The 68,930-nt window shown below is 41.9% G+C and overlaps 1 protein-coding gene across 1 annotated transcript; it reads left to right on the plus strand.

The window, feature by feature from the left end:
- Positions 1-8,873: 8,873 nt before the first annotated feature.
- On the plus strand, positions 8,874-24,283 carry LOC307190752 (nicotinamide N-methyltransferase; the record flags this gene model as incomplete). The annotated part of the gene is made up of 3 exons (XM_079930147.1): positions 8,874-9,027; positions 10,013-10,220; positions 23,795-24,283. 3 exons carry the CDS (start codon positions 8,874-8,876, stop codon positions 24,225-24,227), a joined length of 795 nt encoding a protein of 264 aa, XP_079786273.1. The 3' UTR covers positions 24,228-24,283.
- Positions 24,284-68,930: the final 44,647 nt, after the last annotated feature.

Raw genomic sequence — 68,930 nt, forward strand, 5'->3', positions numbered from 1 at the left:
CACAGGAAACGAAATGCAGCTCTCTGCACTCACACTGTCCCTCTCGTGGTCTGAGGGAACAGCCTCCTTTCTTCCCCACAGATAGGAGGACTCTCAACAAAAGAGAGAAGTTGAGAGGTGGTGGACTTTAAGAAAAACCTCCCGGGGCTTCCCTGGTGGCACAGTGGTTGAGAATCAGCCTATCATTGCTGGGGACACGGGTTTGAGCCCTGGTCCAGGAAGATCCCACATGCCGTGGAGCAACTAAGCCCATGCGCCACAGCTACTGAGCCTGCACTCTAGAGCCCACAAGCCACAACTACTGAGCCCACGTGCTACAACTACTGAAGCCTCCATGCTCCTCAACAAGAGAGGCCACCGCAGTGAGAAGCTCGCACACCACAACGAAGAGCAGCCCCTGCTCACTGCAACTAGAGAAAGCCTGCACGCAGCAGTAAAGACCCAACGCAGCCAAAAATAAATAAATTATTAAAAAAATAAAAACGTCCCGGGACTTCCCTGGTGGTCCAGTGGGTAAGACTCCACGCTCCCAATGCAGGGGGCCCAGGTTCGATCCCTGGTCCGGGAACTAAGATCCCGCGTGCATGCCACAACTAAAGAGTTTGCATGCCACAACTGAAGATCCCATATGCCTCAACTAAAGATCTCACATGCCACAACTAAAGATCCTGCACACGGCAACGAAGATCCCGTGTGCCGCAACTAAGACCCAGTGCAGCCAAAATAAAGAAATAAATAAATAAATAGAAAAAGAATAACCTCCCCACGTCCCTGCAGTTGAGTCTCCCATAATCATCCCTGGCCTCACCGTATGTATTCATTAGAATCTCAAGCAGGCCCTGTGGGACCAAATCAAATTTGATGAGTTATCATTCTGCTTGTAATTTTGTTTATTTCTTAGTAATTACCAAGCACATGAAAGGCTCCCAGTTTGCTGGTTCCTCTGACGGCAAGAGTTGCTTCATCCGGCTTTGCCTGGGATTCTGACCTGGGAGCTCACACCCGGCCTCAGGTCTGGTTTAGCAAAGAACCAGGAAGAGGCTCAGTGGACGTGCTTCTCTGCCACATAAGCGAGACCTGTCCCTCACTGCAGCAGGCAGAGGTGATGGGAGCAGGCTCTTAATTGCTGCGGCATACCTGGGCTTCCACTGCTTTCTTGGATATTAGCAGAAGCCGTGGAGTGTAAAAGGAGAGATCACTGCTGACTGGGGTCTGAATCATCTCTGGAGCATCCTGGGCCTCTGATCTAAAGTAAGCCTTCATGTCTGAAGCACAGAAGGACCTCTTCCAGAATTGGAAAGAGAAGCTTGGGGGGAAACTTGAGTGGCAGTTTCTGTAATGCTCCCCGCCATTCTTGCCCTATTTTGTTGAGATAGTCGTTTATCCTTTACTGCCCTTGAGTGATTTAACCCCATTGGATTAAATTGAGTAAAAAGAGACTCGCTGAGGCCTGCCTCCCAGAGGAAACTTGGGAAAACCTATATGATCAAGTCCACTTGATCTCTAAAGCTGTGCTTGTTTTGAAAGTGACTCTGCATCTAGATGTGCAGGATGTGTTTTAAAATCGTGAGATACAGCATACATAGAAAAATGTTCTAGAAAAATGTTCATAAAATATTTACATACGGTGTAACGATTAATATAAAATGAACACCAGGTGACCACCCCCAAGTCAAGAAACAGAACACTACAGAATTTTTTTCCACCTGAGCACAGCCCCTTTCTTTCCCTCCAGAGACAACCATTATCTTGGCACCTAAAGTAATCATTTCACTGTTTTTCTTTACAGTTCACCACACGTTTAGGCATCACTAAATGATATTGTTTACTGTTGCATGTTTTGAACTTTATATAATGGAGTAAAAACATAGGTCTTCTTTATGACTTGCTTCTTTCACTCTGTATCATTTGGAAACACATCCTTATTGATGCTTATAGCAGTAATGGGTCCATTTTCATTGCTATACACTTCAATTTATTTATTTCTTCTATGCTGCTGGACATTTAGGTTGTTTCTAGTTGGGGACTATTTCAGACAATGCTGTTAAGAACATTCTGTGTACGTGCAGATTTTTCTCTACGTATGTCCCTGGGCATGCAATTGCTGGGCATAGAGTATGCACAAACTCAACTTTACTAGTTAATACTATTCTACTGTTTTCCAGAACGGTATGCCAATTTATATGCTCACTAGAGAATATCTGTTGGTCAGGGTCTTTGGTGCTGGTCAGATGTTATTTTTGCGATTTGATGGCTGTGTAATAGTATCTCATTGTGGTTTAATTTGCATTTTACTGATGAGATTAAACAGCTTTTCATAGGTTTATTGGCCATTTGGATTTCCTTTCTTATAAAAGATCTGTTCAAATCTTCTGTGTTGTTCTTTATTTTATACTTTGATTCACAGAAGTTCTTTATAAATTCTGGATCCTAGTTTTTTGTCACTTTTATGAATTGTCGTTAGTGTCATTTCCCTCTCTGACTTGTCCCTTTACTCTCTTAATGTGCCTTGGTTGGACAGACATTCTTAATTGTAACATACTCAAATTTACAAATCTTTCACTTACTGTGAATGGTTTTTTACCCAGTTTAAGAAATCCTTTTCTACTCCCAAGGTCATGAAGATATTCTTCTATATTATCTTCTAATATAGAATATATACATATTCTTCATATATAGTTTTTGAATCCACCTGAATTAATTTCTCTGTACTATATTGCCAAGAGAGATTCTAATTCCATTTTCTCCCCATGGATGCTCAAGTACGCCAGCACTACTTATTGAAAAGTCTATCTTTTTTGCCATTGACCTGGGATGTCACCTCTGTTGTATAGCAAATGTTCATAGAGGTGTAGGTATCTTTATGGGTTCTCTACTCTGTTTCATTGGTCTATTTGTCAATGCTTGTCCCAGTGCCACATGGTCTTAATTACTATAGCTTTATAATAAGTATTATATCTGGTAGAGCAAGTCCTCCCACTTTATTTTTCTTCTTCAAGAGTAGCTACTCTTGGCCCTTGGCTCTGTCATATAAATTTTAGAGCTGGCTTGTCAAGTTCGAACAAAAACCTATTGAGATTTTAATTGGGATTTACTGAGTCTGTAAATCAATTTGGAGAGAAATGACACCTTTACAATGTTGAGTCCTCCGATCCATGAACTGGTATATTTCTCCATTTATTTAGGTCTTCTTTAATGTCTCTTAATAAAATTTTACAATTTTTCCCATTAATGTCTTGTACATATTTTGTTGGATTTATTCCCAGGTAGTTCGCATTTTTTAATGCAATTGTGAATGAAGACTGTTTTAAATTTCATTTTATAACAGCTTCTGGTGAGAAACAAACCTAATTTTTTTATATGGATTTTGTATCCAGAAATTTTGGTAAACTCTTGTATTAATTCTAGTAATTCATTTATAGAGTATTTTTCATTTTCTATATATATCATCATTATATGTTCATAATAATAGTTTTGTCTTTTTTGTTTCCAATCCTTGTACATTTTATTTATTTTTCTTATCTACTGTGCTGTCCAAGATCCCCTAGTAGAATGCTGAATAAAATTGGTAATTGGTAGCATTGTTTTCTCGGTTCTCAAGTCAAAGGGAAAGCTTTTAAATGCGTCATTATTAAGTACGTTGTTTGTTGAAGTTTTTGTAGATAATCCTTATCACATTAAGGAAGTTGCGTTTGATTCCCAGTTTGCCAAGAGCTGTTTTTATTGTGAATGGATGTTGAATTTGAGCTTTTTTTCCTCTCTATGTCTATTGACCATATCTATTTTTCCTTTAATGTGTAAATGTAATGATTTACACTAATTAATATTTGAATGTTAAATCGCCTTGTGTTTGGGTGATGAGCCCACCTCAGTTACAGTGTAACTACTAAAAGGATGAAGGTGTGAGTTAGACTGCTTAGGTCTGAAACCCAGCCATACCACAATGTGGGAGTGACCTGGGCAAGTTACTTAATCTCTCTGTGTCTCCATTTTCTCATATGCTGAAATGAGAATAATAGTAGCACTTAGGGACTTCCCTGGTGGTCCAGTGGTTAAGAATCTGCCTTCCAACGCAGAGGACGCAGGTTTGATCCCTGGTTGGGGAACTAAGATCCCACATGCCACGGGGCAACTAAGCCCTTGCGCCACAACTAGAGAGTCCACATAGCCAAAAATAAAAACAAATAAATATTTTTAAAAGAAAGCACCTAAATCACAGAACTATTGTAAAGTTTAGTAATATGTCCAGAATGCTTAAAACAATGCCTAGAACATAGTAAGCACCCTAAAAGTATTTGCTATTTTATTGACTAGACAATAATTTGTTTAGGATTTTTGTACTTGTGTTATGAGTGAGTTTAGCTTGTAATCTTTCTTTCTCATAAATAATCTTGGTATTATGGTTTGGCTAAACTTACCAAATGAGTTGAGGAGTGTTTTTCTCTTTTTCTTTCCTCTGAGTTTGTGTAATATTATGATGATTGATTCCTTGAATATATGGTAGAACTCACTTGTGAAGCCATCTACTCTGAAGGTTTTGTGTGGGAAAATTTTTCAATTTAAGTATATGTTGGTTTTAGGTCCGTTCAGGTTCTGTATGTGCTTTACATTTACTTAGGAATTTGTAAATCTAAATTTTTAAAATATTGGCATAAAGTTATTCATAGTATCTTGTTATCTTTTAAAGGTCTGTAGCATCTGCCATGAGGTTCTCTTTTTCATTGCTTATTTATGACCATATATGACATTATTTTTTATATGTTTGTTAGAATTACCCTCCAATTACCCACCAGTTCATTCTTTCTTGCATCTCAGACCTTCCATCTGGGTTCACATTCCTTCTGTCTGAAAGATATTATTAGGATTTCCATTAGAGAGGACCTACTAGTGGCAAACTTTCTTTTTTTTTTTTTTTTTGAGTTTTTTTTTAACATCTTTACTGGAGTATAATAGCTTTACAATGGTGTGTTAGTTTCTGCTTTATAACAAAGTGAATCAGTTATACATATACATATGTTCCCAGATCTTTTCCCTCTTGCATCTCCCTCCCTCCCACCCTCCCTATCCCACCGCTCTAGATGGTCACAAAGCACCGAACTGATCTCCCTGTGCTATGCAGCTGCTTCCCACTAGCTATCTATTTTATGTTTGGTAGTGTATATATGTCCATGCCACTCTCTCACTTTGTCCCAGCTTACTCTTTCCCCTCCCCGTATCCTCAAGTCCATTCTCTAGTATGTCTGCATCTTTATTCCCGTCTTGCCCCTAGGTTCTTCTGACCATTTTTTTTCTTTTTTTTTTTAGATTTAGATATATTTATTTATATATATATTTAGATATATATGTGTATATGGAATCAAACTTTCTTTTTTGTCTCAAAATGTCTTTATTTTTTTCAAATTCTTGAAAGATTTTTTTCTTGTTATAGAATTCTAATCTGACAGGGACTCTTTTCAGCCTATCAACAATATTGTTTTCCTGTCTTCTGGCTTCCCTTTTTTGCCCTGCAGCATCAGTTCTTAGTGTAACTGTCACTCTTTGAAGATAATCTGTGTTTTTTTCTCTGGATGTTTTCAACATCTTCTTATGGTCTTTGGTGTTCTGCAGTTACAGCAATAAAATGTCTAGCAGCAGGTTGCTTTTACATATCTTGCTTGGGAGTTACTGGACTTCTAAATGCAGTTTTTCATAGAACTGTTACAAGGATTAAATGAGTTAATATTTGTAAAGTACGTAGAACAGTAGTTGCACAAAATAAGTGCTCCATAAATGTTACCTATGATTATTTCTGTGTACTGATAGCTGTGCCTGTTATACATTCATTGCTTCACAGCTCCATCCCACCCTTCTGTATTTTGTGATGTGAGAGCTAGATTCTGCAAACACAGTTGTCCTTTGCCAACTGCCTCTTTGTTATGTTCTGCCAGCGGGGGATGCTGGAGAGACACACAAGGCTTGAGAAGGAGGAAGAGACTTGCTATTTCCTGGGGTTTATTTCCTGAGGTCTGGCTGTGGGCTTGTGATCCTGAGAGCAGTCTCTAGCAATGACTGTCTTCACTAAGCTAGAGGCCCAGTGCATATCTGATCCGTATAGTGGCATTTCTTGGATTCCTGAGCTGGACACCATCCGTGCAGCAGCTGTGCTTTCTCATCAGAGCTGTGACTCTCAGTTCTACTCTAAATTTCCAACTTTGTCCTTGGTTCCCTTCATTCCCAGTGGCTTTTTACATTTGCCACCTCTGAAACTCTAAGGTATACATTAGAGTTCTTTTTTACCCTCTTAGTAGTTAACCATTTTTAAACTTAGTTAATAATTCTTTATATTAAACTTATAAATTTTTCCAGTTCAAATTTCTGTCTCTTGACTAGACTCTGATATAGTACTTTCACCAGTTCTGGAAAATTCTCTGTCTTTACCTCTTCAAATGTTACTCTGATTCATTGTATATCTCTTTTCCATCAGGGACTCTAATTTAACACGTTAGACCTTTTCACTTCATACTCTTTCTTTTCCATATTTTCCATTTCTCTTTCTCGTATACATTTTGGATAATATCTTTTAGCCTATCTTTCAATTTACAAATTTTCTCTTCAGTTGTATCTTGGGGGTTTCCCTGGTGGCACAGTGATTAAGAATCCGCCTGCCAATGCAGAGGACACGGGCTTGAGCCCTGGTCCGGGAAGATCCCACATGCCGCAGAGCAACTAAGCCCGTGCACCACAACTACTGAAGCCCGTGTGCCTAGAGCCCATGCTCTGCAACAAGAGAAGCCACCACAATGAGAAGACTGCACACTGCAACGAAGAGCAGCTGCCCACTCGCCGAAACTAAAGAAAGCCTGCACACAGCAACAAAGACCCAACGCAGCCGAAAATAAATAAATTTAAAAAATTATATCTTGTTGGTTAAACTTCTCTACTGTTATATATATATATATACACACACACATATATATATAATAAAATGTATAAAAATATGATATATCTGTATCTACAATAATACTTTTAGTGCTTTTCAGAAAGAGGGTATGTCTTGAGAGCTAGTCAGACCTATTACTGGAAACTGATATGTCAATATGTAGAATCTTTTTTCTAAAAAAAATGTAAGCAATGTTTATGTTTTGGGTTTGTATAGTATATTCTAGGAAGAGAGTTGATCTAGACTCTGGAGTCTAGGGTATGGTATTTTGGGAAAGAGTGTCCCACTACTTTGATTTTTTTGTGCACTAAATATTTTAGAACTATTTTCTCATGAGGTCATGACCTGAGATAATGAACCAAATACTTTATCAGCTGACCACATGCAAAGAGAAGCTACCAGTGGACCAAGCTCCCTGATTAGATGGGAATGGCATATTTTCTTTCTTTCTTTCATTTTGCCTTCCTTCCCACCCTTTCACTCTCCCTTCTTTCTTCCCTTTCTCTTTCCTTCTTGATCTTTTTTTCTTCCTATATACATGCACTCAAACATTCATAATTATAACAAACATTCATGTAAGAGTGGGTAGAGGGCCTTTATGAGGAAGCAGATTTCTATATATAGTGAAATCTGATTCTGACTATCAACCTTGGTGGCTTCTGAAAAGGGTGGGAAAAATGAATTATAAGGTGAAAGGGAAAGGGGTACAACAGTACCAAGGCCACATATAAGCTATAGAACCATTAGTTTTAAAGCTCCCTGGTAAATTGCCCATCAGTGGGCATAGGGTACATTTCCCAATGTAAGGATTCAATGTAAGGGAAGCTATGATTTAAATTTCTCAATACCTTGAACAGAGAACTTTGAATAGGAAAGATATTATTGAAGGAAACCAAAATATATCACCCTAAAATATACCACTTTGGCGTATTCATTATTTTGAATTAAAGGCACTTAAGAAACAGCAGGTACAGGACTTCCCTCGTGGCACAGTGGTTAAGAATCTGCCTGCCAATGCAGGGGACACATGTTTAAGCCTGTGGGTCTGGGAAGATCCCACATGCCGCGGAGCAACTAAGCCATGCTCTACAAATACTGAGCCTGCGCTCGAGAGCCACGAGCCACAACTACTGGGAATTTAAGGGATTCTTTAAGGAAGTACAGGGCTTAAAGTTCACTTTGAAAGAACTGTCAGGATATGGATTGACAAGAAAGAGTGGGGGGCTGGGGAGGAGGTGCTTTCCAGTTGCTGAGAAATGGCACTGGGGAGGATGGTGAAGCTGCAGACTACAGAGAGGGGATGAAGGGGTATGTAGGGTACAAGGAGAGAGTTAATTGATCTAGTTTTTAAAAATTGCTATTTTACTCTCTTTCCAGACTTCATCTGAGATTCCTTCTTTAGCCAACATACCTTAGCCCTGAGCACATTTCCTCTCCTCATCTTTCCCTTTTTCCTTTTTCTTTTCTTTTCTTTCTTAAGTTGTTTAAATTTAAACCCTTATTTGTGACTCTCTTTCCTGGGAGAATCACTGCAAGAAGAATGATGGTTCCATGGGAAGGTGACGCATCTGTCTGAACCTAGAGGTTCTTCTATGAGTTAAATAACTTCCCTGGTGAGCCCAGGTGAGTCTTCTTGTCTCTCGTCCGTTGCAGCTGAACTTCACCCCTTGGCTGAGCATTGCATACAGCTCATAGCCCTCCCCCTTCCCCTTCCCCCTTCTTTTAGGCTCCCTTCCCCAGGAATTTCATCACTTCCTAGAACTGCCAAAACATTTCTGGTATATTTCTCTCAGTTAGTGTTTAACTAAACATCTACCTTTAAGGAATGGGCTGAACTGATGGAAGAAATATTGATAGCCAGAAACTCAAGAAGACAATTTCTGCAGGGTGCCTCCCTGGCTTCTGGAGGGGCGAGAAGGAGGGCAGTGGACTGTTGGCACAGGAGCGAGACACAATGGAATCTGGCTTCACCTCCAAGGACACTTATCTGAGCCATTTTAACCCTCAGGCTTATCTAGAAAAATATTATAGCTTTGGGTCCAGACACTCTGCAGAAAAACAGATTCTTAGGCATCTTCTGAAAAATCTTTTCAAGATATTTTGCCTAGGTAAGTTTGTCTGTTGTCTGTGTGTCTCCCCTCCAAATGTGAGTCATATAGAGAGAGTCTCAGGGCATAACTCTTGTGTCTAATCATTGTTATTTGACAGCCCTTTGGGCATCACCCATTCATTTAACTCGGATAAAAACTAACATTGGGGTGGATACTTTACAAAGTGCTTTTATATCCATTATCTCCTTTGGCCCTGCAAGAGGATAATCTAACAACTGGAGTTCTGTCCTTGATTCTACATTGATTTGCTAGGTCACTAGCCAGACATTTCACTTAAGAAATGGAGATTCTAGGGACTTCCTTAATGGTCCAGTGGTTTAAGACTTTGCCTTCCAATGCAGGGGGTGCGGGTTTGATCCCTGATTGGGGACCTAAGATCCCACATGTCTCATGGCCAAAAAACCAAAACATAAAACAAAAGCAATATTGTAACTAATTCAATAAAAACTTTAGAAATGGTCCACATCAAAAAAAAAAAAATTAAAAAGAAAAAAGAAATGGAGATTCTAGTAATTATTCTATTCCTAACTCAAAGGAATGTTGTGAATGTGCATGAGATAAAGACCTCCCATGAAGGGAGGATGCTTTTTGAAGAACTGGATGTTTTTTGGAGAAAGACATTATAAAAACTCAATTTTTAAAAAATTTTAACTTTCTCTCAAAGCATTCCTTAGTAGTTTTTACATTATCTGTGTGGCAGTCTTTCTGGATTAGGGGTCTGTACACCAGATGCAGATCTTTTTTTTCCTCCTCCTAGAGCTAAAAATATACCAGCAACATGCTCTACCCTTGAATGGGGAATGGAAAGTAAAAAATGTTTTAAAAAGAGACATTGAGGGAAGAGGGGTGACTAGAGAGATGGTCTGTCTTTGGGGCTCTCCTTGGGGCTCCCCAGCATAGTCCTGGCAAACAGAGTGCAAATCAGCTTTATCTGCCACCATATTATGCCTGACCCCCTTCCTCATTCCCTCCTCTAAACCAGATGGTGTGAAGGGAGACCTCCTGATCGACATTGGCTCTGGCCCCACCATCTATCAGCTCCTCTCTGCCTGTGAATCCTTCAAGGAGATCATCGCCACTGACTATACTGATCAGAACCTGCGGGAGCTGGAGAAGTGGCTGAAGAAGGAGCCAGGGGCCTTTGACTGGTCCCCAGTGGTGGCCTATGTGTGTGAGCTTGAAGGGAACAGGTAGAGAAACTCGGGTCTTCTTCCTGGCTTTCTTAGGGTACCTGTGCACCAGTTCATTTTTCAGAACCAAAAATTATCCTTAGAGTCCAAGTTGAAAAGCAAAGGAAACAGAGAGAGAGGGACCAAAGAGAAATCCAAATGGAGAAAGAGAGAGCTAGAGAGAGAGAACGAGAGTGAAGCACATGCGTGTTGTGCGCATGCGCAGGCACGTGCATATGTGTGTGTGTGTGTGTGTATGTGCACCAGAACTGCAGAAGACATAGCTGAAAAAACTGAAGAGTTGGTTACTGAGCCAAGATGAGTGGTCACAAAACCTTTCCAGGCCTGTGTATGGATACAGTGTGCAGGTCAGATACTGTAGGACCTTGTTTTAGGAAAACTTCAAGTAAGAGGCCAAACCAGCTCCTCGCTAGAAGGTTTCAGGTCAGGGCTTGCTGCCCTAGTGACACTCTGTTGCTAGCCATCCAAATGCATAGATCTCTGCTGTGAAAGTGGCTAATGCTGACACCACCAGATGTAACAAAAATCTGACTAGGTTTTTAAACTGAGATTAGCAGCATAAAGGAATTATTGGAAAAGAATTTGTTACTCACCATCCATAAAATTAGGGCTTTATATATTGACAACTAATGATCAAAATCTTATAGTACCCTATCTATAAGTAAATTTAAGCAAAAGTTTGTTTAAATTACTAATTTCTCCCCATGCAAGAAATTGGCAATAGACTACCAGCCAGAGGTTAAGAGTCGAGCACTTCACTTTGTTATTCCCTTGTCCCATTGTACAGCCCAGCCGACCATCAGTGCCCGGAGCACCATGGCGTTGCTGCTATGAATATTGACAAGACCCCAGAGACTCCTTTGTCAATGGCACAAAAAGACCACTTTTGTGTTCTAGTGTTTAGCAGAGGAGGTCCCTTGTCTCCTAGAGCTCACATCAGGAAAGGCAGGCACATGCCAAATCATTTAGGGCCTTCAAGGCCAAGTTAATGCTTGTGGACTTCAAGTGTAACAAGAAGACATCAGAGGTATAACTAGGAGAGTGATGTGACCCAACTTACATTTACAGAGATCTCTCTGGCTATTGTGTAGAGAATCGATTGGAGGTTTAGAGAACAAGAGATGCAGAGGGAGAGATGATGGTGGCTTGGACTAGGTGATGGAGAGAGACAGAAGGTTTTAAGATGAATTTTTGAGAGAGAATGAATAAGAGCTGGTAGTGACTGGTTAGTGGAAATGAGGAAAGGGAAGTATCAAGGATGACTCCCATGTTCCTGAACTCGAACAACAGGGGGATTGAGGTACCATTCCTGAATCCCAAGTATGAATATAAAATCATGTGTTCTCAACCTGTCGCTCAGGAGTATGCCTACCTCCATGTTCTTCTGGAGTGATTGATGGTCAATTCATTTTTCTATACTTGCACTTATATTTGATTCCCATCTATTTACCAACTTTTGTTTATTCCTGAGTCAAGTTCTCTTCTGAAAATGTCTCTAAAGTCTGCTTCTATTTCTTTAACCCTCCCATTTTCTTTTAAAGGTCTGCTGGCTTCGGCTTATTAGGAGTATTCTAAACTGTATATTCATTTTCTTACCTACTGTTGCTACATTGTCTTATTGGTAGTAAATGTGGATTGTCAAATCTAAGTTATCAAGATGACTCATTGGTGGTACAATTCTTTATAGTACAGAAGTATGAATAGAAGTTTTACCTTGTGTTCCCAATTAAACTTTTTGGTATCATGCTGAGTCACTAAACTTCCACTGGGTTTTTTGGTCTTTTATTCCCTTTACCAGGGATAGTAAGTATTGAAATCAGAGAGTTTGAGTCCTCCAACTTTGTACTTTGCAAGATATTTTGGCAAATTTAGTGCCATTACTTTTAGAATAAACGTGTAGATTTCTTCAAAAAAAGTTTACTGAGGGCTTCCCTGGTGGCACAGTGGTTGAGAGTCCACCTGCCGATGCAGGGGACACAGGTTTGTGCCCCGGTCTGGGAAGATCCCATATGCCGCAGAGTGGCTGGGCCCGTGAGCCATGGCCGCTGAGTCTACGCGTCTGGAGGCTGTGCTCCGCAACGGGAGAGGCCACAACAGTGAGAGGCCCGCGTACTGCAAAAAAAGAAAAAAAGTTTACTGAGATTTTTATTGTAATTTCTTTGAATTTACAAATCAATTTAGGAGAATGGATATATTGCATCTCCAGTCCATGAACATGGTTTGTGTCTACACTTAGTTAGGACTTCAGTTTCTCTCAGTTCTCATATTTTGCATATATTTTGTTAAAATGTCCCTGTGTTTCATGTTTTTTAATGCTACTGTTGATTGTATCTTTTAAATTTCAATTTCATTTTATTAGTTTCATCTGCTAGTATATAGATGTACAATTGATTTTTTGTATATTAGATCTTGCTGACTTCATTAATTTCATATTTTATTTTATTTTTTATATTAAAATATAGTTGATTTACAATACTTGTGTTGGTTTCAGGTGTACAGCAAAGTGATTCATTTAACATATATATGTATATATCTATATTCTTTTTTCTATTTTTTTCCATTATAGTTTATTACAAAATATTGTGCTAATTAATTTTAATCATTTTTGGTAGATTCCATAGTATTTTCTATGTACATTCTTATATGATATACAAATAAAAATACTTTTACTTCTTCTATTTCAACTTTATGCCTTTATTTTTTATGCCCTATTACATTGACTAGGACCACCAAAACAATGTTGAACAAAAATGATAAGGACAGACATTTGTGTTTTTTTCCATATCTAAGGAAAAAATGTTCAATGATTCATCATTAAGAATGACATTATTTATAGGTTTTTCATAGAAATTCTTTATCAGACTAAGTTCCCTTGTATTTCTAGTTTCTTGGGGGGTTTTAATCAAATGTTTAAATTTGTCACAAATTTTTTTTGCATTTACTGAGATGGTCATGTGATGTTTCTCCATATTCTGAGAACATGAATTATGTTGGATGATTTTTGGTATTTAAACCAAACTGGCATAAAACCCTTGGTCATGAAGTAGTAATCTTTTTATGTATTACTGGATGTGATTTGCCAATATTTTTTAAGGATTTTTGCATCTATATTTATGAGGGATATTGAGCTATAAATCTATTTTCTTGTTATATGCTTGGCAGATTTTGATATCCGCATGATGCTAACTCATATAATAATTTGGAAGTGTTTCTTCCTCCCCTAATTTTTGAAGGAGTTTGTATTATTTCTTCCTTAAATGATTGATAGAATTCACCAATGAAGCTATCTGAACATGAAGGTTTCTTCCTGTGTGAGGAAGTTTTTTATTAAGAAGAGTATTCCTTTAATGACTATTTGGATTGTCTATTTCTTCTTTTGTCTGTTTTGATAAGTACTATTTTTCAAGGAATTTGTCCTTTACATCTCGGTTGTCAACTTTATTGTCATAAAGTTTTTTTTACAATATCCCTTTATTACTCTTTTAATGTCTGTAGGATCTTTGGTGATTGTCCCTCTTTCATTCTAAAATTGGCAATTTGTCTTTTTTTTTAAATCTTGATTGATCTTGTTAGAGATGATACATTTTATTAATCTTTTCAAAGAACCAGCTCTTGGCTTTGTTGATTTTCTCAGTTGTCCATTGTGTATTCCACTGATTTCTACTCCTATTTTTCTTATTTTCTGTCTTTCACTTACTTTAGTTTTAATATGCTCTTCTTTTTCTAGCTTCTTGAGATAGAAGCTTAGGTCATTTATTCTCACACTTTCCTTCAGCACTCTTTTAGCTGCATCCCATGATTTTTGATGTGTCATATTTTTGTTATTATCCAATTCAGCATATATTCTAATTTTCTTTGTGATTTCTTCTTTGACCATCCATTATTTGTAATTGTGTTGCTTAATTTCCAAAATTGTTGGGATTTTTTTTCTAGATATTGTTACTGGTTTGCAATTAAATTTCATTGTAGTCAGAGTTTTATTTTGTGACCCAGCATATGATCTATTTGGTGAACCTTCTATGTGCTCTACATTGAAAAGAATGTATATTGTCCAGTTGTTGGTGTCGTTTCTATAAATATTAATTCAGTCAGGTAGATTGATAATATTGTTCAAATTCTCTACATGATTTTTTGTTTACTTATTCTATCAATTACTGGGAGAGAGAGTGTTAAAAATCTCAAATTATGATTGTGGATTCATCTCTTGCTCCTCATAATTCTGTCAACATTTGCTTCATGCATTTTGAAGCTTGTTATCAGCAGCATACACTTTTAGGGTTGTTATGTCTTCTTGATGAATTGACTATTTTATCATTATATCTCCCTTTACCTCCAGTAATACACTTTGTTTTGAAGTCAACTTTGATATTAATATGGCCACACCAGCCTTCTTATTCTTGCTGATGGCATAAGGTGGTAGGGGCCTCTAAGATGGTCCCCAGTAATCTTCACTTCATGTATTCATGCTCTTGCTTAATTCTCTCCCCATGAATATCCATTGGATTTAATGACTGGATTCTAACAAATATGGTGCTGTAGAGTGATGGGACATCAATTCTGAGATTAGGATACAAAGAGAGTACAGCTTCCCTATTGGGTGCTTTCTCTTACACTCACTCACTTGTCCTAAGGAGTGAGTTTGGAATCAAATTTACCCCCAGGTGGGCCTTCAGATGACACTGGACAACTCTGAGATTGGCCAACACTGCAGTCTCATGAGGGACCTTGCACCAGGGACACTCAGCTAATCTGTACCCAAGTATCTGACCTGCAGAAACTGTGAGATGAATGTTTGTCATTTTAAATTGTTAAGTTTGGGCATAATTTGTTATGTAACAATCGATAAATAATATACATGGTATAGCTTTTTCTACCCTTTTGTTTTCAACCTGTCCGTGTTTTTATATTTAAAATGACTTGTTTTCAAATAACATGTAGTAGGTCTTGCTTTTCAATCCAACCTGACAATTTCTACCTTTTAACTGGATTGTTTACTCAATTTACATTTAATGTAATTAGTGATATTGTATGGCTGAGTCTAAATCTACCATCTTGGTATATATTTTCTATTTATCCCATCTGTTTGGTGTTCATTTGTACCTTTGTCCTGCTTCTTGTTGGTGAATGAAATATTTTTTGTTTTTCCATTTATATAGTATAATTATACACATTTTTAGTATGCCTTTATCTCCTCTATTGACTTTTATCTCCTCTGTTGACCTCTTTTGTGTTTTGTGTGTGTGTGCATGCATGCGCATGATTTTTCTAGAAATTACATAATATATTTGCAACATCTCATGAACAATGTAAGATATTACAACAGTGTAATTCCTATAACCCACTCTCCTGCCCCTTATACACTTGTTGTCATATATTTATTCTGTATAAACTGTAACACTATAATACACTGTTATAATTTTTGCTTTAAGCAGTCAGTAGTGCTTTTATTTGCTTTATTGTTTTATTTTTAATTTTGGTTAAGAAAACACACATCATAAAATTTATCACCTTAATTCTTTAAGTGTACAGTTTTGTAGTTTTAAGTATATTCACATCAGTCAGTAGTATTTTCAATAAATATATATAAAGTCTTCTGTGTTTATCCACAAATCTGTCCTGTCTAGTATTCTTCACTCCTTTCTACAGATCTAGGCTTCTATCTGACATCATTTCCCTTCACCTGGAGAACTTCTTTTAGTGTTTTTGTATAATATATTTCTGCTGGAGACAAATTCTCTCAGCTTATCAATATCAGGTAAAAATCAATAATTCTTTTCTTCCTCGTAATATGAGGAATTTAACAATTTTTGACACCCAAAGTCCTTCTGGCATCTTCCTTCTCAAAGTTTATTGTTAAACTTTGAGATTTTAAATCCAAATATTGTAATTTAAAGTATTTTTATATTTTCTTTGAACATCATATGCGCTCAGTTTGTAATCATATTTGCAATTATATGGATGTATTTGATGCTCATTTTATAGGATTTTTTTAGTTGTTGAGTTTTTAATTCCGATTCATGTCATAGTCAACCGAGTAAGTCTTTGGACCTTTTTCAAGAAGAACGCAAATGTGACATATTTCCTACACCCATGAATATTGGGAAGGTATTTTTGGTGCCCTTACTCATGAGCAACATTGTAAAATTGTTTAATATTGCTTAAACATTGCTCCACGTTATTCCACCGCATTAAGTAAGAAATCAAGAGAGGCTCTTTTCACATGCCATTTTAACCTGTAAACCCCTTACTTAGAATTTTATGCTGGCTAGAGCCTTCAAACATCACATATGTTCTTCAAGATAACAGTAATTTCAAACTTTTTAAATGGACTATGTGATTTCAGAGAATGAAATTGACATTAACTAGAAGAAAACTGTAGTGATGAGGATTTAGACAATATTCAAAATTATTAAATAAGGAATTTCCCAGGACTTATAGAATATCAGGGAAAGTTTATCAAAAAGCTCTTAGTCGTTGTCAGACAGCACATCTTTCCAAGGACCAAATCATGCGTCAAGAGGCTTTTAGAACTTTGCTCTCAATTTCCCTAGCTATCACAAGCCTTTCCATCTTATTCAGAAATGAACCCTTAACATCTAGCAGGATACTGAACGCATTACTTATCTCAAGCGAGAATCGTCAGCTCGTAACAATTGTTCCTGAGACACTGTCCCTTCCCAATCACTCTGTCAGACTAAGGAACTGTATTTTTGGTGGTAAAATTCTGCATTCTCACCCTTATCCTTCTGCTAGATCCTGTGGCTTCAACTGTTTTGAGAATGATAGTGATCCCATTCAACTAATGTCTTTCTTGCATCTTCAAGTTCCTCTATCAACCCATAACCTATTTCCCCTGAGATTATTTCTTCTTTATCTGAAGCTATTTCTTATGCTGACTGCTTCCAGAGACAATTTGAGCTGTCTACTTACTCTTCCTCCTGTTCCTCTGGAGTGTGACTCAGACATTTAGATACCACTCATTTTTACAATTATCCGAAAAGTTGTAAGACACTGGTACCAAATTCTTGTCTCACACTATACATATTCATCAAGTCAGCAAGTCAAATACTAAGATGTAACTAACTACTCAAGAACGAAGCAAGGAAAATGAGCGTCACCTTAAGAAGTCCTAGAAACAGCATTAACTTACCTCTGGCACCTGGAACCTGGAACACGTTGCCTTGTGGTCCACAGACGAGCAGCTTCCATATCATCTGGGAACTTATTAGGAATGCAGACTCTCAGGCCTACCTACAGAATCAGAATCTGCATTTTAACAAGATCTGCAGGGGACTGTATGCATTTTACAGTTTGAGAAGCACTGGTGTTTGGAAGGGAGCTCCCCAACAGGTATGTCAGGACACGCTGGTGGGGATGTGTTAGAGGTGTGCTCTGCAGGTTCTCCTCAGCCCTCAGCCCTTGGGGCAGGGGTCTGGGGAAGTTGGAGCCCCTCCTGGTTGCCTCTACAGACAGCAGCTCCTCCACTTAGCTCCGTGTACCTGACAGGAGAAAGCTTGAGCACCTGTAGAGGTGGCGGTTCTCTGAAATAAATACTTTCCATACAAAGATTTTCTTATCTATTGAGAAAGATGTTGTCTAGGGCGCCCAATAGACACACCTGTGCCAAATTTGTTCTGTGAACTAGTGAAATGCCTCTATCCCAAAGCATCCCTGTATTCCCAAGTCTTGTAAAAGATTGATATTCTTTCTCAAACTCGCCACCTTGGTGGTCATGATGATTGTCTCAGGGATGACTGGGAAAAGCTTTTGCCTTTTACAAGGATGTCTTTCTCTTGAGCATGGGCTCTCACTGCATTATTTCTTGGAGGAAATTAACAGGACGAAAAACCTTCAACTGTCCATTTCTTCAAATGGTAAACATTTCTATTCCTGTGTGTCAAAGCATCTCAAACTTAATGTGCCCAAAATAGAGCTATGATCTTCCCCAAATCTGCTTTATTTCTGGTATTCTTATCTCCTTGAATGGCATCATCATATAATTAATTGGAGAAGCCAGAAACCTGGAAGTCAGTCCTGTCATCTCCCTGTCAGTCATGTTTCATGACCAGCAGCAAGTTCTGTCCACTTCACTTCCTGAGTTCCTCTTAAACCAGTATATTTCTTCCAGTATTTTCCATGCAAGCTGTTTTCTTGGTCCAAGCTACCAACCTCTCCTTCCTAACTGGCCTCCCACCTCCATTCTTGTCCCAAATTGATTGCCTCAAAGTATAAACCTGATCATATCACTCCTTTCCTTAGCACCCCCTTAATATCTCCCCATGGCTTTTAGGATAAAAAGCAAAATTCTTAACATGGTCCACGAAGCCCTGTCTAGTCTGGCACCTGTCTTGTGGTCCCCAGACTAGCAGCTTCCATGTCAACGGGGGGGGGGCTTACCTTTTTGCCTCCCGTTCTGCCATGCCCTGTTTTGTTTTCTGAGGTTCAGCCACACTGGCATTCTCCTCTCCATGTTTCTTCCCACCAAAGGGCCTTTGCTCTTGCTATTTCCTCTTACTGGAGTATCCTCCTCCCTCCCTACTCTCTTTGGTCTAGTTCATTCCTACTTATTTATCCTCTGTTTCTCTGATCACCTGACTCCTTTCTGGAGGAGCTGTCCCTGATGCTTCTACACTGAGTCAAGCTCCTAGTATTCTTCTCTTAGTGCCATGTGCCCCTCCTGCCTGGCATTCATCACAGCTTTAATGTTTCAGTTTTGTGGGTGATCATCGGATTATGTCTTCCTCCCACACCAGACTGTAATCTCCATGAGGATAGGATTTGTTTCTCATTGACCCATCTTAGGTCTCCACTGCCCGGTGCTCTTCCTGGCGCACAATAGAAGGTCAAAAAATATTTATAAAAGAAGGGACTGCATGCATTTTGCTTTCCAGACGTTGCCTCCTAGCGTCACTCAGCTGTGGCCTGTATCGAAGGTTCACCAGTGATGAGTCTTTTTGCTCTTACAATTCTCACATTGACATCCAAGCTTATTCAGCTTTTCATTTCCTTTACACGTCTTGATGGTTTTCCCTCAGGAGGGCCTGCTGGAACCTCTGGGGATGGGGCTTGGGGAGGTAAGTGGAATGGAAAAAACATGTCCAGGGGATTCTGATTCACCACCCGCCTTGCAGCGTCAGGGCGGGAAGATCCTGCTTTAAATCTCAGGATAACTACCTAGGGTCCAGACAGACAATCTTACGAAGTGTTCTTCCCAGGAGTCCCATGCTATCCTTTCCTTCCCCTCTCCCTCCCCAGTTCCTTCAGGCTTTTATAGACAGCATATTTACAGAGGATGAGGCTCCTTTTTTTTGGCATATTGATTCATTTGAAAGGCTAGATCTTTAGAGCTAGAGAAATGGCCACACGGTGGTTAGCTTTCTGTAAAACTGCATAACATTTTTCTGGTGTGTATTTATTCCCTACCCCTTGAGCTAAACATGAAGCTGAGTGGTAATTGCCTGTGTCTCCAGGTGAGTCCATTTCGTTGCAGGTGTATCACAGGCCCCGAGGAGCCCTGAGGTGTAATCTTTACATGGCTGCCTCAGCAACTGAGTTCACCAGTGTTTGTAGTGCGTCCGAAGACAAGCAGGTATCCACGACAGTGGGTGTTTCTAACAAATTTCCCTCTCAAATTGGCACCTTCTCTGCCAGCTTTCCAGATTTCACAGTGTGTCTCACAGTTTGGGAACAATTTCCATCATCATCTAACTGGCAAGTACTAGTTCTGTGGCAACTTGTGTTTTTAAAATAGCTTCATACACAGTAGGGCCCAGAGGTCCAACCGGCCTCTGACGTAATCACTTAAATACAGATTACCATAATGTTCCCAAGAGACAGCATCATCTCTGGACACGTTCAAAAGAACACTACATTGTCACTTGTTTAGCTTTTTGTATACACTTAAGTTATCCATAGGTGAGGATAGGTTATTTGAATTTTTTCTATTCTAGATTAATTTACCTCTTCAAAGCCATGTTTCACACAGACTTTCATAATGTTGAATCATTATTTTTTATTCTTAAAATGATCTGTCAATTTATGCATGCTCTGTCAGGTGGGGTGGAAACTTTGTAAGTGATTTCCCTATTTTTAGAACGACTAACCCTCCTGGTTTGTCCAGGACTGAGACCGGTTCCCAGGACATGGGATTTTCAGTGCAAAAACCAGAAAAGTGCAGACCACTAGGACAAATTTGTCACCCTACTACCATTTCTACCCGAAGAAGGGGAACAGGTAGACCCAGTCAAAGGAAATTATCATTTCCTGTATCTCCCAGTTTATTGGTCAGTAGGAATTCCCTGAAAGTAATATCTTGCAAAGCTTTTCTCTCTCTCTCTCTTTTTCATTTTTGCGGTACGCGGGCCTCTCACTGCTGTGGCCTCTGCTGTTGTGAAGCACAGGCTCCGGACACGCAGGCCCAGCGGCCATGGCTCGTGGGCCCAGTCGCTCCGCGGCATGTGGGATCTTCCCGGACTGGGGCACGAACCCGTGTCCCCTGCATCGGCAGGCGGACTCTCAACCACTGCGCCACCAGGGAAGCCCTCTTTTTTTTTTTTTTTTTTAATATTTTGGTTGGCATTTTTTTAAAAAAATTATTTATTTATTTATTGGCTGCACTGGGTCTTCGTTGCTGCGAGCAGGTTTTCTTTAATTGTGGCGAGCAGGGGCTACTCTTTGTTGCAGTGCGCGGGCTTCTCATTGCAGTGGCTTCACTTGTTGCGGAACACCGGCTCTAGGCGCGCAGGCTCAGTAGTTGTGGCTCACGGACTCTAGAGTACAGGCTCCGTAGTTGTGGTGCACAGGCTCAGTAGTTGTGGCACGTGAACTCTAGAGCACAGGCTCAGTAGTTGTGGTGCACGGGCTTAGTTTCTTCGCAGCATGTGGGCTCTTCCCAGACCAGGGATCAAACCCGTGTCCCATGCATTGGCAGGCGGATTCTTAACCACTGCGCCAGTGGGCAAGTCCTCTCTCTCTCTCTTTTAATAGAACAGCTTTATTGAGATAAAATTCACATAACATACGATTCACCCATGTGAAGGGTGCCATTCAGTAGTTCTTAGTATGTTCACAGAATTGTGTGATCCTCAGCACGATTTTAGAACATCTCATAACTCCCCAAAGAAACCCTATACCCACAAGCAATCATTCTCCTTTCCCCAATCCTCTCAGCCCCGAGCAACTACTCGTCTGCTTTCAGTCTCTACAGACTTGTCTTTTCTAGATATTTCATATAAATGGAATCGTACAATATGTGGTCTTTTGTGTCGGCTTCTGTCACTGAGCATCATGTTTTCAAGGTTCTTCCATGTTGTAGCCTGTGTCAGTTGTTCGTTCCTCTTTATTACTGAATAATATTCCATTGTATGGATAGACCACATTTTATTTATCTATTCATAATTTGTTGGACATTTGGGTTGTTTCCATCTTTTGGCTATTATGAATAATGCTGCTATAAATACTCATGGACAAGATTTTGTGTGGACACATGTTTTCATTTCTCTTGGGTATAATCCTATGATTAGAATTCCTGGGTCATAGAGTCTGCCATACAGAGTGAAATAAGTCAGAAAGAGAAAAACAAATACCATATGCTAACACATATATATGGAATCTAAGTAAAAAAATGGTTATGAAGAACCTAGGAGTAAGACAGGAATAAAGACACAGACATAGAGAATGGACTTGAGGACACGGGGAGAGGGAAGGGTAAGCTGGGACGAAGTGAGAGAGTGACATGGACATATATACACTACCAAATGTAAAATAGATAGCTAGTGGGAAGCAGCCGCATAGCACAGGGAGATCAGCTTGGTGTTTTGTGACCACCTAGAGGGATGGGATAGGGAGAGTGGGAGGGTGACGCAAGAGGGAGGAGATTTGGGGATATATGTGTATGTATAGCTGATTCACTTTGTTATAAAGCAGAAAGTAACACACCATTGTAAAGCAATTATACTCCAATAAAGATGTTAAAAATAAAAACCAACAGAATTCCTGGGTCATGTTAAATCTCTATGTTAAACCTTTTTTTTTTTTTTTTGGAACTTCCAGACTGTTTTCCAAAGTAGCTGGACCATTGTACCATCTCACCAACAGTGTATGTAGGTTCCAGTTTCTCCATGTCCTTGCCAACACTTAGTTATTATCTGTCTTTTTTATTATAATCATCCTAGTTGGTGCAAAGTGGTATCTCATGGTTTGATTTTCATTTTTCTGATGTCAGCGATATTGAGCATCTTTTCTTATGCTTATTAAGCTTCTTAAATGGAAAATTATAACACAATTAAAGGATGTTTGTAAATAACTGATTATACACACTAGGCTTTAGATTTTAACTAAGTATTTAAATAGGATGCCCACAGCTAATTGCTATTATCTCAAATCATTCTACCTGGAGGTAAATCTCCAAGTTTTCTTTAAACCATCAACTTTTCCTCAAGACCAGAAATGGTCCCAGTATAAATCTCTCTCATTTGCTCTGATGTTGGGCCATCCTCCGTTCTCTCTATCAAGCATCGTTGCCTGAGTGGCTGTCTTCTCTGGAGCCAGCGCCTGTGTGTTTCTTGCACATAAGCCTGGATTTGCAACCCTGGTGCTTTGTTGATTAACTTCCTCAAAGTGTTGGATACTCAGTCATCACTCATACTATTTGGACTCAGTGGCCTTCTGGGCACTTTATACACTCAGCGATTCCTCTCTTTGTCTTACCTCTCTGATTTTCTGCTACTTCTTTTCCTTTGTCTGTTCCCTTTCTCCAGTTTCTCTTGCTTACTCTACGTGTTTATTTAATTTTGTTCATTGGTTAGTTTGTTCCTTTATTCCTCCACTAATAAATTCCAAAAGGATCTGAGGCACTGGATTCCATCTCCTGCCCTTGCCTTTTCTCCTGTCATTAACGAATTTTCTCTCAAGAAACCCCATTGATTTGGCAGAAAAGGATAGGATTCCTAGCAAGGCTACCAAGAAAACGATCTCCATCAGGAAACATACTCCCTATCTGCACTATCTTTTGGAGCCTGAGAATGGAAACAAGGAGTTTTCATCTTTCTAGAAAGGCCCTGGCCACAGCTGTGTGACATGATCAACAGTTTCTACGAATGTCTGTGGATGACCTCCTATTGGTCAGCAGCTACTACAAAGATACCATTTCTGCATTTAAACCATTATTGCTTGATAGATGTGGCCAAACAGTCACTACCTTACAGTTTGGTGGAGGGAACAAGGGTAATAATAATAATAATAACAACAATAATAAATGATGTAGGCACTATTCTAAGCAGTAGAAGAAGAATTTCATGGGGGCAGTCCACTGTAGAAGCAGGCAACTAGGTATTTTTATTATCATTTCCATATTATTATTTACTTTGTAAAAAGATTTAACCCAGCACAAGGTAATATGGTCACCTTCAGATACCAAAATGGTCCCTCATTTCTTCTTTATCTGTTTTTACAACAGGGATGGCCCTAAGGTTATACCCTTTGGGACAACACTGCCATTTTCATTCCTGACCTAAGAGATCTGGGGTTCCCATGAGTGGGGTAGCCAGTGATCTTTGTCGGTTTGTGTGTTTCAGAGTCAAGGGGCCAGAGAAGGAGGAGAAGTTGAGGCGGGCGATCAAGCAGGTCCTGAAGTGTGACGTGACTCAGAGCTGGCCTCTGGGGGCTGTCCCTCTGCCCCCGGCCGACTGCCTGCTCAGCACGCTGTGCCTGGACGCCGCCTGCCCGGACCTCCCTGCCTACCGCGCGGCCCTCAGGAACCTCGGCAGCCTGCTGAAGCCGGGGGGCTTCCTGGTGCTCGTCGATGCTCTGAAGAGCAGCTACTACATGATCGGCGAGCAGAGGTTCTCCAGCCTCTGCCTGGGCCGGGAGGCAGTGGAGGCTGCCGTGAGGGAGGCCGGCTACACCATTGAACAGTTTGAAGTGATTTCCCGAAGTTATTCTTCCAACATGGCCAGCAATGAAGGGCTTTTCTCCCTGGTGGGGCGGAAGCTGAGCGCATCTGTATGATACCTTGGGATCGCCATTAAAGCAATTCCTCTGGCTTACCCAGTTGACTTCAATCCTTGGTTCTAACTGCCATGGTCATTGTTCTGAGTAGAGGCTAATGGCTGGGGCCCAATGGTTCATCTAGGGCAGGGTTGGAGTGGTCAGTCTGCCTAGGAACCATTGGTTGACCACCTACTCTGTGCTCCCCATGTGTGCTGGTGTTATGAGGACTCCAACATGACCAATGGGCATGTCTAGTCTTCACTGCCTATGATTACAAAAGAGTACCTCATTTTCCTTGAATATCCCAGTTATGATGGCTTAAGCCCACACATGCCTACAGAGAAGTGTCTGCAGTTATTCACTCCTCATTTCCTGGAGGCCCTGATGCCTTCGTCTCTCCCAGGAACAGGCTTCCCCGTTCTTCACTTCTTGCCTTCTCTGGGAACCGTGTCCTCCTCTGGGGTCTACTGGTGCTACCACCACCCAGGGTCAGAGAACAGCTGTCACTTTTGCCTCTTGGTCTCAAGAATGGGGTAGGCCTTTCTTTTACTTCCCTCAACACACCTGAGCCAAGGCTGTGACTTTTATACCTGAAGAGAAGTTTACGAGTTAGCAAGAGAGAAAAGAGACCCTGTCTTACAGGTGCTCTTAGAAACGAGTATCTTTGGGAATTCCCTGGTGGTCCAGTGGTGAGGACGCCATGCTTTCACTGCTGAGGGCCTGGATTCAATCCCTGGTCAGGGAACTAAGATCCCGCAAGGCACGCTGTGTGGCCAAAAAAGAAAAAAAGAAAGAAAGAAACAAGTATCTCAGAGCCCGCATCTGTAGAGGGTCCTGGAAGGTAGCCTGTTGGCATAACTGTTGGCCAAGCATCTACTCATCTACTTGGAGTTTGCATACCTCCATATGGCACGACCACCCTTTCTGGGTCCTATGCCCGTCACCTCGAGGCTCTAAAACAGAAGTTGACAAACTACGACCCAGGAGCCAAATCCAGCCTGCTGCCCATTTTGTAAAGTTTTATTGGAACACAGCCATGGTCATTCATTTGTGTACTGTCTGTGGTTGTTTTCCTGCTGTGATGGTAGAACTGAGTAATTATGAGAGCAACTGTATGTATAGCCTGAAAAGCCTAAAATATCTATTATTTAGATGTTTATAAAAAAACAGTTTGCCTTCCCCTACCCGAGAGAGAGAGAAGGAGTTTCCTCTTCACCCTGGTCTGAGGCCCCTTTCTCTAGTCTTCATTTCTCATCCCAAGATTTCTCTCTTCCTAGGATTACTGACAGTGGACATTTCTGCTTCTCACAAGGGAGCGTCCTTCCTCCCCACTCCCCCCGACATGTAATGACAATCACATCAGGGCAGGAGAGTCCAACACCAGTACATTTTTGTTTACTTGGTTGTAAATGACACAGTATTGGTCCATTTCCGAGGCATTTCCAACTGTTCAATTATCATAGGACATTCACATCACAACATTCTAACCTGTTTACGAGGTCTAGAGATTCTGTCCTGAAGGTCACTAACAGGCCAGTCCAGGCTGCATCAAGAAGGCCAAGTCCAGCTCTGTTCCTGTAAGCAGGTGGGGAGGGTCAGACCTGCGCATCCTTTCTCCAAGTAAGTGTTCCCAGAAGGCAGCCCCCTTAGCGCCCCAGCAGCCAGCCCCAGTCACCCAGGCTCCAAGGAAGCAGCAAAGTCTGTGGAGACTGGGCTCTCCCAAAACTGTGCCATCTACCTCCACCCAGAATGAAGGTCACAGCGTCTGAAAACGTCTGCATTTGGTTACCCCGCAGCCCACTCAAGGCAATGGCCCTTGCTTACATTTGCATAACAGCAAAGGAAAACATAAGCCTACTTTTAAAACAGGATTTCTTGGTTTCAACCTCTTTTAAAAACAGCAATTCCTTTTTAAAACAAGCTTTCAAACGATAGGTTTTCTACTTTGACCTATGCAATTTTGGCTGGTGGGGGGGAAGAGGGGGGTTGGATGCCAGGGGAAGAAGCTGAGACCAGATGGCCCACAACAACTTTGTAAGGCACAGTCCCTGAGCAGATTAGTCTTCTGTGATTTTTACCTCTAAGATGACATTTATGGTAACACTTTTTGTTTCCCCACTGAACTGTGAGCCTCTTGGGATTATATTGGGATTCCCCAACCCTTTGGCCAGACATGGTCTAGGCTCTGGGCACAGAGCAGTGAATAGCGGAGGTTAGAACCCTGTTCTGGGAGTTTATGTTCTAGAAGAGGAAGTGGGGGGACAGGAAGATAAGGAAACTAATCAATGAATGAGATACTTTCTGATAGCGATCAGAGCTATGAAGGCACTATAACAGGATAATGGGCTGGAGACTGTCTGATTGACGGAACATCTGACTAAAAAATGGTTTAAAAAATAGGGGTTTATTAATCTCACAAAGAAGAAACGCAGACATAGGCACTTGCAGGAGAAAGTGGTGGCTGTACAGCATCATCAGGCATCCCGGTCATATCCATCTTTCTACTCTGCCTGTGCCTGTGAGTGGAGTTTTCATGGGGGAAAATCTGTTTCAGAAGCCCCAGCTGGCTTCCTACCTCTTACTGACCAGACTAACATGCCCACCTCTAGACCAATTGCAGGCAAAACAGAAAAGACACAGGGCACACTACTAAAGATTTGTTAAATGAGTCAATACATTCTTAGGTGACAGCAAAAAGAAAAAAGAAAACTCACTGGATTCAGCAAACAAGCCAGCAGCTCTGATAATCTCAGCATCCAATTTTTTTTTTCTACAAAGATCATCCCATTTTCAAAATCTGGCTCTGCTACTTACTAGCTGTTTCTCCTTGGGCAAGTTACATAACCTCTCTGTGTCTGCCTCCTTATTTGTAAAATGAGATTAAAATAGAATTTCCTATCAAAAGAATACAAATGAATTGCTACATATAAAGGACCTAGAATAAATGCTTGGCACTTGATAAGCACACAATATTTATTTATTGTTAGCTCTAATATTATTATCTTTGATATTAGTTGCCAAAGCAGCTGAGAAGAGATATCTTGAGCTCTAACTAAGAGAGAGGATTGCAGTTCTGGGCTGCAGGCATCCAGGCTCTTTACTACTGGCATTGTCTTCCAGCGGGGTTGTGATAAAGCTCAGTTTCTACACTGCATGCCACCAATTCCTTTCTCATTTAAGAAATATTCAGCAAACATTTGTTTAGCACCCTCCAAGTACCTTTCCTACTCCAGGCACTGAGAATGCAGATGAAGCCCTGTGTCAGCTGGCTTTCAGGTCCTCATCTCTGCAGTCACAGTGATACATCTAGTGCTTCCCAGTACTTCCAAAGGCAGTACTGCAGCCTGCAGCAGTGGTCCCCACTCTGAATCCACCCTGTTCAGCTTTTCCTGCTCAGGCTGTGCTGCTGGTGGTCCATGTCCACAGCCGGCAAATGCTGGGGGAAGAATGATGTGGCCTGTCTTGGGAAGGATACTCCCCATGCCCAGGGTTCTGCCTTGGATGTCTCAGAGCCATGCCAGTTTCCTCCAGGAGAAGGAGAAAACACTTTCCATCCACACCAGGGGTCAGCAAACGTTTCCTACAAAAGGACCAGATGGTAAATATTTTTGACTTTGTAGGTCATAGGATCTTTTTTAAAAATATATTTATTTATTTTTAAAATTTATTGTCTTTATGTTTTTGGCTGCGTTGGGTCTTAGATGTGGCATGCAGGACCTTTTGTGGTGGCACACGGGCGTCTCTCTAGTTGTGGCGTGTGGGTTGTCTCTTTTCTAGTTGTGGCGCATGGGCTCCAGAGCGTGTGGGCTCTGTAGTTTGCGACACGTGGGCTCTCTCATTGAGGCGTGGAGCTCAATAGCTGTGGTGCATGGGCTTAGTTGCCATGTGGCATGTGGGATCTTAGTTCCCTGACCAGGGATCGAACCCAAGTCCCCTGCATTAGAAGGCAGATTCTTTACCACTGGACCACCAGGGAAGTCCCGATCATAGAATCTTGATCTATTCAAGCCTGCAGTTACAGGGAAAGCAGCTCTAGACAATATGCAAATTAATGTGTGTGTTTCTATTCCAATAAAACTTATTTACAAAAACAGGTGAACATGTTGATTTGGCCCAAAGGTTGTAGTGTACAGATTCGTGATCTAGACCCTGAAGCAGCCTTACTTGTGCCTGAAGTTTTATAAGGTTTCACTAGTTAATTTCAAATACTCCATTCTATTTACAGGAGCTCAAACCCAAATCCGAGGGGCTGAAAGGGGAATACAGAGAACACTGTTTCCTCCATGATCCATCTGTACTCCATCTCTCTCTACCCTGATGCATCCCCCAAATAGAACTCCTTACTCCTCCCCCAGGGTAAAGCATTCAATAAATAATGACAGAAGATGGAGGTGGGGGCGGGGATGGGGGGGGAAGATGAAATCAACTACACTAATAGTTCTCAAACTGCAAGTTGACATTCATTCATTAAAATAAAATTAGTGTATCACAATAAACATGTGGAAAAATAATAGAGAATGAACTAGAAAAAAATCCCAGATATTAGCACTCTGTATAGTCTTATTTTGTGAAGTTTTGTTAAAAACTACATGTAGGGACTTCCCCGGTGGCACAGTGGTTACGAATCCACCTGCATTGCTGGGGACACGGGTTCGAGCCCTGGTCCGGGAAGATCCCACATGTCACGGAGCAACTAAGCCCGTGCACCACTACTACTGAGTCTGCGCTCTAGAGCCCACGAGCCACAATTACTGAGCCTGCATGCCACAACTACTGAAGCCCGCACACCTAGAGCCCGTGCTATGCAACAAGAGAAGCCATGGCAATGAGAAGCCTGTGCACTGCAACGAAGAGGAGCCCCTGCTTGCCGCAACTAAAGGAAGCCCGCGCACAGCAATGAAGACCCAACGCAGCCGAAAACAAACAAACAAGCAAACAAAAATACTACATGTATATGCATAGGTATATAAATACACGTTTATATATATAAACACGTATATTTCCTCCTGGATCATGATATAAAATGTATTTATTACTGTAGGTTGTGTCAAAAACTTTAAAAGCCACTGGACTGTACTCTGGGCTTCTGGGACTCAATGAATAGCCAACGTTTTTCTTTCATACAGAGATGAAGGACATGGTCCCGGTTCTTAAAGAACTGAGTCACTGGGGGGAACTGACATGTAAACAGTTAAAATTCAGGGTGATAAGGGCTCTGAGGTGAGTAAGCCCAGGGTGCTTTGGAAGGGGGATGTCAGGAAAGCTGCCATTGACTCTGGTTCTTGCTGGCTGCATAGAGGTGTTGTTTGGCAGGTGAGGAATAAAAGGGCAACATGAGGAACGTCCTGTACAAAGACACGAAGCAACGCCTCCCATCGTCACGCTCCTCACGGGTTTGTTCTCCCAGTGAAGCCAGGACCTAAGCAAACATCTGGCTGCTGGGCTTTTGTTTGCTTTCCCAGAAATCAAACAGACCAACCAAGTCACTAGCAAACCCTGACTAGGGGTCACTCCGGTCCTAACGTATAAATCTCGTTGACCGCTGACCCAGTGCAGGTGCTTTTCAGTCTGCTTTCTGGGGAAGTGTTCCACAGTCTCGCCCCGAGCAAACTTGCATGACGACGCAAGTCGGTGTGTAATGTCCTGGACAACGACCAGGGAAGAGAAAGCCATTTACGGGGTTGTTCACCCAGTTGGTGCAGGCAGCCTGGCCAGCCCAGCCTTTGTAATTCCCGTCACCTGGCTGTCACCAGTACTAAGAGAAGATGTCCGTGATATGACTTACTAGGCTGATCTTTAAAAGCTGTGACTGCCCCCTCTAATTTTAGCCTCAACCAACTCGGAGAGTGGGAGGGGACCATTCAATCTTACGGAGATTAGGAGGAGGTGGGGAAAGCTCTGGATTGGGGGACAGAAACCACGTGCATTTCTGTCTTATGACTTGATTGCCATGAAAGCCGCAGTCCACCTTTGCCAGGCTCAGGGCTACCTCTGTAAAAGAGGAGGAATGATCATTTCGAAGGACTATTGAGATCAACTGAGATACCCGTGAAGGCATAGTGTCACCTGTGAAGTGATTCATAGCTCTTACATGACTTGGGTATTATTAACCCCTTCTAGGGCAGCCACTGAGCCACCTGGTGCTACATTCATGAAGGTTCCCTTCACAAACTGAGTAAGGATGGCCTTCATAAGCTCTTTAAAGAGCTCTTCAAAAGCTCTCAGCCTTGTCATGGAGAGGGTCCAGCCATGACTCGGGAAACCTGTCTTGCCTGTGCTCAATATCTAAGTCAGCAGCACAGGCACCTTGAATCCAGAGTCCTCTTCACAGCTAGTCATTCATTTGGTAGATATTTATTACAGCCCTGTTACAGGCCAGGCATTGGGTTCAGGGGCTGAGGAGGCTAAGCTGAAGGTGATACAGCCTCTGGCCTCATGGGACTTATTTCCCCGAGAAGGAGACCAGAAAGTAATGCATTTGTACAGAACCTTAGAATAAATACTAGATTTTTTGATTCTCAGGTCAAGCCTGTCAGGAACCTTTGCCCTTTCTGACAGAGCTCACCAAAATGAGACAAACCAAGCCTTTCTTAAAGCCGTACCTGTCCATTTATAGATCAGCTTTGCTCAAAAAAATTTTTTTGAGCTACAGATAAGGTGTTTAAGGAAGCTCATCACAAAGAAAAACCCCACTGTGCTGTGTTCCTATTTTCCAGCGGAAGCAGTGACTTAACCTTTTGGAGTCTCCCTTTCTCTCGTCCTTGCTGGCAGCACTTCTGCCCAGAATCACTGAATTGGAAATGCTTGCCTTAGCCCTCTGATCGCCAGCAGAGGGCGCACACAGCTCTTGTTGGAGACCTTCATTCCTGAAATTACCCATTTACACAGCAAGGAATTTAAACTGAGTTAAATCTTCCGAAACAAGAAGCTTCTCCCCAGCATTGCCTTTTGTACACTCCACTTCTGAGGTTGCTAGAGAAAAAGGAAGGGGAATTCAGCCTATTTTTCTTTAACAAAAAGTACGTATAATTATTTTTATAGATACATACATTAAAATTTTTCCCTTTTAGGTCTATACACAAAATGCAAATTTTAATAAACCACACAGAGGTTCTTTGCCAGATTAGCATAAGAAATGTTAAATATTAGATTATGCGGTTAACTCACCATTACCTTCTATTTCCTGTTTATTCAAAGTAGGAAAAAGAAGTTTTTGTGCTTTTTCAAAACCCAGTTTTTTAATATTTAAAAAATGGAGAAGTCTTCTTATGGTTGCTGGCCGAATCATGATACTTAATACTTTGATGTTTATTTAATAGTGTCTGATGAATTCAGAGGAAGAGTTGGGGTTGAGTTTCAAACTCTCCACAAATAGTTATGAGTTAATATTGCCTTTGTTCCAACTTCAATGTTGAGGACCAGGAAGTATTTTCTTCCCTGGTAGGTTATTGTCTCTCTCAACTCAGAGAAGAGCTCTTGAACATTTAAACAGAAGAGGAGTTAAAGAATTGTAAACACTAGTTAGGTTGCTCTTCAGAAACATCAGTAATAGCAGGAACAACTCACTTATCCTCAGCTTACCACCCTATTGACTGGTAGTCTCCTTAAGAGTGGAGAGTTAAGCACTCCATGTGCAACAAGAGGAGGAAGATGTTTCTAGAAGGAGGAGGGTAAGCTGTTAGTTTATCGCTCCCTTTCTTCTCAAGGGTCAATTTCTGTCACCTTTCCACCACTTTCCACTATTCATTAAATGTTACGGAAATCCCAGTTATTTGATGTGACCCTTGCCCTAGTGGACTTTATGATCTTACTTGTGAGTTAAGATTTACAAAATTTGAAGTCCAAACCTCCTATTTGATAGGTGAAGAAACCGAGACGGTGATCTGGGATAAGGAACTTCACCTTTCCATGCCTCGGTCTCTGCTGTGACGTGAGGGGTTGAATCAGGTGGCTACGAGGGCCAACAGTTTATGATTTCTGAATTAGAGAACAATAGTTGTTAAAATAGAATTTTAATATAGGTGCCATCTGAGGTAATGAAGTGATTACCTCTAATGTGGTAATCATTTTAAGATTCAAGTGAACCCGTGCTTCCTCTAATGTGTCGGAGAATTTGGAGGGGCAGTGACTTATATTCCCCCTGGATCTGAGCTCCTGCTGGCACTGAGTTTCAGTTTGTGAGTCATCTCACTTCAAGCATATGCCGATTCTTTTCTGTATCACGTGACCCCTGACCAGACACTTCCTGATCCCCTCATTTTCTGAAATTCCACTGGCCCTAAAATATATGAGTAGCTGAAGGTTCAAGACAATGGAAGTGGTTCATGCCCTAGGACTACAGCAACCTAAGATATTCGAAACCCTTGCTTTTAACCTTATGGGGGATTTCTCAGCAACTCACTTTCTCTAATTGTCCCTCACCACGCTGTTCTGCTGTCTCCCCTCCCTTCTCTGGTCTCTGGCCCCCTCCTCATTGGCTTCTTGCCTCCCTTCCCAAACACCTGTACCCATCTCTTCACTTCACTTGCTTCAAGTCCAGATCCCACCCTGGGATTTTCACTTCCCTCAAGCCTTCAAAGTTCCTTAAAAGGAACTTTGCTGCTTGTATTTAGAATTAGAAAATTCACTCTTTTTCCTTAATTGGGGGCTTGGGCTCTGAGCTTCCTAGAACCCAAAGCAAAGAGGGGGAATATCCATTACAAGGTTCACTGTGCTTATGAATTCAAAATAGACCAGCAGTTGTTCAACATAAGCACAACTTTTTCTGGCTCTGAAAACTCTCCTGCAGTTCATGATAATTGGGGGAGGGGGGATAGTGTAGCTATCACTACCCCCTATCTGCCTCTACTGTGGTATACCTAGCTCAATTAGTGACTTTTTTCAAGGTTAAATCCTGTAGAAGAACATTATTAATTCCCTACACTAAAAGCCTTTATTGAGTGCCAGGAATAATGGTTCAAAATGCTGGATAGAGAAGAACACAAGGCAGAGATGGTCCCTGGCCTCCTAAGCTTACAGTAGAGGTGGGCACGGGCAAGCAGGAGGTCAGCTTTGATGCATAACGTGGTGTAAATGGGAAAACACAGGAGAGCCTTGACTAGTCTTGAAGGGTTGGCAAAGGCTTCCTGGAGGAAGTGATACTAAGATGAGGCTTAAAGGGGAAGTAAGATTTATCTGAGCAAAAAGAGGGGAAATGAGTTCCAGGCAGAGAGAAGAGCCTGACAAGATGCCTGGAGGTGAGAGGGACGGCACATAGGATTAGGGACTGTAGCAGATGTCGTCGTGAGGCACGCAGATCCCCTTCTCCAGGACAGCACATCCAGCCCCCGCTGCTGCTGCTGTGGTGTTGGCTGCTAAGGGCCCAGCTGCCCCCTTCCCAGGAGAGTTGCTCTTAGCTGACAGGAGGCACCTCATCTGGGAAGTTACAGGCCACTGCCCCCTCCTGCACCCCCGGTCAGCCCATAGCCAATGAATGACTAATACAGGGATTCCAAAGGCTGGTCCTCCTGCCTGGGGGTCGGGGGTGGGGAGAGGTGGGGATTGTGGCTGTGTGCTTGAGCTAAGACAGAGGCAAAGGGAAATGGTTGAGACTGAAATCTCCAGATGTATTTGGTCCAAATTTGAGCCCCATCCCATTAGCAAGTTAGGGCTCTCCTGACTTAAGTTACTGCTGTTTTCAATAAAAATTCTCATGAGTTATATCCATTTAGATTTCTGATGACTAGGATCACAGTTCATAAAACTCGACCCTGGTTTCATCCAACTTTCTGAACTTGTAATTAAGGACTCCGAAGACTCAGCAAATCATGACATTTGGGTAAAATCGCTCTGAGCCTCAGTCTCTTTAAAAAGTGGGAATAATAATCCCTGCTCTCTCTGCTTGATCAGGGTATAGCTAGAATAAAACGTACCTCAAGAATATCTCATGTCCTTTGACCTCCATGCTCTCTCTGCTTGATCGGGGTATAGCTAGAATAAAACGTACCTCAAGAATCTCTCATGTCCTTTGACCTTCTGGGACATGAGGACAGGAATGCCTGGATCACAACCACCAATATCCCCAATACTGACAATGCACCTTCCTCCCACCAAGTGAGAAGAGTCTGCTTTCTGGTTATGACTCAGTCTCTTATGAGTCTGATCAGTGTGAGTCAGTGAAGAGACCAGCCATGGATGCAGCGACAAATGAAGTTTCTGAACCTATAAAACCAGTCACTAAATCAAGACACTGACACTCTCAGAGACTAACCTGGAATAATCTCCTGTTTTCCTCTCTCCCTTCATCCCCTAGAGATCAGGGCAAATGACCTACCATAGCAGAACAGGACGGGAGCTGGATCTTGAAGGGTGAGTGGAAAGAACTCCAACAAGACCCACTTCAAAGCAAAGAAGCAGAATATCTCCCCACCGATACAATATACTTTTTAGTTTCTTGCTCCCAGGCAATAAGTATAAACCATGAATTAAAGTTAATTAGTGTCCTTCTAGAAAATGCAACTGTAATTATAGACATTTAAGTGCATTTAATGCATTGGAGGAGAATCAATTGTTCCACAGTTCACAGAGGGTCCTGCTGGCTGGAGGGTAAACTCCACACCTCCAGTAACTTAATCATCATTAGAAGTGCATGGGGCTTCAGGAAATCTGGATCTCAGGAGACCATGCATTCCCCATAGTGGAGAATGGAACATTCAACCTTCAACGTATTGGAAAACCCCAGTAATTCATAGTGAGCTGGATGCCAAAGTCCCCTGGGGTAAACCTGTTCTTTCCTTGCCTTTGGTCTCACAGGCACCTTCTAAGTGCCAAGCACTAGGTAGGAGGGCTACAGACAGTAAATCAGACATACACGGTTCCTGCCTTCTCAGAGCTTATGGTCTATTTGTCAAGGATGGACAATAAATCATGCAAAACAAGTCACTGTGGAAAGTGTCATATAGGGAATGTGCATGGGCATGATTTCCTGAAGAAAGTGACTTTAGTCTGAGACCTAGAGGATGAAGAGAGTACACAAAGCATGTTACAGGCAGAGGGCTGAGGGGAGGGGAAACCACAATCCAGGCAAAACACAGCAAAACCTGGAGACAAGAGAGAGCACGGCTCCTGGAAGGATAAGAGGAGTTCTGTGTGGCTGGTGTGGAAGGTGTGAGAAGGAAGTGGCCAGAGGTGGACTAAGGAGGGAAACAGAGGCTGGGTCAGAGAGGCTGATGGCGTTTGTACTTAAATCTCAGCACAATGACAGACCCTGGATGGTGTTACCCAAGCAAATAACAAAACCTGGCTTTGAGAAATGCAGAGACTTCTACTGTCCTCTAGTATTTCCAGGGAAGGAAATGTAGCTTCCTGGGGTTGTTTAGTCTACTGTGTAACTAAAAGGAAGTGTTTAGCTGTACCCACGACTTTTGCTCTTGGCCACCTTGGGTCCCTACACACTCCTGCCTTAAAGGCCTGGGGTTAATTCCAGCCCTTAGTGTGGCGTCCAGGGCTTTTCTCTACCTCTGCCCCCCACACCTCTACCCACTCCCACCCCGCAAGTCTTAGCCCTCAGCCCTGCATGACTGACACTCAATAAATATTTTCAAATGAAAGGAGGACAGATTGCCTCTGGGCTTCTATCTCAGCCGCTCACAAACGTGCCTCCAGGCCTCTGAGCTTTGCGTGTGTTGAGCCCCTCTCTCTTCACACCAGCCCTCGGACCCACAGAAGCTCTCACTGTTCTTCTGCCAAGTGGGCTCAGAAATCTCTCCTCTAAGAAGCCTTTTCCTCTGGCAGCGCTGATAGATGCTCCTCTGGGTTCTCTGGGCTCTTTCTACACACAGTTGATTCTTGTTGTTCACAGTAGGTAGATTGTATAAAGTCTTCGCGATCACTGGGTTAGCGATCACCCAACCATGGCTCCCAGGGGAAATACGGGGTTAGTTTTCTGTGAGCTTCTGGTCACAGCATCTTCATCAACCGATCAACGCATAACGTTGTTTTACGTGTTGCTATTTAAAGATAACTTATTTAATCCATATTGTTGATTCATTAACACAGAACTCACAGCCAACAGCGCTACAACTCACGCTTGAATGAAGCTGGTGTAACATATGTAATTTCCACTTAAGGCATATCATAGCCTTCTTGCGCTTAAAGAACAGTAGCACTTCAACGCCACGTTTGGGGACCAATTTAAACAGCGAAATTGATCTCAGAGAGGCAGCAGTGAGTGGTGGTGTGAAGCGAGATCTTAATTCCCCGCCCAGGAACTGAACCTGGGTAGCCTGTATGAAAACCAGGAATCCTAGTCACGACACCCCCCTGGCTCTTTCCCTCAGTGAAAAATGCCTTTCTCACGCAGGCAAAACTGTAAAAACAGGTACAAAGTTTAGTATTAGAGCCATAGCACACAACATGGGAGAGCACACAGAGAAACAGTTTGTTTACTGAAGATAGAAGCAAGGCAGAGATGCACACACAGAGAGGAAGGGAGTGGGCGTCCCCCCTAATAAGGAGGAGTGCAGTAAAGAGGCAGTTATTTATAACACAAGCTTCATTCAAGCAGGAGTTGTAGCGCTGTTGGCTGTGAGTTCAGTGTTAATGAATTGACAATATGGATTAAGTAAGTTATCTTTAAATAGCAACACGTAAAACAAAGTTAGGCGTTGATCGGTTGATGAAGATGTTGTGACCAGAGGCTCACAGAAAACTAACCCCATATTTCCCCTGGGAGCCGTGGTTGGGTGATCATTTATACAGGGCAGTTCTTCCGGGTCTTTGTTTACCTTTGGCCAATTATCTGGTTTCTCTTTCCACACCTGACCTGCCCTAGGGCCCTCCCCAACATGCGTGTGCAACTCTTCTCCAAGATGGATTACAGCCCAGAGGCCTTAGCATCACCTATTATGGGGTGGTGCCCCCTCCTTTTTGATCCCCAAGGTGCAACGTTTCCCTTGCCCCAAGGGTGGGAAATGTATGACCTCTTGATCTCTTAACAGGGTTTATTCCCACTCTGGCCCTGCCATAAAAATGTCCAATGTCTGGTTATTTACCCTATTTCTGTCGCTGGTATTTATATCGAGGTGCAGATCTTGAAATACAGACAGGAGTCCGGTCATAAACGTGTAGTCCTGAAGCCCATTTGTCTCTTGCTTCAGGAAATGTAAACAGGAGGCTGGTAATGAATGTCCGGCCTGGAGCCCACCTTCTTCTCACCCCAGGAAGTGTGAACAGGAGGTCAGTTGTAAATGTCTAGCCTGGAGCCCATCTATCTCCTGCCTCAAAATCACCAACAAAAAGCACAAAAATGTGACACTTAATAGATCATGAAAAGCACACTGCATACAGTAGGATTGCTGGAGCAAGAAGGTAGAGAGAGTTTGCCTTGTTCAACCCCAGCTAAGAATGTGCGTGTTGACAATTGACATTTTTCACTACTCTGTGCATATCTAGGAGTGATCACAAAAGCACTGCAAGTCCTGATTTTAGGGTCACAAATAAATTCTAGGGAATAGGCGAATCCACAGATGTGGAATCTGTGAATATTGAGAATTGACTGTATCTTTATTATTCTGAATTGAAGTTAGTAACTGATATTCACTTCTTTTCTTCCAACAGTGTGTAGTGACTACACTGTGAGCTTTTTGAGGAGTTAGCATACAATAGGAAATAATGACAACAACTAACATGGAGAATTTAATATGAGGTGTGCATTTTCTCATTCAGTTCTCAAAGAATTCTCTGAATTATGTACTATTATTATTCTCACTTTACACATGGGGAAACTAAGGCTTAGTGGTGATAGTAACATTTGCCTATGGTAACATAGTAAGTAGTAAAGGCTGGATTTGCGCACAGGCTATCTGACTTGGGAGCCCACATGCTTAATTGCTGGGCTATCCTGCCTGTGAATCTAAGTCTTTGTGGAGAACTGCCTGAAAAGGAAACACGAGACCTTCAGCATAATCTTCTGGTCAGCCCCTGAGAGTGGCAGTCAACCCATCTGGAGAGGAAGGAGTGGCTTTTAGGAGGAAGCAGAGACGATGGCAGGAGCGCTCATGGGTGGTCCCCCAGATGACTGAATTCACTCATTGGTTTTGATGTGGAATCTGGCCTCTGTACCCCAACACCGAATTAAATCTCAGAGACAGAGTTTTGGGTGAAGTAGAAAAGAATAGCTTTATTGTTTTGCTAGGCAAAGGAGGCCACAGGGGGCTAATGCCCTCAAAACTGTGTGTCCCAACCTGGAGGGGGTAGTGAGGAGTTTTACGGTAATGGTTCAATGAGGAGGGCGTGGTCAGCTCATGGACATTCTTCTGATTGGTTGGTGGTGACGTAAGTGGGAGTCGCCATTGTCAGCCTTCTTGTTCCAACTGGTCTGGAGTCTACCTGCTTGTGGGCAGCATACTGTTAATTTCTCCCACCTGGTGGGGGAATATCTGCAAAATAGCTCAAAGATATTGTTATGTTTATTCCTTGAGGGGGAACCAGGACCCTGCCCCAAGCCTGCACTATTGTTTCTTTTGACTTTTCCTCCCTTATCTTGCATCTCCTCAATCCCTAATTAGCAGCGTTTGAACCTGCCCATTGGAGCTCAGGGAAGGTCATGGAGGCTGAATGAAGTCTATTTCCTGTAATCAAGAAATGGGAGACACAGAAAGGCTTCTGTGCCCAGGAGCCCTACAGGGCCCTGCTCGGTTTCAGTTTGAGGAGACAAGTGGCCAAGGCTGTTGTCTGGAAAGAACGGTTTCTGCTTATGGGTGAAATGTCTGTACTTACCTGTGACAGTGAATTGTCCAGATTGGACCTGTTTGCCTGAAAGCAGTGGCATAGTCAGTGCACGGGCCTCGCTGGGGACAAGGCAGCACTAGCATGATAAAGCTGGTACCCAGACAGCAAAGTTTGGGGCCCAGAGGGAGCATGATTTTGGAGTATGAGGGCCTTTTAGGTAGCAGCCTGGTACCTGGTTATGTCAGAAGTGGTAAGATGGTGCTTCCACTACCTGAGGTCTAGAAGGCCATGTTTAGCCTGAGAGGAGCCTCTGCCTACAGACACCTGCCTGCAGACACCTCAGCGATCATCTCCCATGCTCTCTAGGATCAGAGTGGGGTACTCGGACCAGTCCAGAGCCCTAGCTTTTGGGTCATTGGCCATTATCTGTCTAACAGTGTGACCAGGCTGCTGGGTCTTGAGGAAATGGTTCAGGGAATAGATGAGTATAAAAAGAAATATCATGTTGGGTACAGGGCCATCCATAACTCCTTCCCTCTTGGAGGGAACTAACACCCAAAGCCCTGTTTATGGCCTGGATGTTCTGATTCTGGTACAACGGCGCTCTGCTCTCAACACATATTTGTACCACTCACACGCTGGGCTGCTCATGGGCCTCCTGTGAGTCCTTCCAATGGTCACGGGAGCCAGGGAGCCAGCTTAGACTGTCTGTGGCTGGAAGAAGACTCTGGAATGTCTCCAGTGAGAGCAATTTACATACCTCAGAGCAAGTTGTCAGATGTTTCCAGGAACAGAAAGGCCAAGATCTCTAGAGAAGGGACGAAGGGACGGCCACTGCCTGTGCAGATTCTCCTTCTGCCCAAGGGAGTCCTGGCCTTTGTCTCAATCCCTCCACAAGGTGCATAATGCACTAGCTCTGCCCAGCCTTTCCCTCACGGCCCGCTGCCACCTGCCGTCGTTCTGATGACTTCATCTTGGCAAAAAACCGACCTCCTCCCCACCCCCAGCATTTCTCAAAGAACTGACCCTCTCAGGGACCATCACTCCTCTCTGTCCCTCCTTCAAGGGGGGCATGTGAGGATAGGGTCAGGGTGGGTACTGACCCCAGCAGGGGACGTTTCCACCTTTAATGAATTTTCCCTTGATCGTAATTTATATTATCTAGGTCTCATCTAATTTCTCCAGGGTCTTAGGCTATGGACTTGTGATCATTTGTACAACAAGAGCGGATGTGGTCAAAATGAAGAAGTGGGTGAAATCTATCTCCATTAACCTACACCATACAGTTCTCTTCCTTCTCCAGACACTTCCTGCTCCAGATCTGCTGCTCTCTGTGCCTTCATTTTTCTCCCATCCAGGTTCCTTTTACCGTTTTGGGTGCTAGACCCTTGGGGCTTTCACGATTAGGAAACAGTGTATGAATATATAACCCAAATACATAAACCAAATAAAATGAGTGACCAACCTCCACCAATATTACCTTAACATGAAAAAAAAAAAACAACCTGACTCCAAAAGCATTGAAAAGTAACACAGGCGTGTTCAGAGGTGTCCTGAAGCAGCTGTGTGTTATATTGCACCACATAAAGAAAGACCGCCAAAAAATTCTCCTTTTGAATCTCTTTCTTTAGTCCCATTCCTCACAATAGCAGATTTTCTCTCCTCTCCCCAAAACTTTTCTGCCCCAAGCACCTGGCTGTCGCTTATGCCTCATGGTCCAGCCACCCCACTGTGGGGATACCTTTTCCCGCCTCCTGGATATTCTTCCCTCTGTAGCCCTGTAATCTGCTGCATCTTCTGGGCTTCTTCAGTTTTGCATTTTCATCCTTTTTCCCACTTGTCACAATAAAAGCCTGGGAATAGAGCAACGGAAAGAGATGTTTTGAGGGTAGTAAGGAAGGCGATAAGAGGAATGGGTCACAGCCATGGTGTTTTCTGGCTAAGATGCTTCTTCTCTAATGCATGTGTTGGGGGGAGGTATGCAAAGTGTTTTGTCCCACTCAAAATCCTTGGCTCCTTTGAGCTGTGCTAGTATTTCAGATCAGTGAACAGAGCAGGGACTTCATTTTGGGAAAATCTTCTACCATTCTTAAAATCATCCAGTGAGCATGCAGCTTCTAAGTTTTCAAGCTATCTTGCAAATGGATCAGTTCAGAATCTGGCTCCTGACTTCTGTTCTAGTATTTCCTCTAGCTACTTGCCCACATGTTTCCTTCATTCTAACCTTGCTTGATGACTAGCAACTGTCTTAAGGCATCATGCCATTTTATGTCAGAACGCCCTCCATCCCTCCCTTCTCTATCCTATGCTCTCTACAGTAAATGTCAGTCACTTCTCTGATTTCCCACTAGATTGTTTACTCCCAGTTCCTAAGGAAACTGACAGATAATGGGTTCTTAAAGATATTTCTTGTATGGATGAATGAAAGAATGAATGAAAGAATGAAGAGTTATAAAAAGATTACAGTGTATTTCTTTTTTTAATATTTTAATTTTATTGGAGTACATTTGATTTATAGTGTGTTAGTTTCAGGTGTACAGCAAAGTGATTCAGTTATACATATATTCATTCTTTTTTTCGATTCTTTTCTCATATAAGTTATCAAAGAATACTGAGTAGAGTTCCCTGTGCTATACATAACAGTGTATTTCTAAGCTTTGGTCAAAATTTAAAAAAAAAATCATTATAGTGAAAATTGTGACTGCAAGTAAACCAGTACAATGAATGTCTTTTTCAAGTCTAAGGATTAATGTCATTCTTTAATTTTGGAAAATTGTCAGTTTATAATCTTATAGTATTTTATTTCCCCCATTTTAACTATTCTTACCAGTTGGGGCACCAGTTATACATATGTTGGACCTTCTCAGTCTATCTTCTATAACTTCATTTTCATTTTTCTACGTATTTATCTTGTTTTATTGCATTCAGGGTGATTTATTGTCTTTTCAGGATAGGCTATGCTATGCTGCACACCAAACACACTCAGAAGGCAGAACAAAAGTTTATTTCTTGCATATGTCACAATCTGAAGCAGGTTGGTGATCTCTTTTGACAGGTATCCTCCAAGATATGACTTTCTTCTTGTGGTGCTGTCATCAACATGTGGTCTTCATGATCTCCAAGGGAGCAGATGGTCATCCAGGTTGTTTTGTGGCCAGGCCAAAAAGTGACAAACTTTACTTTCATTCACATTCCCACCACATGACCCTGATATCACTGCAAGGGCATCCAGGAAATATGGTTTTCCTATATTCTCAGGAAGAGGAAATGGAATGGGTGAGCATGTAGCCAGTCTCTGCCACATTCATTTAGTTCTCTTTCCAATATACTGATTCTCTTTTACCTTATCTAGTCTATTATTATCACATTACTACTTTTTTGACTCAATTTTTAAATTTTCAATAGTTTTTGGTTCATTTTTATATATAACTTTTCCAATTTAATAACCTGTTGTCATTTTAAGTATGCTATTTCTTCACTTATTTCTTTGAGGATTCTAAAAAATCTTGTTTTAAATACCTGGGCTAGTCACTCCATTTTTTTTTTTTTTTATAATTTCCTTAGGTGTGATTTGTCCTATTTGTTGGATCTGCCAACCAGCTCTTATTATGATTGATGTCATTATATGCTTTGTAATTTTTGTATGAAAGCTGATCATGCATGGGAATTTTTTCCCATGCTTGCTCTTCCCTATTGAATGATTTCATTGTAGCCTCAGCCTGATCCTCTGAGATGCACAGCTCTGACCTGAGTTTCTGTATAAAGATGTAAGCATTTTGACCCATTATGTATAGTATATCAGCTTGATCCAATATTTGATCCATTATATATAGCACCATTTTTGGATGCCATACATAGGCCCCATTCCTGTCACTCCAAACAGAAATGTTCTAAAAATTTAGTTGTACTATCTTAGTCCCATTTCACTGGTGGATACCTTTGGCTTGGCCCCAGGATTCAGGCAGGAGCTGGATTCTGACTCCCACTCCCAGGATGCTCTTGGTACCTTTCTCACTGAACGACTGAAGCCCTGGCCTCCACACCTTCTAGCTGGCCCAGTTTTGCTTGTACTGCATGGCTTCAGCTCCTACCTACTTTTTTTTTTTTTTTGTGGTATGCGGGCCTCTCACTGTCGTGACCTCTCCCTTTGTGGAGCACAGGATCCGGACGTGCAGGCTCAGCGGCCATGGCTCACGGGCCCAGCCACTCCATGGCATGTGGGATCTTCCCAGACCAGGGCACGAACCCGTGTCCCCCGCATCGGCAGGCGGACTCTCAACCACTGTGCCACCAGGGAAGCCCTCCTGCCTACTTTTTTAATAAAGGGTTTCTCTATCTTCTCAAACAGAATTAAATGTGCCCTCTTCTGTGTTACCCAGCACACAGTATATTATGATTATCTATGTATAGCCCTGTCATCTTAACTAGACTGTAGGCACATTGAAGGTAGAGATTATGCCCTATTTGTCTTGCTGCCCCAGTGCCTAGCACAACAGCTGTAGATTAGTGAAACTGAATTTGAGGGGTTTTAGGGCCTCTTAAGGAACCCAATTTTTTACTGTACACAGAAATGAGTCTCCATTGATATAACACGATGTTTGTGGAAGACAATTTATAGACATAACCAAAAGGCATGTGTTTGGACTCTGAAAATGATGTTCTGATCTGCCTGTTGGTGTGCTAACTTGGGCAAGGCTTTTTATTTGCTCTCATTTTGCTCCTTTGAAGATATAATTGCTTCTTGGTTCCATATTTCTATAGCTCATTACACTGTTCCATACCATTTCATTCTGAAAATAAAACAAAATAGGATATTTAAAATTAATGATGTGGAGCACAGCTTTTTTTTTCTCTCTCTCTCTACCTCTAGGCAGAATTAGTAAATGGCTTCAACACCAGCCATTCTCTTTATTGGAAGCATCTGGGTTTCATTACAGTAAGAAAAATCACTGATTACAAGGGGAGAGGCCCCAGACCTATGTTTCAAAGGATCACTGGGATGTTTATCTATTCCTACCACCTCCTTCCCTTGTCCAGCAGGCTTGGGATGGCTACTTCTGTGTCGTAGTAACAGAAGTTGGTTTTGGAATTTGGAGATTCCTAGTATAAGGCTTTCCACATTGGCTTCATTTTCAAAGATTCAGAAAATGCACAGTTTCTTGGATGACACAAGATCCTATGGGGCAAAGCTCTGTATCTTTTGTGATTGTCCCTGTCCATGAAGAAACTAAAGTATCAGTGGGGGTCTATTGATCATGTTTTCTAACTTATGAAGGTAGTTGAAGGTTTGTCCTTTCCCCCCAAGCACCATAACTAGTTTAAAATGGAATTTGCAAAGACACACAATGTAGCCACCATATTAGGGGGTGGAAGATTCAGTGAGAGGTGTTACAAGTGTACTACTACTAACAATAATAATAGTATTTAGCTTTGATCATGAGTTTATATACCAGGCCCTTTACTTATCCTATTTCATTTGGACATGTGTATGCTGGAGAAATGTTATTAAAGATCTTTCTGTTTTCTTAAGCTTGGTTCTCTCTTCCATCCCATCTGACCGATGTAGGAAAATCTGACTTTCCACTCTGGTGATCACCTTGCCCTTGGAAAACTTTAGCAGGATTAGGGGAAACAGTGGAATAGGATCCCTTTATATACTTGTGTGTTGCGGTTCATATTAATTATAAATCTGCAATTGCTGAAAATGCAACTCATATTGGCTTAAACATGAAAGGGAATGTACTTGTTCACATGCTGAAAGGACTGGAAACACCAGGCTTCAGTCAAGGCTTTACCCAGCAACTCAGGTTAACACTGAGGACCCAGTTGCTTTTTTTCCTCCTCTTTGCCTTCCTCAACTTGTATTTCCCTAAATGGCCACAAGATGGCTGTAAGTAGCTGTGAGCACTAAGGACTTGTTCAAATCCAAAAGAAAAATAAGGATCTTCGGGACGTTTCAAAGGAAGAGCGAAGCCATTTTCCCCAGAATCCTTCAGAAAATGTGTCTTTGTTTTCACTGACCCTAATTAGGTGAGATGTTCATCCCTGTCACGGTGGCGGCGGAGGGGTGCAACCTACGGATTACTTTAAGTCAGTCAGGGTCCATGTCTTGAATCAGTGTGTGGTCAGCTTCCCCTCAAGCACATGAGCTGCGTGAGGGAGGGATGTACATCCAAATGGAAATCAAGGCACTGAGTCAGAGGGACCGGATGGCAGGTGCTCCCAAACAGCATATTTCTTCAGGAGAGAAGTGTCTTCACTTTCCCTTCTCTGGGCTTGGAGGGTAAAGTACTGGGGACTCAGTCAGGGCAGGGATGAGGCCCCAGGAAAGGAAGCCCGGAGTAGGCCAGCCTCTAATCTAGCCCCGGGTTGGAGAGACAAAAAGGCTCACTTGTGTCCTCCCAGCTCACCGGGTTAAGACCTTCCCTAAGTAACAGTGTGCATCGGCCAGGATTCCTAGTCCACGGGGAGTCACATGGACTAGCCTAGTGGGCAGCTGGTAGGCAGGGGGTGTGGAGATTCAGGATGTCGGCCACCTTCTCGCATTTATCACCACTAACCGTGAAAGAAGCATCAGCAGATCAATACGAATATTCACCAGTTTTATGATAATAACTCAATCAGTGAACTTTCCTGTTCCTTCATTTCTTCATCTGTAAAATGAGGATAATGGGAACCTGGTAACCGCCTTGTTTATTTTATGTTGAGGATTTCAAGAGGGAACGTTTCTGCTCTTTGTCCGATGTTTTAGTCTTGGCCCATAACGGTGGGAACTTCCACCCCACACCCGCCCCCGCTGGCTTCTCTTTCTTCCTCCGCGCTAGCCCTTCGCAAAGGAAGGCGGAGTCACACATTTGATTGGTCAGCCCTCTATCACTCATAAGTTACACTGGAGGGCGGGGTTATGTATGAAGGTGGTGTAGGTCCGCTCCCGTACTTGGTGCAGCCCCTTGCTGTGGGTGAGTGGACCAGTCAGGACCTGTTCTGGCACACCTAGACATCCTTCCCCATCACTTCTCGTAGTGAAATTGGTACGCAGAGCCCTTGGGGGAATCCAGTCAGCTCTCTAGCCTCAGGTGCCCTGAGGGTGCAGCTCTTGCGTTTGGATATGAGTTTGGAGAGAGGAGACCCCACTTTGAAGTGAGCTCATGGTCCCGCATTCAGCATTTACCAGACCTTTGCATTAGAATATTAGCTTCTTGTCCTGCCAACTGTGAAAACTAGTGCTCTTTCCCAGTTGGCTGTTGACCTTTGTGCATGGCTTCCTTTGGCAGGAACCCAGGTGAAGACTTGAGGATAATGGGCAAGGGAGGAGAGAAGATAGAAGGAGGTATCAAGGCTTAGCCTAGTCCTCTAATGCCCTATTAGGGGAGTGGTGCCAATGACACGTAATTCTATATTTGAAAGTATCTGAGAAGTTAAACCAAGCACAAATGTAAGGTAGCACTGGGCCCCCGTTGATAATGTAAGGACTGATGCTCTCTCCTGGGAACTGGCCTTGTACAGATGTCAGTTCTGTAAGAAACATTTCTACTCCAAGCACCAGAACCTTGATTGTTAGCTGGGAGATTTTTCTCTTCCAGATGTGCTTGAATAAAAATGTACTATAGTACTCCCCTCTTATCTGCAGGGGATATGTTCCAAGACCCCCAGTGGCTGCCTGAAACTGTAGATAGTACCAAATCCTAGATATACTATGTTTTTCCTCTACATACATACTTATGATAAAGTTTATGTATAAATTAGGCACAGAGAGAATATTGGAATTACCAGCATCACTACTATTATACTTTGGGGCCATTATTCAGTGAAACAAGGGTACCTAAACACAAGCACTGCAATACCATGACAGTGGATCTGACAACTAGACAGCTACTCAGTGACTAATGGGTGGAATACGCTGGACAAAGGGAGGATTCACCTCTTGGATAGGACAGAGCTGGATAGTGAGAGATATTATCATGCAACTCAAAACAGCGCTCAATTTAAAACTTAGGAATTGTTTATTTTTGGAACTGTCCATGTAATATTTTCGGGCCACGGTTGACCACGGGTAATTGAAACCACGGAAATAGAAAGGGGCCATATACCACTGTGGCATAAGATATAGGCACTGCTCGGAAGTTGACTGATGTCCCCAACTTGGACGAACAATGCGTAGTAGATCTTTTCTTCTTCCTCCTCTATGAGAAAACACATCTTCTTGCTAAGTCTGTTTCCTTACAATGTGCTTTGAATTTTAGAGTCTCCTGGGACTTTGGTTTCTCTACAAAGAACTCTTCCATCTTGAAAGATTATCTTGTCTTCACTCTGCCTTTCTCTTGAGTTACTGCTCACCCTTTTTCTTTTCACTTCCCTTTACTGCCCACCCACATATTCCTTCATCCCAGGATGATTTTCATGCCTATGGCTATGCTGAGTTGCTCTGTCTAAAGTCACCAATGATGTCACAATCACCACATTCGAATTCAAAAATCTATGCTGTATAGCACAGGGAACACTGCTCAAGATTCTGTAATAACGTACATGGGAAAAGAATTTGAAAAAGAATAGATACATGTATATGTATAACTGAATCACTTTGCTGTACACCTGAAACTAACATGACATTGTTAATCAACTATGCTCCAATAGAAAATAAAATTTTTTTTAAATTCGTAAGTTTTTTCTTCGTTCTCACTCTCCTTGACATCCCTTCATTGTTGTTCACCATTTCTTTCAAAATTATTTAATATTCCAATAGCTTATTTTTGAAAGCATCTCCCCAATTTTACCATAATGCAACTACTTATATATTTTTAATCTCTTCTAGTCTTTAACCATATTTATAGTTTGCTAAACAAAGTTGGAAACAATATACAAAGAATTATTTGTTCTTTCATTTAATATTATTTATAGACATATCATACACGAGTAAAGCTGGAAAAAGCCTACAGATAGGGCATATTCCCTATGTTTTACAGATGAGAAAACTAAGGTTAGTTGGGCATGCCTGATGGAAAGCTGTGGCCAGGAGCACCCATACCCAGATCCCAGTCAGCCCTCCACCTTGGCAATAGGGCCCACAGAAGGGCTTCTCCAAATATGGAGAAAGCACCTGGGGGTGTTTGTTAAAAATGTAATTTCCAGGGCTTCCCTGGTGGCGCAGTGGTTAAGAATCCGCCTGCCAATGCAGAGATCACGGGTTCGAGCCCTGGTCCGGGAAGATCTCACGTGCCGCAGAGCAACCAAGCCCGTGCGCCACAACTACTGAGCCTGCGCTCTAGAGCCCGCAAGCCACAACTACTGAGCCCACGTGCCACAACTACTGAAGCCTGCGTGCCTAGAGTCTGTGCTCCGCAACAAGAGAAGCCACCACAATGAGAAGCCCATGCACCACAGAGTAGCCCCTGCTCGCCACAACTAGAGAAAGCTCGTGCACAACAAGGAAGACCCAACACAGCCTAAAATAAATAAAATAAACTAATTTATTTAAAAAAATGTAATTTCCAGGACCTACCACATTTATTTTTTTTTTTTGGCTGAGCAGCCTGCAGGATTTTAGTTCCCCGGGCAGCGATCGAACTTGTGCCCCCTGCAGTGGAAGCGCGGAGTCTTAACCACTGGACCACGGGGGAAGTCCTCCTACCACATCTCTGAATCAGACTCTCCATCAATGGGACACAGCATTTGCAACTGTAGCAAATACCTAGGTGATTCTTAAGTGTATTAAAATTTGAGAACTTCTGTTTTGGAAAGCGTAAGTCATAGAAGACCCATAGAAAAATTTCAGCACTACCAACTGGAGCTTCTGAGCTGGGCTAGACAAGCACAGATTTTGCCCCCACTAGAGGCTGAATGAGCAGCCAGTGCCTTGTCTGATCAGTATCCGTCAGGCCTGTCCAACTGCCACCAACCCAGTAGAAACAGATACATTTGTTCCATGTGACTTTTTATAAGTATGTCATATGGTTCCTGGGTTTTGAGCTATAGAAGGGAGAAGAGGGAAGGAAGAAATGGCCTAAGAGTGGTTCAAGATAGCTGTTAACACCATCTGAGAAGCAAGTTACCCAGTAAAGTTGCATTAAAAATCACTCTACTTCCTGACATGTATGTCCAGTACCTAATGGGGTATAAGAATTGCATGCCTACTACGATTACTGCCATGCATGGTTGCATTCCGGCCATGACCTTTACTGGAGCTTCCTTTGGGTATATTGTGTGTGTGTGTGTGTGCTTGGGGGAGAGTGGGGATGTTGGAGTGAAGGGTGGGAGAAGGGGAGGTGGTAACCTTTGAGCACACCTATAAGTCAGCCTGGTGTTTTATGAACTGCTGGTTGTGATAGATTAGTAGATTTCCAAACAATTCGGTGACCAGCATTTTAAAATGGGGTGGAAAGGAATGAAATGTAGAATAGCATGGAATAGAATAGATCACCATGTTTTAATCACAGTGGGTGGGGGGTGGTGTCGGGAGGGGAGTATAGTAGATCAGAATGTGAAATTTCTTCATTTTGATAGTGGTCAAAATGTTTGAAAACTGCTGGGTTGGAGAAAAACTGCACTGATAAAAGACGAACAAAGTTTAGAAAGTCTGAATCCTTAGCAGAAGGTCACTTAGTTTCAGGCCTCCTGACTCCAAATCCAGTACTTTTTCCCCCTTACATGTCAATGCAGCATACAGCTCCCTTGGTCTACAGAATCTTCATGCATTTTCATTTCTAATGACTGAATATTAGGTTAATATAACTTTGCTTTATTATTTCCCTACTATTGAGTATTTTGGTAATTTCATTTGTTAGCTAACATAAATAATTCTGCTATAAATATTTTTATAATTATAGGTTTGTTCTTCTTATGAATTACTTATATGGGATACATTTTCTGGTATGATCATTTTTATGGCTCTTACTGAAAAAAAAAAAAAACAACCAATTTATACTTCTGCCAACAACCATCTCCCACTAGTCTCCCAGGTACTAAATGTTATCATTCTTCCTTATACTGTTATCTAATATGCGTTAAACTGTCCCTTATAATTGTTTTCATTTGGATTTCCTTAATTACTTTTGAGGTTTAGTGTTTCAACGCTGGGTTATGTTGGTGTTCCTGATGTACGTACTGCCTGTGTGTGTCCCAGACTTTGTCTCCACTGGGAACCTCGTTTGAATGACTCGATACATTTTAAACTTTACATATGCTGCCATATTTATGGGAAACATTTACAGCAAACATTTTTCTTATTCTGTTACACCTCTTTTTGCTGTAATTTTGAAAAATTCCCTTGCTTCGGAGTTCTACATTTTTATATACATAATTCTATCCATCATTATTTTTTACTTTGAATTTCTTCCATGTTTTATATCATAAAAAGAAATCATCTAATAGTTAGAAAAAGCATTCTATTTTCATTTTCTTGTAATATGATTTTTAATTCGGATGTACATGCGCAAAACGAAAAATCCCTCACTTTTGTGGAATGTGAGGGTGTAAGTCAAGAACAGAGTTGTTATAATAAGTCTTTTTGCTGTTCTTCTAAATCAGTCATTCTCAACGAGTGGTCCCAGACCAGCAGCATCACATCACCTAGGAACTTGTTAGAAATGTAAATTCTTAGGCCCCAACCTGACCTACTGAATAGAAACTCTGGGGGTAATCTGTGGTTTTTTTCTTGAGGTACATGGGCCTCTCACTCTTGTGGCCTCTCCCGTTGCCGAGCACAGGCTCCGGACTCGCAGGCTTAGCGGCCATGGCTCACGGGCCCAGCCGCTCCGCGCCTGTGGGATCTTCCCGGACCGGGGCACGAACCCGTGTCCCCTGCATTGGCAGGCGGACTCTCAACCACTGCGCCACCAAGGAAGCCCATAACTTTTCATTTTACATTTAGGTCTATGATCCATTTGGAGTTAATTTTTGTGTAGGGTGTGAGGTCTGTGTTAGGATTCTTTTTTTTTTTTTTTTTTTGCATGCGGACACCCATTTTGTCCCAGGGCCGTTTGTTGAAAAGATATCCATTCTCCATGGCATTTACTTTGTTCCTTTGTCAAAGATCAGTTGCCTTTATTTGTGCGGGTCTATTTCTGGGCTGTCTATTCTGTTTCATTGACCTACTTGTCTATTCTTTCTCCAGTACATGCTGTGTTAATTACTAACGTTTACAGTGAGTTGTGAAATTACATAGTGTCAGTCCTCTGGCTGTGCTCTTCTTCAGTGCTGTGTTGGCTATTCTGGGTTTTTTGCTTTTCCATATAAAATTTAGAATCTGTTTGTCAATATCACACATAGACTTCTTGAAATTCACAATTCTGCCACTGAGGTATGGAAAAGATCATTTAATTTACTCACTCATAGATGAGCTGAGTGAGGCCCTGGGCAGTTAGGAATATGCCCATTGTCATGCAGATGCTCAAATCCAGGTCTTCCACTGCCAAGCCCCCAGTGTTTTTCTCACCCCTGTATAGATACTGTTTATAGATACTGTCTAGATAGCAGGATCAAACATGTATACACATGTTTGTGTACACCTGGCCTGTGTGCAAAACAGTATCCAGTATTAGTGTTCAGAGGCCTGGGAGTGGGGAAGTTGGCAGCCCTACATGCCAGCAATGAGAGTGGTCAAGCTGTTAGGATGTGGCTACTTGAACCTTCCTTCAAAAACCAAACTTAGTTCATCGGAACTATCACCGAAATACTAAGAGACCAAGTAAGTTGTCTGTACTGAAACACAGCTATCCCTTGATCTTACATCCCTGGCTGTTTCACAAGTATATCTCGAAAGCCGAGTGGAAAATTATTCTCTTGTAGTATATATGACATGGGACACATGTCTCAAACCAAGTCTAAAAAAATCTATTTTAAAATATTTTCTCTTATTAGAAAAATAATAATAATAAAATAATAAATAAAATATAATAAAATAATAAAACTAAAATAATAAAATAAAATAATAATTAATAAATAAAATAAAATATAAAATAATAAATAAAATAATAAAAATAATAATAATAATTTAAAAGTACAGAAAATTCTAAGAAGAAAAACAAATCACATGTATTCTTGTTACGACACGGAGATAACCTCCATTACCAGTTTAGTAATCCCCTTCCAGCATTTATTCTATGCATATATCTGGTATCTGAGGGTTGTTCATTCGACTACTTTGAATTAATTATTTTTCATTGAGCTACCATATTTGAATGTATGTGTATCTGGATTATTTGGTTACATTTTGTTATGGGTGCTTCCTATAACGTTGCACATACTTCACGAATATGACTTTAAGTGGTTGCATTATATCCTACCATATGGCTCTACAATTATTTATTTAACAATTCTGCTACTGTTAGAAAATTTGCTATCATAACTGTATTTTCAGAGCGAAGCCTTGTACATATGTCTCTGTCCATATTTCTGATTTCAAAATTATTCCTCTTAAATAAGGACGAGGTTGCTTTTTGTCTTAGGAGGCAGACCTCTTCAAAGATCTTGTGTCAGTTTTGTCAAAATATATGTGTTTTTAACACATTAGTGCCATATTCTGCCCACTGTCTTCACATCTGAAAACAATGTGAGACACTTATCTTGTCTCTTTTCCATCAATTTGTTTTTATCCTTCTGATAGTTCTTAGCCAGATGTAAGTATCTTTTATCCTCCCATTAAGACAGTGATGTGGGATAGTGGCCTTTAAAAGGAGGTCCTCAAATGAAAACTAAACCAAGAACTGTCAAAAAAAAACGTCGAGAATTGTCACTAATAAGGACCTGCCAGCCAGAATTTGCCAATGGTTTAGAAACTTCTCTGCATAAGGATTACTGAGATGACCCAAAAACTTTCTCTTCCCATCCCAATAAGTTGAATTTCCTCATTTTGACATTTAGAAATCTAAATGCAAGAAAATGATAATAAAATGGGGGGGGGTCATTTATCTATCTATCCATCTATCTATTTATCTATCTATCCATCCATCTATCCATCTGGCTGAATCTTTTGTTCTGCCAATTTAGTGACATTTTTATGCCTGATTTATCAAACTGCTGTGCAGTCAGTTGGGTTGAGTCATTTGAAATCACCTAAGACACTTCACCAGCTATACTTTTATGGCAATGTTTAAGCAAATAAAATGTGTCTCAGAGTAGAGGGGCTGATTAATTGTCTACCGGTATAATTTGAGAATCACCAAAAAGTACACCAACCTCAATATACCTCCCCCCAGGCCCAAGCACTTCTGTATTACTTATTCACAAAAATGTAGCCCTTATTACAAGAAAAGAAAACTAAAGACTACAATTCCTCATACAAAAATCCTCAAAAATATTAACAAATCAGATCTGGCAATAAACATAAAAGATAATACATAATGACAAAGTGGGGTTCAGTCTAGGAATACTGATGTTAGTTTAACATTTGAAATCAGTGTAATCCAATGTAATCTGTTAATATGATAACAGGGTAAAGGAGACACACACTGCAACATCTCAGTAGATGGAGAAAAAGCAATTAGCAAAATTCAACATTCATTTATGACAAAAAAATTCCTAGAAAACTGGGAATGAAACAAAATTCATCAATCTGATGAAAGGCATCTATGAAAAACTTACAGCTAACATCAAATTAGCTGAATTCTGAATTTTCCCACTAAGACTGGGAACAAGGCAAGGATGGCTGCTCTCACCACTTCCATTCGACGTTATACCAGAGGTTCTAACCAGTGCAAAAAATCAAGAAGAAGAAAGAAATGACACAAATATTGGAAAAGAAGAAGTGAAACATTCTCTATCTGCAGACAACGTGATTGTTTATGTAGGAAGTCCTAAGGATTCAAAATTTAAAAATTGCTAGACCTAAAACATTAAGGTGAACAAGGTCTCAAGATAACAAGGTCAACACATAAAATCAATTATATGTCTATGTACTAGCAGCAAATAATTGAGAAAAATTTTAAGTCATTTACAATAGTGTCAAAAAGAAATAAAATATTCAGGGATAAATGTAGTAAAAGGCATGCAAAATGCCTCTGTTGAAAACTGTAAAACATGACTGAGAAATTAAAGAAGACCCAAACAAATGGAGAGATATAGCATGTTCATGGAGCAGAAACTCAATAAAGTCTTCATCCAGGTGCTCTAAGGCCTAACCATCTGTCTCAAAGTCCTCTTGATAATTTCTCCCAGTACAATGTAGATTTATAAGCTCCTACTTTAGGTCCTTATGCAAACAGGCTTCTAAATTGTCCGTCCTAGAATGTCAGAATTTCTTAACTGAGTATGTAGATGAGGCTTCACAGATGACAGGATTATAGACCTATAAGAAACCAAGTGGACTTCTCCTCAGCCAATACACTTTGGCAGAGAGGTTGGGTGACTTGTAATGATCTACAACTGGAAGGAGAACTAGAATCAGAGTGTCTTAACTCGCAGCCCAGAATTGAGAGGCTTATCTATAAAGATGTGTTGTTATTCAGGATTTCTTATTTGAAAGAAAGAAAAGAAACCCAATGAAAAGTAGCTTAAGCCCCAAATGGAATATATTGGAAGGATAATGAAGTAGTTCACAGAATCAAGGAACAATCTCTGGATTCAAGGATGCGCTAGACACCATGGGAACTAGAAATGTGGACTCAAATACTGTTGATAGGCTATGTCTTTCCGATCATTTTTGTCCTTTTCTTTCAGTGAGAGTTCCCCAGAAATTTGACACTAATGATAAAGTCTTTGAGATTGCAGATGTGTTTTAAAACTAAATTAGAGAGGATTACAGCCAGGGTGCTCTGAGGGGAGGGGAGGGCAAGACTTGGCTCCCAAAGAGGGTGGCGATCAGGGGGCTCCCAGACAAGGTGGCCCCTCCCCACTCAGCCCCACTTCCTGCACATAGTTTCTCCTCTAGATCAAACACGTAATAAAGAGAATGTCTCGGGGCTTCCCTGGTGGCGCAGTGGTTGGGAGTCCGCCTGCCGATGCAGGGGACACGGGTTCTTTCCCTGGTCCGTGAAGGTCCCACATGCTGCGGAGCGGCTGGGCCCGTGAGACATGGCCGCTGAGCCTGCGCGTCTGGAGCCTGTGCTCCTCAGCGGGAGGGGCCCCAGCAGTAAGAGGCCCGTGTACTGCAAAAAAAAAAAAAAAAAAAAAAAAAAGAGAAAGTCTGGAATCTGAAAAAATAAATAAATACAAAAAATAAGAGAGGATTCATGGTTACTCTTTTAAACTCGTCAGAATTACGTATATTTATATCATAGTGCACAGGTTTTTCTCTCTTTTCTTTTCCCTGATGGGTATTATTGTTGGAAAATTTACTATTAAAAATCATTGTAAAAGGCATTCTTGATACTTAATTGTATATTTTTCCTGAGACAAAATTTTCCTGCCCTGATTTCAGTCTGTCTTCCATTGGTTTATTTATTAGATTCCTCCACTAGATAGTATCTCTTCCAGCTTTGGATAAAACACTCCCCGTGAGTATCACTGCCTCTGTCCTCACCAGCTAGGAAGCCTACATTGAACTTCACTTTCTGTTGTTTATATTACGAAAAAAATTAATATCTTTTTTACATATATCCTGCCCACCAACTTACCACTCATTGGTGTGGGGGAATGATGGGAAAGGCAGTCAGGTGTAATTTGCTACACCCTCGCATGGCTGCCTAAGAGTGTGCCTTGGGCCTGGAACATTTCCTTATGTGGAGCTAAGAAGCCCTCATGGCCTCGCTTGGGAGAATCTTTCCCTGTTCTGGGCTTGCTGTGTGCTCCTTTGTTCTGCCTACGCATGTGTGTTATACGGCACTGGGCTAATCCCACTGCTATATCTTTTGCTAGTGGAGGCAACGGGGTCCTTTGCCTGCAGACAAGAGGGGTGCATGTAGACCATCTCCCTGCTCTGGGATGAGACCTGCCAGCCATGGGAGACTGGCCCACACTATTGAACCTGATTTTGCTCTGTCTGTTCTCTAGGTGAATAAAGCATCATTCCATCCAGTGCCTGTGTGAGTCGTGTCTTTCTTGGCAACACTGACACCTGCAAACCATGCAGCGGGTTGACATCCGGGACTTAATGCTCCTAGTGGCAGCGATCATTATGTTCTTTACTATCCTCCACTCAGTGGGACACCTCCCCTGGAGGCAGTAACAGGTGGCACTTTCTTAACAGGGGAGCATATTGAGTGACACTTGAGAAACACTATCTTAAAAACATGTTTATTGTTCTAATCTCTCCCCATCCCTAGCCCGTAACAGACGCTCAGTACGTGTGTTGAACTGAGTTGGCCGGTAACAAACATCACCCCAAAGATCCCGCTGTGCAGCCCTGGAGAGCAGGAGCTGCACCCCTAGATCGGTTCCTGTGGCACCTTCTCTAGGGACCCTCACCAGGGCCCTGTGTCCCCAGGGACAAAGGGACCTCGCCCGAGGCAGCCAGCCCACACTGACCACCGCTGCTGTTCCTGGAAATGGAGCCATTGACCTAAAGAGGACAAGAGTGAGGTGTTTAAACCCCTCACCACCACTGCATTTTCTGTGACAAACAGGACTGGATTTTTGTTTGATTCTAGCCAAGTTCTGATCTAGTAGCACATGCAGAAACTTGGTCCAGGCGAGGCATCTGTACTGAGATGATATTGAAATCAACCAGTGATCCGCTTTTCAGCACAATCCTTACTTTCTTGTCCAGTAGATTAGAATGAAGAGGGCTGAAACACCAACACTTGACAATTCTCGATCATCTTGTATGTGGAGTGCAAACAGAGAGAGGAGGTGCATGCCTCCCCCTTCTTACCTCTTTAGATTTTGTTACGTGGATACGGCTCTGTTTATGCCTGTATAGCCCTCATTTTCTAATTCAAAACTATCTTTCTTCTTCCTACCACAGATGCATGACTTACTTGCTGGAACAAATCATGGAGCCCATATACAAATGCCTTGCTAGAAGTTTGCACGGGAAGACAAAAAAAGCTCTTTCCCTGCTCAACGCAGATGTCAGCCAGCACAACACCCAAGCATTCAGAGAATGTGATGGAAATTGCATATACAGAGAAGTACACTTAATGTATTAGCTAGGGTGATCTGTTCTTTTAGGCTATTCAGAGAAATAACGGTCATTTGCAGTGGTTTTTGTCAACTGCTCTATCATTTTGTGTAATTAGGGACAGTGTTTTTTTTTTGAGTGGCAAAACACGCAGAGATTCAGGTTTTCCTTTTTTTCTCCCGAACCCCCAGCCCCGGCCCCATAGAACAGCTCCGTTTCTGGAGCCCTCAGAACTGTAATGGCCTTTGGGCAGAATAAGTCACTGAGGCGGCAGCATCAACATGGAACATGCTGTTAGCTAAGCAGAGAGACAGGCACAGATGACGTATGCAGTCAGCTCCACGGAAGGAGGAAAGATGAACGACAGAGCTGTTTCCTGAATGTCCTACCTGTCCATCACTTGGTACCAAAATGCCCGCTTGGCTATCCAGCTTCTTATTTTTTTCCACCGGAGAACAGAGGCCCTAAGGACGCAAAAGCTTACGTATTTTGACATGTCAGAGGAGAAAGCGATAAAATAAAATTTTCCTGCCACACAGGGTGAAGGGAATTTAAATATGTGATTGTTTTCAGCTGCTTTGCTCTAGCCCTGCCCTTTTATCTACTGCTCTTAGAAATGACTTCATTTAGCCAAACTCTCCCTCTCCCCCCTCCACCACAGGCATTTTCAAAGCACGAGTCACATGACTCCGTTTCATTAGCGCCTTTTGGTCCCAGCATCCTTGATGATATCAGTTATAGCTCTGGGAGTTTGGTTTGTTCATACATTAACCATCATTAGGAACAAACAGCAGACAGTTTCTCTCAGGAGCAAAGCCCATTCCCTGTGCTGACAGAGCCTAAGAAACAGTGCCCTTCTAGAATACCGTTTATGCCTGATATGTAAGTTTTCTCTTACACTAGCTCTGGTGTATTCTCCTGAGTTTACACAGCATGCCCCCTAGACCAGTGCAAAAAGAGTTGTTGATTTTTTGTAAGATTCACAAACAGTATCCTTGTCATGCCCGGTAGCCAGGAAGTCCCAGAGTTTTTACTTTTCATGCTTTTTAGCTGAATTGGGTTGTCATTATGTCACGGATAATCTTTTCTGTGGCATCCTGAGACTAAGTGAAGTCTTGATTCTCAATATTTCCATTTGTACAGCTAAATTTAAAATAAAGAACATATACATTAAAAAACCAGTCTCTTGTAGATCTGTGATCTAATAAAGGATGGATTTTGACAATAAAAATGAAACCACTCTATTACTAACATTTGAGAGATGTGATTAAGAACAATTCCAATGGTGGTTACTTTTCAAGTGAATTTCCTGTGGTTTTATTTACCTGAGTGCTGGAGGACCAACTTCTCAGGAGTCCCAGACTGTGGATATGGTACCACTGAATTAAGTCCTTCAGCTGGTTCACCTCCCCAATCACCCAAAGGTCACGCCGCCTGGCAGTCCATCAGTTACTGAATCATCAATCCTTTTGTTGGCAATGAACTCATATTTGCTTTCTGTTTGATTGATTTCTTAGGCCAAGGCCATTGAGAAAACAAAACACTCTAAAACAGTAGATTCCCTGAAACACGCACAGGTGTGGCCAAAAGCCTCACTTCCTCTCTTTCCAGTTTATCTTTGATCGTCGGTAAACAGTGGTGGAACACTTTATCTGTGATCTGAACTGTCCTATTAATAAATGACCCAAAGAAAGGCTGAGGCATGTTTTTTCTAGTCTGACACCTCAGGTACCATAATAATGACAGGAGCAAACCTTCCTTCTGCCAACAGTCCATTTCTGTTCCAACTCTTTCTTACATGTGGTCCAAGCAGAAGATCACTGCCCTGTGACTGATAGCCTGCAGGCTGAATATGAAAGACGTCCTTAGGGAGAACCTTCCCAGACTCAGGGAAAAACCTGGGTTGGTGCAGAGCTCTCTCTGCAATTTACCAGTTGCTGGAGTAGCTCTCCTCCCAAGGAGAAGCCAGTGGCTGGGGACAACCGATGTTTGTGTTCCCTGCCACAGTGTCACAGCCTTAACCTTTGGTGGTGTGCTGTCTGCCTCAAGTTCGCAGGTTTGTCCTCGCAAGGCTTGATTTTCTGAGGTTACCTGATTCATCCTAGATTTGAAGTCTACAATTCAGCCAAGTTATTGGCAGGCAAGGAGTGGTCTAGACCAGGAGTTAGCAAACTTTTTCTGTAAAGGACCTAATAGTAAATATTTTCAGCTTTGTGGAAATACAGCTTCTGTCACAACTATTCAGTTCTGCAGTTGTAGTGTGTAAGTAGATACACACATCGAGTGAGTGTAGCTTTGTTGCAATTAATTTTATTTGCAAAAATAGGCAGCGGGCTGGATTGGGCCCATGGGAGATGGTTTGCTAAGCCCTGCTCTATAGAAGTTGTCTCTAATGCTCTTGACTATGTATGCTATCAGTTCAAACAAAGCAAAACACACATTAAAACCCAAAACACTTTAAAATATATACCCACAGTAAATGTTTATTTATGTATAAATTATATATAAGGACAAATGTGCTAATATATTTTGTATTTTATAAAACATATACAGGGGATTTCCCTGGTGGCGCAGTGGTTAAGAATCCGCCTGCCAATGCAGGGGACACAGGTTTGAGTCCTGGTCTGGGAAGGTCCCACATGCCGCGGAACAGCTAAGCCCGTGCGCCACAACTACTGAACCTGTACTCTAGAGCTCACGAGCCACAACTACTGAAACCCGCGTGCCTAGAGCCTGGGCTCCACAACAAGAGAAGCCACCACAATGAGAAGCCCTCGCACCGCAAGAAAGAGTAGACCCCTCTCGCCACAACTAGAGAAAGCCTGCACGCAGCAACGAAGACCCAACACAGCCAAAAACAAATAAATAAAATAAATAAATTTATAAAACAAAACAAACAAACAAAGACATACACAGGGACTTCCCTGGTGGTCTAGTGGGTAAGACTCTGTGCTCCCAATGTAGGGGGCCCGGGTTCAATCCCTGGTTGGGGAACTAGATCCCGCATGCATGCCGCAACTGAGAGTCCACATGCTGCAGCTAAAGAGACTGCATGCTGGAACAATGATCCCATGTACCGCAACTAAGACCTGGCACGGCCAGAATAAATAAATAATAAGTAAATAAATAAATATTTTTAAAAAATAAAACATATACAAAAATAGAACTTTAAAAAATGAGATATAGATACAATAGTGCTTTCAAGTATAATTTTAATTGTGATGACTTCATACTATCATTAGCTAAGATCTAAAAGTACACTATATACTGAGGGCTAGGTTCACAGTTAATGACAGTGGATTTAAATCCATAATTTAATTGGTCTTCCTGGTAATTTCAAGATTGTTTGGCTAACTTTTTATTAGACCCAAATAGATCTTTATTTATGTCTTGTAATGTTACTGGCAAAGAATTCAAACTATTTTTCATTTTAACAAGCTCATATTGTTTGCACTCTGCTAAGCACTCTCCTAAGTGTTCCAAAAATGTTATTTAATTCTCATAAAAGCCCTATGGGGTGAGTACTATCATTACCCATTTTTACACAGAGATTTAGGTAAATTGCCTAAAGCCACACTTTTGCTAGGTGACTGGCTCCAGAATCCTTGTTCTTATCCACTGAACTAGGCTGCCTCTCCCACTTTTTTGCTATTCCCTTAAACTTTCACTATTATAATTAAACTTCAGTCCACACTTTCTTTTTAGGAATATTTGAAAGATACTTGTCTATTTAGGGTATGGTGACCTTAGGTAAAACTAAGTAATATGGTCCAAAACTCCACTTAACTAGACACATGCAATATACTAGAGTATACTGCCATCTAATGAATGGGACAGAGTGAATGAGGGCTACCCTGTTAAACCCCTCACCTTATGGAATTCCCACTTTCGTTCTAGGAAACCAGAGAAATGTGTCCATTGACAGATGGACTAACCAAAGATGCCAGGGTCCATTTGCATATTAAGGATTAATTCTTTTTTTTTTTTTAAGATATGTAAGTCCTCACATATTCTTTCAGCCCCCGAATGGAAGATGTTGCACACCTCCAGGAATATGCCACCTCTGCTTTCTAAAAGAATGGCTTTATGTCCTAATTACATTATACTATGTCCCTAATAAAATATTGACCTTGTTTATACTAATAAACATGATAAAGGCTAATCTATAATAACTATGATTGCCATTATATTACAATAATTTGATATACAAAGATACAGTTAGATGCCATTGCACTAATTTTCAGCTGTTATTAATCATTCTGTTAACTTAAAACTCTTCTTCTTTGTTCTGACTTAAAGAGAAAATAATCTTCAAAGCTCTGAACTTCACTTCTGGTCAAAAGCTTGTTGTGAAATGCCCCACTCAGCAATATTCCTCTTACCTTTAATTTCTCAGTTTGTGAACTGATGCTTAGCGCTCTCTACATCAGTGGTTCCCAAACTTTCATGCACATCAGGATCACCTGGAGGGCTTATTATAGCACAGATTGCTGGGCTTTGGCCTCAAATTTCTCATTCAGTTGGTCTGGGGTGGGGCCTGGGAGTTTGCATTTCTAATACCTGGGACCAGCTGCTGCTGGTCCAGGAAATGACTGCTCTGGATAACTATTGGTCTTGCTCTTTCCAGGAAACAGAAATTGGCTTTCTGTTGTGCATGTGGTTACCTATGCCATGTGACTTTGCTATTACCCAGGAATCTTTTGTTTGTTTGTGTTTTTGTTTTTGCGTTACGCGGGCCTCTCACTGTGTGGCCTCTCCTGTTGTGGAGCACAGGCTCCGGAGGCGCAGGCTCAGCGGCCATGGCTCACAGGCCCAGCTGCTCCGTGGCATGTGGGATCTTCCCGGACTGGGGCACGAACCCATGTCCCCTGCATCAGCAGGCGGACTCTCAACCACTGCGCCACCAGGGAAGCCCTACCCAGAAATCTTGATGTTGCAATCCAACCCCATATACCTAGCTAGACCACTTAGGGCTTATCCTTGGTGTCAGCTTTTATCCCACGCCAGTTCTGCTTCAGTCCTTACTCAACAACTATGTACCACCAAACCCGCCCTCAATAATTCTTGGCCTGTCCTGGAACAGAGGCTGGCATTAATTATGAGAAGAATTATACAAGGTTGTATCCTTTTCCTTCTTTTTACTCTATGTTCTTTCTCTGACCAATTTCATATGGTCACTCCCATGTTTCAACTGTCACCTTAAGATGATGATTTTTCAACCACACGTCTATAGCGCTGACCTCTCTCCTGAGCTGCAGACCAGCACCACTCAGCTGCCCATTGGACATCTCTACCTTGATGGGACATAGGTATCTGAAACTCACTGTTGTAGGTTGAACTGAGTTCCCTAAAAGGATATGTTGAAGTCCTAACCTCCAGTATGTGTAAATGTGACCTTATTGGGAAATAGGGTCATTATAGATATCATTAGTTCAGATGAGACCATACTGGAGTAGGTTGGGCCCTCAATCCAATTGTCTGGTGTCCTTATAAGAAGAGAAGAGACATAGACACACAGGAAGAACACAACTTGTGATAATGGAAGTGAATATTGGAGTGATGAGGTTACAAGACCAGGTATGCCAAGGATTGCCAGCAAATGCCAGAAGCTAGAAGAATCAAGGAAGAGTTATCCCCAACAGGTGTCAGAGGGAGCACAGATCTGCTGACATTTGATTTCAGACTTCTAGTCTCCAGAACTATGAGATAATAAATTTCTGTTGTTTTTAAGCCACCTAATTTGTGGTACTTTGTTTCAGCAGCCCTAGGAAACGGATACATTCCTCATGTCCAAAACTGAACAGAATGCCCCCTTTCCTCCCCAGTAGCCCAAACTTGTTTCTTCTCCTAACTGCCTTTTTCAAATAATAGCATTACAGTCTACAGTCTTGCTCATCCAAACTAGAAAGTTGGATTCATTTTATACTCTTCTTCACCCTTAACGTCCTATAAGCCACCATGTTTTGTTAACTCTATCCCTTATCTGACCTTTCCTTTAACATCTTGGCCATTGCAACAACTTCCAAAAAAATTCTTTTTGTTTCCTTTACCTTTCCTGTATTTCCAATTAATATCTGCTATAATGATCTATCATATTAAAGTACTTATAATAATAATAGCTACCCTTTATTGAGAGCTTATATTACATCTAGAAATGTACTAAGTTCTTTCACATGCATTGATCTTCACAACTTTAGCTGGTAACTACTGTTATTATCTTCATTTTATGGATCAAAAAACTGTTGCTCAAGTGCACGAAGCTATCAAGTATAAGAGCTGGGGTTTGAAGTCTTACCCACTCTGCTAGTCTCCTTGTAGCCCATCACAGCACCTCCTTAAAATAGAAAGTATGGAATGGCACTCAGGCCCCAAAGCCACGTCTCCAGCCTTGTTTCCCTATGTATTTCTCTACAACCTTCTGCTCCAGGCTACTCATCATTCCCTGGCTTTACTTTCCTGCCCTTATGGCTTTGGTCATGCAGTTCCCTCAATCTAAAAATCCAACAAATTTTCACCACCAAAAACCTTTCACATCGGACTTCCCTGGTGTTGCAGTGGTTAAGAATCTGCCTTCCAATGAAGGGAACATGGGTTCGAGCCCCAGTCTGGGAAGATCCCACATGCCACAGAGCAACTAAGCCCATGAGCCACAACTACTGAGCCTGCACTCTAGAGCTTGGGAGCCACAACTACTGAGCCCATGCATCACAATTACTGAAGCCCGTGCGCCTAGAGCCTGTGCTCCGCAGCAAGAGAAGCCACCACAATGAGAAGCCCGCGCACTGCAGCGAAGAGTAGCCCCTGCTTACCCCAACTAGAGAAAGCCTGCATGTAGCAATGAAGACCCAACACAGCCAAAAATAAAAATAAATAAAATATAAATTTAAAAAAAAACCTTTCACATACCTCAGTACCAAGCTTAAGTATGGCCTCTTTCACCAGTACCCCAAGTCGGAATGACCTGTTCCTTCCTCTATGTGGCCTACTTAGAACTTAGGCCATTCCACCCTGCTTTCTTTCTAGCCATTTATATGTTTATTTCCACATGGTCATGCTGGCCTCCTAATTCAAGGGCCAGCCATGCCATTTAATTTTTCCTTTATTTTCCTCCCATCTTTTCTAACAGTGCTTCAATGATTTGAATTGTTAATAGTAGCAATAGTAATCATGGTAGGAATCTTAGCAAACCTTTGCTATCGTTAACACTCAACAGTTTCAGTACTATTTGAAAACTAAAGTCATATTTAAAAACATCGTATCAACTTTTTTCCGCAACTGAAATTTCTTAATCTATTGACCTATTTTCATATAATATGAGAACTTCCTTTGAAATACCTATTTCTATTCAATTTGATGTTTCATGTGATAGACTCGTTTATTGTGTGGTAACATCAAAATCTGTCCATTATCCTTTAGAAATAAAACGCTTCCAAAGGAGGCCAGGGGTGGGGTCGGAGGGCGACCACTTTGTTTTCTACTCTCCAGAAGATATTCTCTTTGCTCCTTGATCTTGAAGCAGGTCTGCTTTGTTAGTGATTTTAGGTTATGTCCTGGCCAGTTCAGAGCTAACCTAGGACTCAATTAGATTTCATGATAGGGAATCAGCTAACCTAGGACTCAATTAGATTTCATGATAGGGAATCAGTATGTGCGTCTCACTGCCCTCACCATTTATGAAGCTTAAACCCAGCCCTCATTTATTTTGGAGTCTCAGAGAACTGGTATAAGACCAAATTCCACACTTCTGGGCAAGCAGAAGGAACCCCAAAGAAGAAAACAGAGAAGAAACTCACTGAGCTCCGTGGGAAATCAAGCCAGGGTGGACATTCAGACCAAGTGGCAGAATAACTTTCTGCTTAAATGAAAAACTATTTAGAAGTCAGTCACGTGCGAATGATGAACCAAAGTGGTTATAAATGGAGGTGCTTTGATAAGGAACTGAAGAATATTTAATAAGGACTTAAGAACACTTAATGAGGATGGAAGAAAATGATTAGGAAATAATTAAAAGGAAAACAATATATTCTACAAAGCAGAGAAATGTGATGAAAAATAAAGTGATCACTCTTCCCCGTTGGGCTTTTTAGCTTTATTCCAAGCTGGAAAAATATTCCTGTTTCTGCCCTGTTTTTTTTTTTTTTTTTTTTTTTGCGATACGCGGGCCTCTCACTCTTGTGGCCTCTCCCGTTGTGGAGCCCAGGCTCCGGATGCGCAGGCTCAGCGGCCATGGCTCACGGGCCCAGCTGCTCCACGGCATGTGGGATCTTCCCGGACCGGGGCACGAACCCGTGTCCCCTGCATCGGCAGGCGGACTCTCAACCACTGCGCCACCAGGGAAGCCCTTCTGCCCATATTTTGAAATATCTAGAACATTGAATTTATTGATGGAAAGTGTACTTACCATCTAATCAGAGAAAGCCTAAAGGGAAAAGAGTGCTCTACACATCGGAGGTACCCTAGAGACTAGACTGTTCATAACTCTGCATGAACAGGAGGGAAAGGGCTATATTCCCATTAAAGAGCAACACAGTTGGTTAAAGAATGAACAAAAAGCAACATTTCTTCATTAGTGTCATTGCAGGAAGCTGATGCTCTGAAAGCTGGAGGCCATCAAATGGGATATTGCAACAATAAAACAGAATGAAAAAATGAAATGCTCCATTCTCTTGTCAATCTCTTATGTTTATCTCTTTCTTTTTAATATTCTTGGCACTACCCTGGTAAGCTAATGCATGTTTGCAGTTTCGTTTTGTGCTTGGTAATTGTGCTATGGCCACTTATTCATTTGACAGACTTTGCTTTAAATGAAGGAAACTGGCAGGTTGGAGGAAAAAAACCAATGTTGCCAAATCACCAATTAAGGAAACTGCTGGAGGGAAAACTGGTCCTGAGACTGGTATCCATAAAAATGATATAGTGATGCTGCACTTCAAAAGACATTTTGAAGAGACACTTAATGAAGGACATAACAGAGGGGATTATAGGCTGGCTAATGTATATGACTGCCAAATTTAGACCATGAAGATAGATACGATGGGGTACGATCATTTTTACAAACATCTGGACATCGAAACAACAAATATATCAAATTGTGATGCAGTTGACAGGTAGGCTGATTCTCCCTCCGTAACTGGAGGAAGTCAGTCTCATGATCAATTCTGTTCAAAACCCCCTGTGAAGAGATGTCACCTTGGGAGGCAGTAGACATGAGAATGAAGAGGCCATAGTCCTGGCCCTCCTTCTTGGATCTCATAATCTAGCAAAGGAATAGGCAGACACACGGGTTAGCTGGATGTAGCTCCAAAGGCTGAAGCAGAACATTCCTCTGCTTTTCCCACTGAGTCACCTGCCAGGATCAGGCTGACCGTTCTTCCTCCCGTCTCCCTCACTGTTCTTCCCTACAGCATCCTCGATTTTGTTCGATTTCTCCAATTTCCCCCAATACCCAGCTCCACCTGGAGAGGCAGAATCAAATCCCTCATGTCTTCAAATTGCTGAAGAGGCTTTTATTCATTCCTTCCTTCACATTCTTAAATAAATACACCTTTCCTCTCTTGCTAATATGATTGCTTCTTATGGATTAATTTCAATGAACTATTATGACCCACATCCTTGACTCTTCACTCTATTTTACCAAAGACCCTCTCCCAAAAAATTGTGAACGAGAAAAAGATGTGAGAAGAAAGGCCCATCTTGCCCCAGATAACAGGCACCAAAATCATGGTATGAACACAGTCCTGTGAAATGACTGAGAACCTGGAGGTGGCATCATGGGAGATTTCAAGGAAGAGGTGATGCTTGTTGAGTGGGATACTTGTGCTCAACGCTGTGCTATATACAGTCAAGTTACCTAATGTAAGCTATGGCTACTGTCCTGAAAATGTTCTGAATCTAGCCAAGGAGATAAGATAGACACGCATGAAATAAAAAAGACAAGACAACCTATAGTTACATGTGTGATACAAAGGCACTGACATTTTTGGAACTGAAATTTATTTTCCTGTTTCTGTGCTACGTAGGCCTGGGGCTAGACAAAAGAAACTTAGCTACTTGTTCCAGGAGAGACTGGTTTCTGGAAGTTAGTACTGAACAACTAAAATAGCTCACTTGGTGGATGGTCTTAGAGACTGTCATCCAGAGTGAAGTAAGTCAGAAAGAGAAAGACAAATACCGTATGCTAACACATATATATGGAATCTAAGAAAAAAAATGGCTCTGAAGAACCTAGGGGCAGGACAGGAATAAAGACACAGACATAGAGAATGGACTTGAGGACATGGGGAGGGGGAAGGGTAACCTGGGACGAAGTGAGAGAGTGGCATGGGCATATATATACACTAGCAAATGTAAAATAGTTGGCTGGTGGGAAGCAGCCCCATAGCACAGGGAGATCAGCTCGGTGTTTTGTGTCCATGCAGAGGGATGGGAAAGGGAGGGTGGGAGGGAGACGCAAGAGGGAGGGGATATGGTGATATATGTATAGGTATAGCTGATTCACTTTGTTATACAGCAGAACTAACACACCACTGTAAAGCAATTATACTCCAATAAAGATGTTTAAAAATAAATTAACTAACTAACTAAATAAAATAGCTCACTTGTCAAGATTAACAGCTTGCCTGTTGATACTCTAAGACCCTTGACTTGTGGGGTCATCAGTCCAAAGCTCTCATGTCATTAACTCTGCTCAATCCAAACTAGTTCTCTGCCTCGCAAGACCTGCCTTAAATCATCCAGCCCTGGCTCTGAAACACTAAAAATATCCTTCCCCAATTTCCCTCCTCTGAGTTACGACTAAGACACTCAAGGTGGTCCTCTCCTTTATTGCAGTGAGTTCAATAAACTTAGCTTTGCTTGATCGGAAGTTTTTTCCAGTCATTTTTTGGGGGGATTGACAGAACAATTTAATAATTTTCCATAAAGACAGGTGTCTGGGCTACCTGGTCATTTCTGTAGCCACACAAATTTGTGTATAAATACTTCCTTTATCTCAGCGTGTCTGAGGATGAGGCCTAGAAATAAAGCAATAGCTGTGACTAAAATGCCACCCATCTAAAACACTAATAAAGCATTGGACTGCAGGAAAGCATTCACCTCAGCAGTGGCCAGAGACTGGGGGGGGTGGTACTTTTGCTTCCTGGTGGCACTGAAGATGTGATGACCTGGAGCTGAGATTTGGATTACAGTTTTGGGTGAGGTTTAATTTGCTTATTTATTTATATTTTTTAATTTATGGTTGAGGTTTTCTTGCCTTATTCTCTAGGCTCTAATAGTCAAGGTTCCTCCTGGAAAAAAAAAAGGCTTAAATCATGTCAATGCCTGGGAATCAGATACACACTGAATTGTCTGACAAACTAGGGATGGAAGGACTCTCTAAGGGATCCAGCTTCCAGATAAAGGTAGGGCACAGAATTCATTGTGAAGGCATGCACACATACATAGCCCTTGGTTCTTGGACTTAGCCAGGGCCTGTCATCCTAGGAGTGCTCGTACACTCTTGGAAGTGCGTGTAACTACAAGCCATCTTACTGGACTCAGCAACACCTTGGGGCCCAAGCAACTCTGCTGTGGTGAAACAGATGGAGGGGATGTTTCTCCATCCCAGCTCTTGGCAGATCAGGAGGCTTGAGGCTCAGAGGGCTGGGAGCAATGGGGGCTGAGTATCTTTACCTCAGCAGGGCAGAGGCCCACAGAGAGGGCACATGTCAGAGCAAGAGAGGCTAGAGAGGCTGGCCCTAAAACATGAACACATGTAATACACCCCCCTGCCAACCCCAAGTCTTTCAGAAGGGCTTTGGGGCTGCGATCTGACAAAGAACCAGAATTACAGGGCTTCCCTGGTGGCGTAGTGGTTAAGAATCTGCCTGCCAATGCAGGAGACACGGGATCGAGCCCTGGTCCAGGAAGATCCAACATGACGCGGAGCAACTAAGCCCGTGTGCCACAACTACTGAGCCTGTGCTCTAGAGCCCACGAGCTACAACTACTGAGCCCATATGTCACTACTGAAACCCGCGCGC

This window comes from Stenella coeruleoalba, assembly GCF_951394435.1.
Source record: "Stenella coeruleoalba genome assembly, chromosome: 8".
In the NCBI taxonomy this organism is placed as follows: Eukaryota; Metazoa; Chordata; class Mammalia; order Artiodactyla; family Delphinidae; genus Stenella; species Stenella coeruleoalba.